Genomic DNA, 72,089 nt, shown 5'->3' on the forward strand with positions numbered 1-72,089 from the left:
GCGTGCGGACCCTACGGGTTCGAGAACTATGTAGACATGACCGAGACACGTCTCCGGTCAATAACCAATAGCGGGACCTGGATGCCCATATTGGCTCCCACATATTCTACGAAGATCTTTATCGGTCACACCGCATAACAACATACGTTGTTCCCTTTGTCATCGGTATGTTACTTGCCCGAGATTTGATCGTCGGTATCTCGATACCTAGTTCAATCTCGTTACCGGCAAGTCTCTTTACTCGTTCCGTAACACATCATCCCGCAACTAACTCATTAGTCACAATGCTTGCAAGGCTTATAGTGATGTGCATTACCGAGTGGGCCCAGAGATACCTCTCCGACAATTGGAGTGACAAATCCTAATCTCGAAATACGCCAACCCAACAAGTACCTTTGGAGACACCTGTAGAGCACCTTTATAATCACCCATTTACGTTGTGACGTTTGGTAGCACACAAAGTGTTCCTCCGGTAAACGGGAGTTGCATAATCTCATAGTCATAGGAACATGTATAAGTCATGAAGAAAGCAATAGCAACATACTAAACGATCGAGTGCTAAGCTAACGGAATGGGTCAAGTCAATCACGTCATTCTCCTAATGAGGTGATCTCGTTAATCATATGACAACTTATGTCTATGGCTAGGAAACATAACCATCTTTGATTAACGAGCTAGTCAAGTAGAGGCATACTAGTGACACTCTGTTTGTCTATATATTCACACATGTATTATGTTTCCGGTTAATACAATTCTAGCATGAATAATAAACATTTATCATGATATAAGGAAATAAATAATACTTTATTATTGCCTCTAGGGCATATTTCCTTCAGTCTCCCACTTGCACTAGAGCCAATAATCTAGTTCACATCGCCATGTGATTTAACATCAATAATTCACATCACCATGTGATTAACACCCATAGTTCACATCTCTATGTGACCAACACTCAAAGGGTTTACTAGAGTCAATAATCTAGTTCACATCGCTATGTGATTATCACCCAAAGAGTACTAAGGTGTGATCATGTTTTGATTGTGAGATAATTTTAGTCAACGGGTCTGTCACATTCAGATCCGTAAGTATATTTGCAAATTTCTATGTCTGCAATGCTCTGCACGGAGCTACTCTAGCTAATTGCTCCCACTTTCAATATGTATCTAGACCGAGACTTAGAGTCATCTAGATTTAGTGTCAAAACTTGCATCGACGTAACCCTTTACGACGAACCTTTTGTCACTTCCATAATCGAGAAACATTTCCTTATTCCACTAAGGATAATTTTGACCGCTGTCCAGTGATCTACTCCTAGATCACTATTGTATTCCCTTGCCAAAATCAGTGTAGGGTATACAATAGATTTGGTACACACCATGGCATACTTTATAGAACCTATGGCCAAGGCATAGGGAATGGCTTTCATTCTCTTTCTATCTTCTGCCGTGGTCGGGCTTTGAGTCTTTACTCAATTTCACACCTTGTAACACAGGCAAGAACTCTTTCTTTGACTGTTCTATTTTGAACTATTTCAAAATCTTGTTAAGGTATGTACTCATTGAAAAAACTTATCAAGCGTCTTCATCTATCTCTATAGATCTTGATGCTCAATATGTAAGCAGCTTCACCGAGGTCTTTCTTTGAAAAAATCCTTTAAAACACTCCTTTATGCTTTGCAGAATAATCCTACATTATTTCCGATCAACAATATGTCATTCACATATACTTATCAGAAATGTTGTAGTGCTCCCACTCACTTTCTTGTAAATACAGGCTTCACCGCAAGTCTGTATAAAACTATATCCTTTGATCAACTTATCAAAGCGTATATTCCAACTCCGAGATGCTTGCACCAGTCCACAGATGGATCGCTGGAGCTTGCATATTTTGTTAGCACCTTTAGGATTGACAAAACCTTCTGGTTGCATCATATACAACTCTTCTTTAATAAATCCATTAAGGAATGCAGTTTTATTTATCCATTTGCCATATTTCATAAAATGCGGCAATTGCTAACATGATTCGGGCAGACTTAAGCATAGATACGAGTGAGAAACTCTCATCGTAGTCAACACTTTGAACTTGTCGAAAACCTTTTTGCGACAATTCTAGCTTCTTGATGATCCATTTATTCTCAATTGCTTGCCGATCATCGGGCAAGTCAACCAAAGTCCATACTTTGTTCTCATACATGGATCTCATCTCAGATTTCATGGTCTCAAGCCATTTTGCGGAATCTGGGCTCACCATCGCTTTTTCATAGTTTGTAGGTTTGTCATGGTCTAGTAACATAACCTCCAGAACAGGATTACTGTACCACTCTGGTGCGGATCTTACTCTGGTTGACCTACAAGGTTTGGTAACAACTTGATCTGAAGTTTCATGATCATCATCATTAACTTCCTCACTCATTGGTATAGACGTCACAGGAACCGTTTCTTGTGATGAACTACTTTCCAATAAGGGAGCAGGTACAGTTACCTTATCAAGTTCTACTTTCCTCCCACTCACTTCTTTCGAGAGAAACTCCTTCTCTAGAAAGGATCCATACTAAGCAATGAATGTCTTGCCTCCGGATCTATGATAGAAGGTGTACCCCACTGTCTCCTTTGGGTATCCGATGAAGACACATTTCTCCCATTTGGGTTTGAGCTTATCAGGATGAAACTTTTTCACATAAGCATCGCAACCCCAAACTTTAAGAAACGACAACTTTGGTTTCTTGCCAAACCACAGTTCATAAGGCGTCATCTCAACGGATTTTGATGGTGCCCTATTTAACGTGAATGTAGCTGTCTCTAATGCATAACCCCAAAACGATAGTGGTAGATCGGTAAGAGACATCATATATTGCACCATATCTAATAAAGTACGGTTACGATGTTCGGACACACCATTACACTGTGGTGTTCCAGGTGGCGTGAGTAGTGAAAACTATTTCACATTGTTTTAACTGAAGGCCAAACTCGTAACCAAAATACTCTTCTCCACGATCAAATCGTAGCAACTTTATTTTCTTGTTACGATGATTTTCGCTTCACTCTGAAATTATATGAACTTTTCAAATGTTCCAGACTTCTGTTTCATTAAGTAGACATACCCATATCTGCTCAAATCATCTGTGAAGGTCAGAAAATAATGATACCTGCTACGAGCCTCAATATTCATTGGACCACATACATCTGTATGTATGATTTCCAACAAATCTGTTGCTCTCTCCATAGTTCCGGAGAACAATGTTTTAGTCATCTTGCCAATGAGGCACGGTTCGCAAGCATCAAGTGATTCATAATCAAGTGGTTCCAAAATTCCATCAGTATGGAGTTTCTTCATGCGCTTTACACCAATATGACCTAAACGGCAGTGCCACAAATAAGTTGCACTATCATTATTAACTTTGCATCTTTTGGCTTCATTATTATGATCATGTGTATCACTACGATCGAGATCCAACAAACCATTTTCGTTGGTGTGTATGACCATAGAAGGTTTTTATTCATGTAAACAGAACAACAATTGTTCTCTAACTTAAATGAATAACCGTATTGCAATAAACATGATCAAATCATATTCATGCTCAACGCAAACACCAAATTACACTTATTTAGTTTCAACACTAATCCCGAAAGTATAGGGAGTGTGCGATGATGATCATATCAATCTTGGAACTACTTCCAACACACATCGTCACCTCACCTTTTACTAGTCTCTGTTTATTCTGCAACTCTCGTTTCGAGTTACTACTCTTAGCAACTGAACCAGTATCAAATACCGAGGGGTTGCTATAAACACTAGTAAAGTACACATCAATAACATGTATATCCAATATACCTTTGTTCACTTTGCCATCCTTCTTATCCACCAAATAGTTGGGGTAGTTCCGCTTCCAGTTGACTAGTCCCTTTGCAGTAGAAGCACTTAGTCTCAGGCTTAGGTACAGACTTGGGCTTCTTCACTTGAGTAGCAACTTGTTTGCCGCTCTTTTTGAAGTTCCCCTTCTTCCCTTTGCCCTTTTCTTGAAACTAGTGGTCTCGTCAACCATCAACACTTGAAGTGGTCTCGTCAACCATCAACACTTGATGTTTTTCTTGATTTCTACCTTCGTCGATTTTAGCATCACGAAGAGCTCGGGAATTACTTTCGTCATCCCTTGCATACTATAGTTTATCACGAATTTCTACTAACTTGGTGATGGTGACTAGAGAATTCTGTCAATCACTATTTTATCTGGAAGATAAACTCCCACTTGATTCAAGCAATTGTAGTACCCAGACAATCTGAGCACATGCTCACTAGTTGAGCGATTCTCCTCCATCTTTTAGCTATAGAACTTGTTGGAGACTTCATATCTCTCAACTCGAATATTTGCTTGAAATATTAACTTCAACTCCTGGAACATCTCATATGGTCCATGACGTTCAAAACGTCTTTGAAGTCCTGATTCTAAGCCGTTAAGCATGGTGCACTAAACTATCAAGTAGTCATCATATTGAGCTAGCCAAACGTTCATAACGTCTGCATCTGCTCCTGCAATAGGTCTGTCACCTAGCGGTGCATCAAGGACATAATTTTCTGTGCAGCAATGAGGATAATCCTCAGATCACGGATCCAATCCGCATCTTTGCTACTAACATCTTTCAACATAATTTTTCTCTAGGAACATATCAAAAATAAACACAGGGAAGCAACAACGCGAGCTATTGATCTATAACATAACTTGCAAAATACTGTCAGGTACTAAGTTCATGATAAATTTAAGTTCAATTAATCATATTACTTAAGAACTCCCACTTAGATAGACATCCCTCTAATCCTCTAAGTGATCACGTGATCCATATCAACTAAACCATGTCCTATCATCACGTGAGATGGAGTAGTTTCAATGGTGAACATCACTATGTTGATCATATCTACTATATGATTCACGCTCGACCTTTCGGTCTCCGTGTTCCGAGGCCATATCTGTACATATGCTAGGCTCGTCAAGTTTAACCTGAGTATTCCGCGTGTGCAACTGTTTTGCACCCGTTGTATTTGAACGTAGAGCCTATCACACCCGATCATCACGTGGTGTCTCAGCACGAAGAACTTTCGCAACGGTGCATACTCAGGGAGAACACTTATACTTTGATAATTTAGTGAAGGATCATCTTATAATGCTACCGTCAAACAAAGCAAGATAAGATGCATAAAGGATTAACATCACATGCAATCAATATAAGTGATATGATATGGCCATCATCATCTTGTGCTTGTGATCTCCATCTCCGAAGCACCGTCATGATCACCATCGTCACCGGCGCGACACCTTGATCTCCATCGTAGTATCGTTGTCGTCTCGCCAACTACTTGCTTTTACGACTATCGCTACCGCTTAGTGATAAAGTAAAACTATTACATGGCGATTGCATCTCATACAATAAAGCGACAACCATATGGCTCCTGCCAGTTGCCGATAACTCGGTTACAAAACATGATCATCTCATACAACAAATTATATCACATCATGTCTTGACCATATCACATCACAACATGCCCTACAAAAACAAGTTAGACGTCCTCTACTTTGTTGTTGCAAGTTTTACGTGGCTGCTACGGGCTTAGCAAGAACCGTTCTTACCTACGCATCAAAACCACAACGATAGTTTGTCAAGTTGGTGCTGTTTTAACCTTCGCAAGGACCGGGCGTAGCCACACTCGGTTCAACTAAAGTGAGAGAGACAGACACCCGCCAGTCACCTTTAAGCAAGGAGTGCTCCGAACGGTGAAACCAGTCTCGCGTAAGCGTACGCGTAATGTCGGTCCGGGCCGCTTCATCTCACAATACCGCTGAACCAAAGTATGACATGCTGGTAAGCAGTATGACTTATATCGCCCACAACTCACTTGTGTTCTACTCGTGCATAGCATCAACGGATAAAACCAGGCTCGGATGCCACTGTTGGGGAACGTAGTAATTTCAACATTTTCGTACGCACACGCAAGATCATGGTGATGCATAGCAACGAGAGGGGAGAGTGTTGTCCACGTACCCTCGTAGACCGACAGCGGAAGCGTTATCACAACGCGGTTGATGTAGTCGTACGTCTTCACGATCCGACCGATCAAGTACCGAACGTACGGCACCTCCGAGTTCTACACACGTTCAGCTCGATGACGTCCCTCGAACTCCGATCCAGCCGAGTGTGGAGGGAGAGTTTTGTCAGCACGACGGCGTGGTGACGATGATGATGTTCCACCGACGCAGGGCTTCGCCTAAGCTCCGCAATGGTATTATCGAGGTGTAATATGGTGGAGGGGGGTACCGCACACGGCTAAGAGATCTCAAGAATCAATTGTTGTGTCTATGGGGTGCCCCCCTGCCCCTGTATATAAAGGAGCAAGGAGGAGGCAGCCGGCCAAGGTAAGAGGCGCGCCAAAGGGGGGAGTCCTACTCCCACCGGGAGTAGGACTCCTCCTTTCCTTGTGGGAGAAGGAGAAGGGAAGGGGGAAGGAGAAAGAAGGAAGGCTGCGCCCCCTTCCCTAGTCCAATTCGGACCAGACCATGGGGAGGGGTGCGGCCACCTTTTGAGGCCTTTCTCTCCTTTCCCATATGGCCCATTAAGGCCCAATACGAATTCCCGTAACTCTCCGGTACTCCGAAAAATACCCGAATCACTCGGAACCTTTCCGAAGTCCAAATATAGTCGTCCAATATATCGATTTTTATGTCTCGACCATTTCGAGACTCCTCGTCATATCCCCGATCTCATCCGGGACTCCGAACTCCTTCGGTACATCAAAACTCAATAAAACTGTCATCGTAACGTTAAGCGTGCGGACCCTACGGGTTCGAGAACTATGTAGACATGACCGAGACACGTCTCCGGTCAATAACCAATAGCGGGACCTGGATGCCCATATTGGCTCCCACATATTCTACGAAGATCTTTATCGGTCACACCGTATAACAACATACGTTGTTCCCTTTGTCATCGGTATGTTACTTGCCCGAGATTTGATCGTCGGTATCTCGATACCTAGTTCAATCTCGTTACCGGCAAGTCTCTTTACTCGTTCCGTAACACATCATCCCGCAACTAACTCATTAGTCACAATGCTTGCAAGGCTTATAGTGATGTGCATTACCGAGTGGGCCCAGAGATACCTCTCCGACAATTGGAGTGACAAATCCTAATCTCGAAATACGCCAACCCAACAAGTACCTTTGGAGACACCTGTAGAGCACCTTTATAATCACCCATTTACGTTGTGACGTTTGGTAGCACTGCTACACAAAGTGTTCCTCCGGTAAACGGGAGTTGCATAATCTCATAGTCATAGGAACATGTATAAGTCATGAAGAAAGCAATAGCAACATACTAAACGATCGAGTGCTAAGCTAACGGAATGGGTCAAGTCAATCACGTCATTCTCCTAATGAGGTGATCTCGTTAATCATATGACAACTTATGTCTATGGCTAGGAAACATAACCATCTTTGATTAACGAGCTAGTCAAGTAGAGGCATACTAGTGACATTCTGTTTGTCTATATATTCACACATGTATTATGTTTCCGGTTAATACAATTCTAGCATGAATAATAAACATTTATCATGATATAAGGAAATAAATAATACTTTATTATTGCCTCTAGGGCATATTTCCTTCATGGTCATCATGATGAAATGAAGACAAACACAGAGTACAGAAAGCGTAAACACAGGATAGCACAAGATGAAGACAAACAGACTGAAGAAATTGAACTGAGGAAATTGGGAAAGTCTTCTATCAAAGTCTTCAAACACAGATATGACAAGCGCACAACACAGTAATGAGGAAATGAAAGAGTTGAGGAAATAGAACCAGTAAGCTTGGTGAAGACAATGATTTGGTAGACCAGTTCCAACTGTTGTCTCAGTTGTACATCTGGTTGGAGCGGCTAGGTATTTAAACCTGAGGACACACAGTCCCGGACACACAGTCCTCACCGTATTCTCCTTGAACTAAGGTCACACAGACCTCGTCCAATCACTCGTGGTAAGTCTTCAGGTGACTTCCGAAGCTTCACAAACTCGGTCACTCGGCGATCCACAATTCCTCTTGGATGCTCTAGACCATGACGCCTAACCGTCTGGAAGAAGCACATTCTTCAAAGGTAACAAGCGTCGGATCCACGCAGGATCAATCTCTTCAGTGATGCTCAATCACTTTGGGTTTGGGTTTTACTCACTTGATGATTTTCGCTCAAAGTCCTCGGAGGATGGGATGCTCTCAAATGACAAATGTCAGTTTCTCTCGGAGCAGCCAACCAGCTAGTGGTTGTAGGGGGCGGCTATTTATAGCCTAGGGAGCAGCCCGACATGATAAGACATAAATGCCCTTCAATGATATGACCGTTAGGTGGGTAGATATTTTGGGACAGCTGGCGCATAGCACAGCAACGGTCAGAAATTTGAGTATCAAATTCCTCAGGGCTATCATGTTCCTCACTGTGTAGGCAATCCGCACTGGTGAATTCCTAACTCCTCAGTCAGAACAAATTCCTCAGAGACCAGAAGAACTTCGTCTCTGTCACTGAAGAATATGACTGAACTGTATGAGATTTCCAATGGCTTCACTCGAAGGGATTGGCAGGTGTAGGATTTTGAGTTGAGCATCAGATGGAAATTTTTCCTTAGTATTTCCTCGACCCCCTTTAATAGTACGGTGTTTCCTATGACTCAAGAAAGAGAAAATGAAACAACGAAAACAAAAGTCTTCACGCTTCATGTTCCTCGAATGAATACCAAGTCTTCAAGGTCACACCAATTTCTTCACTTTCAAAGTCTTCAGAAAGTCTTCAGAAATCCAAAGTCTTCAGTCGAAGAACTTCATTTTTAGGGGTCAACTTTCTCTGTAAATATCAAACTTCTCATAGACTTATAGACCTGTGTACACTCATAAACACATTAGTCTCTTAACCTATAAGTCTTCAATACACCAAAATCACTAAGGGGCACTAGATGCACTTACAACAGTGCTATGTCCATGGCTCACGCTCATGTATTGCGTGAAGATTAAAAAAGTTTGAGAACATCAAAAGTATGAAACAATTGATTGGCTTGTCATCAGGGTTGTGCATGATTTAATACTTTGTGTGATGAAGATAGAGCATAGCCAGACTATATGATTTTGTAGGGATAGCTTTCTTTGGCCATGTTATTTTGAGAAGACATTATTGCTTTATTAGTATGCTTGAAGTATTATTGTTTTTTATGTCAATTTTAAACTTTTATTTTGAATCTTATGGATCTGAACATTCATGCCACAATAAAGAGAATCACATTGAAAATTATGTTACGTAGCATTCCACATCAAAAATTATGTTCTTATCATTTACCTACTCGAGGACGAGCAGGAATTAAGCTTGGGGATGCTTGATACGTCTCCAACGTATCTATAATTTTTTATTGTTCCATGCTATTATATTATCTGTTTTGGATGTTTAATGGGCTTTGATATGCTCTTTTATATTATTATTGGGACTAACCTATTAACCGAAGGCCTAGTGCCAGTTTCTGTTTTTTTGCCTATTTCAGTGTTTTGCAGAAAATGAATACCAAACGGAACCCAGACGGAATGAAACCTTCGCGAAGATCTTTCTTGGAACAAACGAAATCCAGAAGACTTGGAGTTGAAGTCTGGAACTCCGCGAGGCGGCCACGAGGCAGGAGGGCGCGCCCAGGGGGGTAGGCGCGCCCCCCACCCTCGTGGGCCCCACGGAGCTCCACCGACATACTTCTTTCGCCTATATATACTCTTATACCCTAAAAACATCAGGGGGAGCCACGAAACTGTTGGGGATCGTAGCAGAATTTTTAAAATTTCCTATGCATCACCAAGATCCATCTATGGAGTATACTAGCAACGAGGGGAAAGGAGTGCATCTACATACCCTTGTAGATCGCGAGCGGAAGCGTTCCAATGAACGGGGTTGATGGAGTCGTACTCGCCGTGATCCAAATCACCGATGACCGAGTGCCGAACGGACGGCGCCTCCGCGTTCAACACACGTACGGAGCAGCGATGTCTCCTCCTTCTTGATCCAGCAAGGGGGAAGGAGAGGTTGATGGAGATCCAGCAGCACGACGGCGTGGTGGTGGATGTAGCGGGATCTCGGCAGGGCTTCGCCAAGCTTCTGCGAGAGGGAGAGGTGTTGCAGGGGAGGAGGGAGGCGCCAAGGGCTGTGGTATTGCTGCCCTCCCTCCCTCCCCCTTTATATAGGCCCCCTGGGAGGGGGGGCGCCGGCCAAGAACCCATCTATGGGGGGGGCGGCGGCCAAGGGGGGGAACTCCCCCCCCCCAAGTCAAGTGGGGCGCCCCCACCCTAGGGTTTCCAACCCTAGGCGCAGGGGGAGGCCCATGGGGGGCGCCCCAGCCCACTAAGGGCTGGTTCCCTTCCCACTTCAGCCCATGGGGCCCTCCGGGATAGGTGGCCCCACCCGGTGGACCCCCGGGACCCTTCCGGTGGTCCCGGTACAATACCGATAACCCCCGAAACTTTCCCGGTGACCGAAACTGGACTTCCTATATATAATTCTTCACCTCCAGACCATTCCGGAACTCCTCGTGACGTCCGGGATCTCATCCGGGACTCCGAACAACTTTCAGGTTTCCGCATACTCATATCTCTACAACCCTAGCGTCACCGAACCTTAAGTGTGTAGACCCTACGGGTTCGGGAGACATGCAGACATGACCGAGATGCCTCTCCGGTCAATAACCAACAGCGGGATCTGGATACCCATGTTGGCTCCCACATGTTCCATGATGATCTCATCGGATGAACCACGATGTCGAGGATTCAATCAATCCCGTATACAATTCCCTTTGTCAATCGGTATGTTACTTGCCCGAGATTCGATCATCGGTATCCCAATACCTTGTTCAATCTCGTTACCGGCAAGTCTCTTTACTCGTAACGCAATGCATGATCCCGTGACTAACTCCTTACTCACATTGAGCTCATTATGATGATGCATTACCGAGTGGGCCCAGAGATACCTCTCCGTCATACGGAGTGACAAATCCCAGTCTCGATCCGTGCCAACCCAACAGACACTTTCGGAGATACCCGTAGTGTACCTTTATAGTCACCCAGTTATGTTGTGACGTTTGGCACACCCAAAGTACTCCTACGGTATCCGGGAGCTACACGATCTCATGGTCTAAGGAGAAGATACTTGACATTGGAAAAGCTCTAGCAAACGAACTACACGATCTTTGAGCTATGCTTAGGATTGGGTCTTGTCCATCACATCATTCTCCTAATGATGTGATCCCGTTATCAATGACATCCAATGTCCATAGTCAGGAAACCATGACTATCTGTTGATCAACGAGCTAGTCAACTAGAGGCTTACTAGGGACACGTTGTGGTCTATGTATTCACACATGCATTATGATTTCCGGATAACACAATTATAGCATGAACAATAGACAATTACCATGAACAAAGAAATATAATAATAACCATTTATTATTGCCTCTAGGGCATATTTCCAACAGTCTCCCACTTGCACTAGAGTCAATAATCTAGTTACATTGTGATGAATCGAACACCCATTGCGTCCTGGTGTTGATCATGTTTTGCTCTAGGGAGATGTTTAGTCAACGGATCTGCTACATTCAGGTACATATGTACTTTACAAATATCTAAGTCTCCATTTTGAACACTTTCACGAATGGAGTTGAAGCGACGCTTGATATGCCTGGACTTCCTGTGAAACCTGGGCTCCTTCGCAAGGGCAATAGCTCCAGTGTTGTCACAGAAGAGAGTCATCGGGCCCGACGCATTGGGAATCACCCCTAGGTCGGTAATGAACTCCTTCATCCAGACTGCTTCATGTGCTGCCTCCGAGGCTGCCATGTACTCCGCTTCACATGTAGATCCCGCCACGACGCTTTGCTTGCAACTGCACCAGCTTACTGCTCCTCCATTCAAAATATACACGTATCCGGTTTGTGACTTCGAGTCATCCAGATCTGTGTCGAAGCTAGCGTCGACGTAACCCTTTACGACGAGCTCTTCGTCACCTCCATAAACGAGAAACATATCCTTAGTCCTCTTCAGGTACTTCAGGATATTCTTGACCGCTGTCCAGTGTTCCATGCCGGGATTACTTTGGTACCTTCCTACCAAACTTACGGCAAGGTTTACATCAGGTCTGGTACACAGCATGGCATACATAATAGACCCTATGGCCGAGGCATAGGGGATGACACTCATCTTTTCTCTATCTTCTGCCGTGGTCGGGCATTGAGCCGTGCTCAATTGCACACCTTGCATTACAGGCAAGAACCCCTTCTTGGACTGATCCATATTGAACTTCTTCAATATCTTGTCAAGGTACGTACTCTGTGAAAGACCAATGAGGCGTCTTGATCTATCTCTATAGATCTTGATGCCTAATATATAAGCAGCTTCTCCAAGGTCCTTCATTGAAAAACACTTATTCAAATAGGCCTTTATACTTTCCAAGAATTCTATATCATTTCCCATCAATAGTATGTCATCCGCATACAATAAGAGAAATCCTACAGAGCTCCCACTCACTTTCTTGTAAACACAGGCTTCTCCATAAGTCTGTGTAAACCCAAACGCTTTGTTCATCTCATCAAAGCGAATGTTCCAACTCCGAGATGCTTGCACCAGCCCATAGATTGAGCGCTGGAGCTTGCATACTTTGTCAGCATTCTTAGGATCGACAAAACCTTCCGGCTGCATCATATACAATTCTTCCTTAAGGAAGCCGTTAAGGAATGCCGTTTTGACGTCCATCTGCCATATATCATAATCATAGTATGCGGCAATTGCTAACATGATTCGGACGGACTTCAGCTTCGCTACGGGTGAGAAAGTCTCATCGTAGTCAACCCCTTGAACTTGTCGATAACCCTCAGCGACAAGTCGAGCCTTATAGATGGTCACATTACCATCCGCGTCGGTCTTCTTCTTAAAGATCCATTTATTTTCTATGGCTCGCCAATCATCGGGCAAGTCAGTCAAAGTCCATACTTCGTTTTCATACATGGATCCTATCTCGGATTTCATGGCTTCTAGCCATTTGTCAGAATCTGGGCCCGCCATCGCTTCTTCATAGTTCGAAGGTTCACCGTTGTCTAACAACATGATTTCCAGGACAGGGTTGCCATACCACTCTGGTGCGGAACGTGTCCTTGTGGACCTACGAAGTTCAGCAGTAACTTGATCCGAAGCTTCATGATCATCATCATTAACTTCCTCCCCAGTCGGTGTAGGCACCACAGGAACATCTTCCCGCGCTGCGCTACTTTCTGGTTCGGAAGGGGTGACTATCACCTCATCAAGTTCTACTTTCCTCCCACTTAATTCTTTCGAGAGAAACTCTTTCTCCAGAAAGGACCCGTTCTTGGCAACAAAGATCTTGCCCTCGGATCTAAGGTAGAAGGTATACCCAATGGTTTCCTTAGGGTATCCTATGAAGACGCATTTTTCCGACTTGGGTTCGAGCTTTTCAGGTTGAAGTTTCTTGACATAAGCATCGCATCCCCAAACTTTTAGAAACGACAGCTTAGGTTTCTTCCCAAACCATAATTCATACGGTGTCGTCTCAACGGATTTTGACGGAGCCCTATTTAAAGTGAATGTGGCAGTCTCTAAAGCATAGCCCCAAAATGAGAGCGGTAGATCGGTAAGAGACATCATAGATCGCACCATATCCAATAGAGTGCGATTACGACGTTCGGACACACCGTTTCGCTGAGGTGTTCCAGGCGGCGTGAGTTGTGAAACGATTCCACATTTCCTTAAGTGCGCACCAAATTCGTGACTTAAATATTCTCCACCACGATCTGATCGTAAGAATTTTATTTTCCTGTCACGTTGATTCTCAACCTCACTCTGAAATTCCTTGAACTTTTCAAAGGTTTCAGATTTGTGTTTCATTAGGTAGACATACCCATATCTACTTAAGTCATCAGTGAGAGTGAGAACATAACGATATCCTCCGCGAGCCTCAACACTCATTGGACCGCACACATTGGTATGTATAATTTCCAATAAGTTGGTTGCTCGCTCCATTGTTCCGGAGAACGGAGTCTTGGTCATCTTACCCATGAGGCATGGTTCGCACGTGTCAAATGATTCGTAATCAAGAGACTCCAAAAGTCCATCTGCATGGAGCTTCTTCATGCGCTTGACACCAATGTGACCAAGGCGGCAGTGCCACAAGTATGTGGGACTATCGTTATCAACTTTACATCTTTTGGTATTCACACTATGAATGTGTGTAACATCACGTTCGAGATTCATCAAGAATAAACCATTGACCAGCGGGGCATGACCATAAAACATATCTCTCATATAAATAGAACAACCATTATTCTCAGATTTAAATGAGTAGCCATCTCGAATTAAACGAGATCCAGATACAATGTTCATGCTTAAAGCTGGCACTAAATAACAATTATTGAGGTTTAAAACTAATCCCGTAGGTAGATGCAGAGGTAGCGTGCCGACGGCGATCACATCGACCTTGGAACCATTCCCAACGCGCATCGTCACCTCGTCCTTTGCCAGTCTCCATTTATTCAGCAGTTCCTATTTTGAGTTACAAATATGAGCAACCGCACCGGTATCAAATACCCAGGAGCTACTACGAGTACTGGTAAGGTACACATCAATTACATGTATATCACATATACCTTTGGTGTTGCCGGCCTTCTTGTCCGCTAAGTATTTGGGGCAGTTCCGCTTCCAGTGACCACCTCCCTTGCAATAAAAGCACTCAGTCTCAGGCTTGGGTCCATTCCTTGGCTTCTTCCCAGTAACTGGCTTACCGGGCGCGGCAACTCCCTTGCCGTCCTTCTTGAAGTTCTTCTTACCCTTGCCCTTCTTGAACTTAGTGGTTTTATTCACCATCAACCCTTGATGTTCTTTTCTGATCTCCACCTCCGCTGATTTCAGCATCGAATATACCTCAGGAATGGTCTTTTCCATCCCCTGCATATTGAAGTTCATCACAAAGATCTTGTAGCTTGGTGGAAGCGACTGAAGGATTCTGTCAATGACCGCGTCATCCGGGAGATTAACTCCCAGCTGAGACAAGCGGTTGTGTAACCTAGACATTCTGAGTATGTGCTCACTAACAGAACTATTTTCCTCCATTTTACAGCTGAAGAACTTGTCGGAGACTTCATATCTCTCGACCCGGGCATGAGCTTGGAAAACCATTTTCAGCTCTTCGAACATCTCATATGCTCCATGTTTCTCAAAACGCTTTTGGAGACCCGGTTCTAAGCTGTAAAGCATGCCGCACTGAACGAGGGAGTAATCATCAGCACGTGATTGCCAAGCGTTCATAACGTCTTGGTTCTCTGGGATTGGTGCTTCACCTAGCGGTGCTTCTAGGACATAATCTTTCTTGGCAGCTATGAGGATGATCCTCAGGTTCCGGACCCAGTCCGTATAGTTGCTGCCATCATCTTTCAGCTTGGTTTTCTCTAGGAACTCGTTGAAGTTGAGGACAACGTGGGCCATTTGATCTACAAGACATATTGTAAAGATTTTAGACTAAGTTCATGATAATTAAGTTCATCTAATCAAATTACTCAATGAACTCCCACTCAGATAGACATCCCTCTAGTCATCTAAGTGAAACATGATCCGAGTTAACTAGGCCGTGTCCGATCATCACGTGAGACGGACTAGTCAAGATCGGTGAACATCTCCATGTTGATCATATCTTCTATACGACTCATGCTCGACCTTTCGGTCCTCCGTGTTCCGAGGCCATGTCTGTACATGCTAGGCTCGTCAAGTCAACCTAAGTGTATTGCGTGTGTCCTGAGGCCATGTCTGTACATGCTAGGCTCGTCAACACCCGTTGTATGCGAACGTTAGAATCTATCACACCCGATCATCACGTGGTTCTTCGAAACAACGAACCTTCGCAACGGTGCACAGTTAGGGGGAACACTTTCTTGAAATTATCATAAGGGATCATCTTACTTACTACCGTCGTTCTAAGCAAATAAGATGCAAAACATGATAAACATCACATGCTATCAAATAGTGACATGATATGGCCAATATCATTTTGCTCCTTTGATCTCCATCTTCGGGGCGCCATGATCATCTTTGTCACCGGCATGACACCATGATCTCCATCATCGTGTCTTCATGAAGTTGTCACACCAACGATTACTTCTACTTCTATGGCTAACGCGTTTAGCAATAAAGTAAAGTAATTTACATGGCGTTATTCAATGACACGCAGGTCATACAAAATAATAAAGACAACTCCTATGGCTCCTGCCGGTTGTCATACTCATCGACATGCAAGTCGTGATTCCTATTACAAGAATATGATCAATCTCATACATCACATATATCATTCATCACATCTTCTGGCCATATCACATCACATAGCACATGCTGCAAAAACAAGTTAGACGTCCTCTAATTGTTGTTGCAAGTTTTTACGTGGCTTGTATAGGTTTCTAGCAAGAACATTTCTTACCTACGTAAAACCACAACGTGATATGCCAATTTCTATTTACCCTTCATAAGGACCCTTTTCATCGAATCCGTTCCGACTAAAGTGGGAGAGACAGACACCCGCTAGCCACCTTATGCAACTAGTGCATGTCAGTCGGTGGAACCTGTCTCACGTAAGCGTACGTGTAAGGTCGGTCCGGGCCGCTTCATCCCACAATACCGCCGAAACAAGATAAGACTAGTAGCGGCAAGAAGAATTGGCAACATCTACGCCCACAACTGCTTTGTGTTCTACTCGTGCATAGTAACTACGCATAGGCCTGGCTCTGATACCACTGTTGGGGATCGTAGCAGAATTTTTAAAATTTCCTACGCATCACTAAGATCCATCTATGGAGTATACTAGCAACGAGGGGAAAGGAGTGCATCTACATACCCTTGTAGATCACGAGCGGAAGCGTTCCAATGAACGGGGTTGATGGAGTCGTACTCGTCGTGATCCAAATCACCGATGACCGAGTGCCGAACGGACGGCACCTCCGCGTTCAACACACGTATGGAGCAGCGACGTCTCCTCCTTCTTGATCCAGCAAGGGGGAAGGAGAGGTTGATGGAGATCCAGCAGCACGACGGCGTGGTGGTGGATGTAGCGGGATCTCGGCAGGGCTTCGCCAAGCTTCTGCGAGAGGGAGAGGTGTTGCAGGGGAGGAGGGAGGCGCCAAGGGCTGTGGTATTGCTGCCCTCCCTCCCCCCTTTATATAGGCCCCCTGGGAGGGGGGGCGCCGGCCAAGAACCCATCTATGGGGGGGGCGGCGGCCAAGGGGGGGAAACTTCCCCCCCAAGTCAAGTGGGGCGCCGCCCCACCCTAGGGTTTCCAACCCTAGGCGCAGGGGGGAGGCCCATGGGGGGCGCCCCAGCCCACTAAGGGCTGGTTCCCTTCCCACTTCAGCCCATGGGGCCCTCCGGGATAGGTGGCCCTACCCGGTGGACCCCCGGGACCCTTCCGGTGGTCCCGGTACAATACCGATAACCCCCGAAACTTTCCCGGTGGCCGAAACTGGACTTCCTATATATAATTCTTCACCTCCGGACCATTCCAGAACTCCTCGTGACGTCCGGGATCTCATCCGGGACTCTGAACAACTTTCGGGTTTCCGCATACTCATATCTCTACAACCCTAGCGTCACCGAACCTTAAGTGTGTAGACCCTACGGGTTCGGGAGACATGCAGACATGACCGAGACGCCTCTCCGGTCAATAACCAATAGCGGGATCTGGATACCCATGTTGGCTCCCACATGTTCCATGATGATCTCATCGGATGAACCACGATGTCGAGGATTCAATCAATCCCGTATACAATTCCCTTTGTCAATCGGTATGTTACTTGCCCGAGATTCGATCGTCGGTATCCCAATACCTTGTTCAATCTCGTTACCGGCAAGTCTCTTTACTCGTACCGCAATGCATGATCCCGTGACTAACTCCTTAGTCACATTGAGCTCATTATGATGATGCATTACCGAGTGGGCCCAGAGATACCTCTCCGTCATACGGAGTGACAAATCCCAGTCTCGATCCGTGCCAACCCAACAGACACTTTCGGAGATACCCGTAGTGTACCTTTATAGTCACCCAGTTACGTTGTGACGTTTGGCACACCCAAAGTACTCCTACGGTATCTGGGAGCTGCACGATCTCATGGTCTAAGGAGAAGATACTTGACATTGGAAAAGCTCTAGCAAACGAACTACACGATCTTTGAGCTATGCTTAGGATTGGGTCTTGTCCATCACATCATTCTCCTAATGATGTGATCCCGTTATCAATGACATCCAATGTCCATAGTCAGGAAACCATGACTATCTGTTGATCAACGAGCTAGTCAACTAGAGGCTTACTAGGGACACGTTGTGGTCTATGTATTCACACATGCATTACGACTTCCGGATAACACAATTATAGCATGAACAATAGACAATTACCATGAACAAAGAAATATAATAATAACCATTTATTATTGCCTCTAGGGCATATTTCCAACAGAAACCACTTTTCCACCGCCGCAACCTTCTGTACCCATGAGATCCCATCTTGGGGCCTTTTCCGGCAATCTGCCGGAGGGGGAATCGATCATGGAGGGCTTCTACATCAACACCATAGCCTCTCCGATGAAGCGTGAGTAGTTTACCACAGACCTTCGGGTCCATAGTTATTAGCTAGATGGCTTCTTCTCTCTCTTTGATTCTCAATACAAAGTTCTCCTTGATGTTCTTGGAGATCTATTAGATGTAATACTTTTTGCGGTGTGTTTGCCGATCCGATGAATTGTGGATTTATGATCAAGATTATCTATGAATAATATTTGGTTCTTCTCTGAATTCTTATAGCATGATTTGATATCTTTGCAAGTCTCTTCGAATTATCGGTTTAGTTTGGCCTACTAGATTGATCTTTCTTGCAATGGGAGAAGTGCTTAGCTTTGGGTTCAATCTTGCGGTGTCCTTTCCCAGTGACAGTAGGGGCAGCAAGGCACGTATTGTATTGTTGCCATCGAGGATAAAAAGATGGGGTTTATATCATATTGCTTGAGTTTATCCCTCTACATCATGTCATCTTGCTTAATGCGTTACTCTGTTCTTATGAACTTAATACTCTAGATGCATGCTGGATAGCGGTCGATGTGTGGAGTAATAGTAGTAGATGCAGAATCGTTTCGGTCTACTTGACACGGACGTGATGCCTATATTCATGATCATTGCCTAGATATTCTCATAACTATGCGCTTTTCTATCAATTGCTCGGCAGTAATTTGTTCACCCACCATAATACATGCTATCATGAGAGAAGCCACTAGTGAAACCTATGGCCCCCGGGTCTATTTTACATCATATAAGTTTCCGATCTATAATTCTAGTTTCCTATTTATTTTATTTTGCAATCTTTACTTTCCAATCTATACAACAAAAATACCAAAAATATTTACTTTACTATCTTTATGAGATCTCACTTTTGTGAGTGACCGTGAAGGGATTGACAACCCCTTTATCACATTGGTTGCAAGGTTCTTGATTGTTTGTGCAGGTACTAGGTGACTTGCGTGTAATCTCCTACTGGATTGATACCTTGGTTCTCAAAAACTGAGGGAGATACTTACGCTACTTTGCTGCATCACCCTTTCCTCTTCAAGGGAAAACCAACGCATGCTCAAGAGGTAGCATTAGCTTAGCACATTGATCATTCAGTTTTATTGCTATAACTTTTTTCATGTCATATACAGATTCATTTGACTATGAGACTATGCAACTCCCGGATACCGGAGGAATGCCTTGTGTGCTATCAAACGTCACAACGTAACTGGGTGATTATAAAGATGCTCCACAGGTATCTCCGAAGGTGTTTGTTGGGTTGGCATAGATCGAGATTAGAATTTGTCACTCAGAGTATCGGAGAGGTATCTCTGGGCCCTCTCGGTAATACACATCATAAGAAGCCTTGCAGGCAATGTGACTAATGAGTTAGTTGCGGGATGATGTATTACGGAACGAGTAAAGAGACTTGCCGGTAACGTGATTGAATTACGTATGAAGATACCGACGATTGAATCTCGGGCAAGTAACATACCGATGACAAAGGGAATAACGTATGTTGTCATTACGGTACGACCGATAAAGATCTTCGTAGAATATGTAGGAACCAATATGAGCATCCAAGTTCCGCTATTGGCTATTGACCGGAGAGGTGTCTCGGTCATGTCTACATAGTTCTCGAACCCGTAGGGTCCGCACGCTTAACGTTCGATGACTTATATGAGTTATGTGATTTGGTGACCGAATGTTGTTCGGAGTCACGGATGAGATCACGGACATGACGAGGAGTCTCGAAATGGTCGAGATGTAAATATTGATATATAGGACGATAGCATTCGGACACCGGAAGTGTTCCGGGGAGTATCAGGTACATATCGGGTCACCGGAAGGGGTTCCGGGCAACCCCGGCAAAGATATGGGCCTAATGGGCCAAGAGGGGAATCGCAGCAGCCAGCAGGGGTTGTTGCGCCCCCATATGGGCTGCACCAGAGGGAAAGGGAAAGAGGGGAAGAGAGAAGGAAGGGGAGGGATTCGGCCTCCCCCTTCCTTCCGTCCTCCCTCCTCTTTCCTTCCCCCTCCGGTGAATATGGTAGGGGAGGGGGGCGAATTGGACAAGGCCCCAAGTAGGATTCCTCCTACTTGGGGCGCCCCATGGCTGTCCTCCTCCCGCTCCCACCTATATATATATATATATATATATATATATATATATATATATATATATATATATATATATATATATATATATATATATATATATATATATATATATGTGGGGAGGGGGCGCCTAGAACACACACCAACAATTGTTAGCTGTGTGCGGCGCCCCCTCTACAGATTACACCCTCGGTCATATCTTCGTAGTGCTTAGGCGAAGCCCTGCGCAGATCACTTCACCATCACCGTCACCACGCCGTCGTGCTGACGGAACTCTCCCTCGACACTTTGCTGGATCAAGAGTTTGAGGGACGTCATCGAGCTGAACGTGTGCAGAACTCGAAGGTGCCGTACGTTCGGTGCTTGATCGGTCGGAACGAGAAGAAGTTCGACTACATCAACCACGTTGTCAAATGCTTTCGCTTTCGGTCTACGAGAGTGCGTAGACACACTCTCCCCCTCTCGTTGCTATGCATCTCCTAAATAGATCTTGCTTGAGCGTAGGAATTTTTTTGAAATTGCATGCTACGTTTCCCAACAACGACCGCCTTCGCTGGTAGCCGCTGCTTGCCGCCAAAGCAAGTCGGGCAGCCACGACCACTTCAACTCGCTGAGCCGGCGGTTTCTCCGTCGTTGCTGGCTTGCCGGTGCCGTTGCGTCATCCCGAGCAGAATCCTCCGACAACCGTGCGGCCGTCCAGAGGTTGTTGAAGCAGCCGCCGCCCACTCCAGACCCTTTGTGCTGCCCATCAACGCCCCGACCCGCCGCCGGCCGGTTTCTTCCACCTCGCACGCAACGTGTTCGACAAAATTATTTGTTGGAGTAGGAGGTTTTCATCATCAAATATACATCATCTATTGGAGTTGCACTTTTACATCACCAATATGCATTATCTGTTAAAGTTGCCTCTTTTTTGGAGATGTAAAATGCACTTTTTGAAGATGTAACCTGTTTTACATCTTCAAATTTGCATAATCTATTGAAGATGTGGGTGTTAGTTATTTTTACATCTACATCATCTATTGAAGATGCTCTTAATATACTGAAAATCAGACTAAAATCATCGCAACTGTCCACCCAGAGCGACACTGGCGACCTGACCACCCACAAGAAAGACACACACGCCGCGAACCAACCCGTGGTTGAATGGTTAGAGGGATTGTGGCATCTCCAGTCCACCAGGGTTCAAGTCCTGGTGCTCGCTTTTATTACTGAATTTATTTCAGAATTTCCGGCGATGCGCATTCAGTGGAAGGAAACAGTTTACCGTGTTAAAAAAAGAAAGAAAAACACACACCCCGCCGAGAAGTAGACATGAGCTTGCATCCGAGATACTAGCAAAGAGAGAACCAAGTTTTCTGCCAAACCAGCCCACAAAAGCTGACCTTTCTTTTCACCTGGTGAGCGCTGGTGGTTACGGGCCACAGATCGTTTTTCTTTTTTCTTTTTGATGAGGGGACGCGCTACAGATCGTTGGTCCATTTAGATGCATCACTCGATCGGATTTGGCGTTACGTCGTTGACCGAACCAAACCAGATCACGTGGACAATACACCAAATTCAAGCAGTGACTCGAGTTAACTGTCTGGTACGTAACGGTGTCACTCGAGTGGAGCTGCCCGGCATAACGGTGCCAAAATTAAGACTGACGTAAGCTACTCTTTCCGATCCATATTAATTAACGTTGATTTAATACAACTTTAGTAACAGAAAATACATCAGTAAAGATAGTGCATGGCACATGCGGGCGAGCTTTCGCCCTACGTCCAAAATTTAGAAATTTACACGTAAAATTTACATATGTACTTAATGACGGGTCAAGTGTGACTAATGAGTAGCATACTTTGAAACTTGCAAATTCATACTCTACCCAACTTCACAAATATCTTTATTTGCCACTCGGTATGTAAGTTGATGTCACGGTGAACTTGAACTCCGACATTGATAGAGAAGAATGCAACCGTGGCATCGAGGATGAGAACATACAATAGTGTAAGGATTGTGACTTGAGTGTTGCAAAAGGAGGTTTGAGTGTGTTTCTATGGTGGATATCATTTGGAGGCGTCTCATAGAAGAAAAAAACCGTATTGTGTTAATTGTACATCTTTTTCTCTATGCTTAACAAGGAGGTGCAAATGTGTATTGTTTAGGGTAGCTGGTGACCCTATCTAGTCCAACCAAATGAACTGTTTATTTTTTTATTTTTTAATCCATTTGGTTGAACAAAATAGGGCTAGACGTCAACTCCTACACATACAACTAAGCAAAATCGAGTGTGGTTAGATCAACAACAACAACAAAAAGTTGAAAACCCGTACACAATATGGTGAATTCGTGACCACTGAATGTACATGTTACATATCCTGATCTGAGATATCAGAATATCTCTGAGTTAATTTTACCGCACGGCAGGCGTGGTGAGCAATCTTCAAATCATTCGGAAAAAATAAATCTCACAGTTAAAATTTTCCAGTAAAAAGTAAGCAAGGAACCCCTAAAACCGAGAGCCCTTCTCCTAATAGGCAGAGCTCCAAAACGAACTTGGCGACTCTCCCCCCGACCCTCACCCCCATCGCCCGCCGCCTCCGGCCTCCCCCGACCGATCTCGCCGTCGCCATGGAGGACGACGACGAGTTCGGCGACCTCTACACGGACATCGTCCTCCCGACGTCCGAGCTCCCGAGGCCGCCGCCGCCCGCCGAAACCCCGCCGCGCGCCGCCCCGGCCCCAAACCCTAATTCCGCGCCAGCCCCCGCGTCGGCCGCGGCAGCGGCGGGCGACGAGGAAGACGACGACGATGACTGGCTGCTCGGAGGGGGCGACCCCCTCGCCGGGGTCGACCCCACCACCGACTGGGTCGACGAGGACGACGATGGCGGCGCGCCCCCCGCCGTGAAGCGCGAGGTTGATGCGAAGCCGCCGGCCCCCGCCGCGGAGGATCCCGATCCGCTCATGGGGGTCGGCGCGGACGACCCCGGGGCGGCCATCCCGGGGCTCTCGTCCTCGGCGGCGGCCGGTGGTGCTGCCGGGAGCGACGACTGGGATAGCGACAGCGAGGACGACCTCCAGATCGTGCTCAACGAGACGGACGGACGCCGGCGGCTCGGGGAGGACGAAGGCGACGACGAGGACGGGGAAGACCTCCTCATCGTCGCCGATGGACCTCACATCCCCGGCATGGAGGAGCAGGAGTGGGTGGAGGACGGGACAGCGGCTGGGCCCGAGGGAGAGAGAAAAGAGGGCGGTGAGCCTGGGAAGACGGGCCCCATGCCTGGCGGGAGGATCGGGTACAGTGGCGGCGGCCCGGGGTTCCACCCGCAGCACCATTCCATGTTCAAGGTCAGTTATTCGGGCCAAGAAGCCGTTCGATGTTCGATGCGCTCGGCCCATCCCCAAAGAGGGAGACGGCGTAAACCCCGGTTGCAACTCGCTATGCTTTACGTTGTAGTACTGTGTAAATTCCTGATAAAGTTTAGTTTCTTCCTTAGATTCTTTTGCATTCCTGCTTACTGTCCGACAATGTATACTGTAAATGCAATTTATATAACATATAAAGGGAACAAAGGAAAATACAATGATTTTGCATTTACTTTTTCATGCTTCCGTATAGCAACTTCAAGAGCCTTCTGAATGTTTAATCCCCGTGGGGTTATAATTCTTTGTTTAGTTAGTGAAGTAGTTAACAAGATGGCGGCATCGATACAGACTGGTCACTGAATTTCAAGTCAGTAACTTCATTTCAGATGCTGGTGTGATGCGGATGAAGTCAGCCATTTTGAGGAACATGCCGGTTATTTCATGATAGGAGATAGTGACAAGGTCGGCAGGTGCTCGAAGCTGGCAATATCACTTTTGTCCAGTAAGAGATAAGGCACACATTAGTTGACCCAGCTCCAAGAGCAGGCACTATGGTGTACATAAGCTTGCTTGTCAAGCCCAATCTTCAGGCTGTGTCCAAAATATCTCATTGTTCTGGCTATACACACTCAAGTTACAGTATTCGTTGGCTGTATGCGCTCAAGTCACATTCTCCCTAACTGTAGGTCTGATAGTTCTAGCTATTTCTCTGTGCTAAACTCAACAGAACTATGGGGAAATTGGCAAACAGCTGCTGACAGGCGTTTTCCTGTTCCTTGCCGCGAACACAAATATTGACTCTACCTCTAGCAGGAGAGTGTTTAACAATCCCGCACTGGGACTCTTAGGACTAATGGACATCTGACTGTGGTTGGACCCTGTATGATCAAAGAAGACTTGAATGATTTAGGTGCAGTTGTAACTGTTCGATCCTAAATGTATCGGCACAGTTTGTCAGTGTGGAATTAATATCTGCCTGGATATAACTAAGTGGTCAGCTCTAGCATAGTCAAATTACGTACTCACACCCTGGGGATGTGAGATCAGATCTCTTGCAAGTTAATGATAAATTCTATGCATCAGTACATATGCTATTATCTTTAATATAATAATTGCTTATCAAGCAATACCTGTAGTGGGATCAAATATGTTCTTCTGCTACATGACATTTTCCTAAACCATTTTCAAAGAATGGCAACACTGGACAGCATGGAAATCCCAATTGAATATTAAATCAAGCACAGTTCAAGTTCATTTCACGAACTACATGATGCTTTGCATATATATTCATCATCTGTTCTCATGGCTTAACTGCTGGCAAAGCGATGATGTTAAGTACTTGGAAAGTTGTTGGTTGGGAAATGAGTGTTCTCATTCACCTTTTTTACTTTTTAAACTTTCTCTTTGATTATTTTTATAATCTTTGTTCTCCCTCTTGCAGTATGTACGACCTGGCGCTCCAACCGGTGGGGCTCCTAGTGCTCCTGGCCAATTCCGTCCACCTGGACCCCCGGGACCTTTTTCTGGTCGAGGAAGAGGAGACTGGCGGCCTGGTGCTGGCAGGGGCATGAATAAAGGTTTTCATTCAGGCTATGGAATGACTCCATGGGGTGGTTCTGGTCGTGGTTTTGGTGGCGGACTAGATTTCACACTTCCTCCTCACAAGTAAGTTAACTGGTAGACATGATAAAACATTAAGACCTGTAGGTCATTTTATGCTTCGCTTGCTGCAAACTCTGTTTATCTGTTGCAGTTGTGAGTGTGCATTAGGGTTATTATTGTTGCATGCTCTGGCAAATGCCAATTTTGCATGAATTTAACTCAACGCATAGAATACATCTAGCATTCTCAACTCAAGCGCGCAGAGTCAAGAACCATATACCACTATTTGTTACCTTTTTTTTGGATGAGGGGGTGGGGATTGAATTCTAGGTTGGAATCAAGGAATTATTTGTGTGCTTCCCATTGTTATTTCAGTTACATCTGGACAACTATTCTATTTATGCTCATTATATGCCCTCTCCTAAACATAATTTATTGTCCCAGGATAATTTTTGATATTGACATTGACACCACATTTGAGGAGAAGCCATGGAAATACCCTGGTGCTGAAATTTCAGACTTCTTCAACTTTGGGCTTGATGAGGAGAAATGGAAAGACTACTGCAAGCAACTGGTCAGTCCTTGTTTAACATTTGGTGGCAATATAGTTCCCCCCCCCCCCCCCCCCCCCCTCTATTTTTTCCTTCTATAAAATACTGATATATTTTTCACCAGGATCAATCACGATTGGAGTCCACAATGCAATCTAGAATACGGGTGTACGAGAGTGGGCGCTCAGAACAGGTTCCTTGTAACCTCATTTGCTGAAACATTGATCCAATGCAAGCTATGTACTTTTGTGCCTGTTAACAGTATTTAATTGGTCTCATTCAGGACTACGATCCAGATTTGCCACCGGAGCTAGCTGCTGCGGCTGGCCATCATGACGTTTCTGCTGATAATCGGAATAAAGTAGATAATGGACATACAGATTTCAGTGCCCAAGGGAGAGTTCCTACAAGCAACCGACCTGCAGTGGTAACCCCCACGACGTCTCGTGTACATGTATTTGGTTCACTTTTTTCATAATCTTTCATACACACTCCTTTTTTATATACAAAGGCCACTATCAAAAATACAATTTGCTTCTATACAAGGCCATTATCTCTTCCTGAGAAGAATCAATTAGATTTTTGCCTAGTATGATGGTGCTTATTTATGCAAATGTTGCATGCAGCCATAGAGAAAGTGGCACCACATGCAACATGTTTAATTAGCCCGGAACACGAGAGGTTTTCCACACAATTAATCTACCATTATTAGTTGGCTTTGTTTTCTTGGTATCTTAAAAATGTGATAAAGGCCTTGTATACAAAAACGGAGGGAGTGCCATGTTTAGCTGTCCTTGTTTACTTATGTACTCTCACATTCTGTTGTAAACTTGTACATGTGCTACAAAACAGTTTTCGACACACAACCACGTGCATCTTTTCAGTTATCATGTGACATTTGGTTACCATTCTGTAGTTTTAAGTTATCTTTATTTTATTAAACTACTACTAAGAAATTAGTTCCTCATTGTAAGTCAAGAAAACTGTGTTCGTCATCATGCAAAACTATCAAAAAATTGTAGGTGTTTTTTTGTTCTTTTATTTGTTTGGTGTTACCGTTCACTGTTCAGTCAAACTACTAAGAGCATCTTTTTTCCCTCTCCAGATGACGGGCAGACCTATACAAGTTGAAACTGGTTATGGAGAACGTTTTCCGTCTGCTGATACACGTACAGCTCGAAACCGTGAATCAGATTCTGTTGTTATAGAGGTAAGCTGTGATCCTGCTTTGGCATATATTTAAGTTGTCTCACTAGTAGCTCTTCAATTCTAAGCATTGTCTTGGGTTTCAGATTGTATGTGAGCCTCCGGCAGATGATCCAGTAGTTGCTGATAGTTCAGTGGATCAGTCTGAGAAGGATTCTCAAGGAGGTAAAAAAAGCAACGGTGTTGAGGAGAGCGAGGTCTATACACCAGAGAAGACGAACAATTCTTCTTATAATTCCTCTCTGGGAAAGGCAGAACATACCAGAAGGTTGCCTGTCTCATCTGAAGGTGATATGCTCACATCAGATGTTCAGGTCCGTTCCCCGCCGAACTACAAAATAAGGGGCTCTCCTTCTCGTGGAGTAAGGTATGCAGTATCTACAAAACCAAACTTGTTAATCCTGGCTAAATTATGCGTGCTGCAGTTTGCATTACGGTTGATTTTGATAATCTCGTTTTCTCAGAACTAATTATCTGCATCACATATAGATAATTCAGCACATAGCAGTTCAACAACCGCAAACTGAGTTCTAGTCTTTATTGGTGTGATCACATGAATGTTACTTCCGGATTAGAGTGAGCCAGTTGCGGTGGTCTTTTTAGCCTTTAAGTAGTAGTCCTGTTCGAAAGATCATAGTGAAGTGAGTTATTACAGTGAGTCTAGTTTCTTGAAGGCCAGGCCATTGCACATTCCACCTTCACTAGACCAGATCATAGCCAAGATGTTCTCAGTGAAGGAGCCAAGTTTAGTTTATATGAGTCTAGTTTCTTGAAGGCAAAGGCCATTGCACATTCCATCTTAAATAGACCATATCATGGCCAAGGTGCTCTCACTTAAGGAGCCAAGTGGCCAGCAATTCATGCCACAGTGATACCCCTTCTACCACTATTCACATGCACTGTTACACGTAACTGATGGATTGTCATTCACATGCACGGTTACACGTAACTGATGGATTGTCATTCCATGATGTGGTAGTATGTATTGTGTTTCAATATCCAAGCCGTCCAGTATTTCATTAGTCTCTTGCCCGATTGCAAGGTTAATGCCAGGATGTGGATTCTGGAGATCTTTGGATGATGTCATTGTTCCATTTTCTCTAGCATATGCTTCCCATATTTCTTGTATTTTTTGGTTTTACGTCCTTCAGCTCTTTGTTTTTGTCGAAGTTGTATCTCTGATGCTTGCCCTCAAATTGTTCTTTAAAAGGTTGAAAGGACGCTCTCAGGGTGTAAACCCTAGCCGAGAAGCTGAAAGCTCCAATGAAGTACCTCGCAAAACAACATCCTCAAAGAGACGCCGTGATACCCCGAGAGATAGCAAACCTGTTGATGACTCAGAAACTAAGGATGGCTTAAAACGGTCACCTACTGTTGCTGATGAAACGACAGACAAGCTGAGCACAGAAGATCAATTTGCTGATAATGATGATAGGCTTGCTTTGGTTGATAGTGCTGAAGTGGATGCTGATGATGCTATCTCAGAACCTCACATGGCTAGCGATACGAATGAGGATGATAACGAGGATCATTCTAGTAAAAGGCAGAAGATCATTTCTAAGGTTGAGCAGCCCCCTGGACTCATTAATAGTAGTGATCAAGTCGATTTGAAGACACTGAATAGTGAAAACAGTAGAGGAGTGAGGTCTGGTAGCAGCAAAGATCATCAGAAACGCCTTGAATCTGGTGAAGAAGTTCTGCAAGATAGGCGGTCCAGGCGTGTAAATGATGTGAGAAGGCATCATGATGGAGAAGAACGCGATCCCCGTCGAAAGGACGTGTCTGCTCGAGACGTCAAACCTGAAATAGAAAGGACACATTTGGCTTCTAGAGGTAGGGATGATATCCACCATCCTTACGGGAACAGAGATCGGGACATACGCGGTAAAAGTTTTGATAGGGTAAGAGAGACTGAAATTTTGCAGAGGAGAGAAGACAGCATGCACAACAGAAGAGGCAAGGAGGAAGATTTGAGACTCAACTACAATGCTGAAGTTGGTGCAAGACATAGAAATAAGTTGAGACCTATTGATAGGAATGACAGGGATGAAGATCCTCATCCAAGGAAATTGCTGGATGATGGTGACTGGAGGGGCTCTAGACAAAGAGAGCGTGGTGATATGGTTTTGAATAGTCGTGAAAGTTTAGATGATTCTCATATCAAGAGAAAGAAAGATGAAGAGAACACCAGGAGAATGAAACCTGAGAATGAAGATGCAGTCCACGGTTATAGAGGAAGGGATGATCCAAACAGAAGGAAGAGAGAACGGGATGATGGAATTGATCAGAAAAGAAGAGACGATGGTGTTAGGATGCGGGAGAAGGCTGATGATCGTAGTATTGTGAAGAATAAAGAGGACAACTTGCGACAGAGAGAAAAGGACGACAGGCAGAGGCCTAAGCATGAAAGCACACTGCTCCTTCAGAGAGAAGAAGGCAGAGGAACTGGTCGGGGTGGACGGGTTATGGATGACAAAATTGTCGGTGGTGGTAGGAAGAAGGATGAATCAAGATCTGCATTGTTGAGCAAAGAAACCCTAGAGCGCAACAAACAAAATGAGCCTGGGAGGAGAGGTCAAGGTGCAGAAGAAAACAGCACACAGAATAAAGGGCGAGCTGATGTGCGTCCACGTGATGACAATCCAAATAACAATGAAAGGAACTCCAGACAAGATAAAATAAACAAGATTCATGACAATAATCGTGTATCTAGCAGTTCTGATGCTCGCCAGGCTAGTAGGGATAAGCCGAGGGAGAGCACAAGAAAGGGCAGAGGCTCTGTGCCAAATGAGCAAGATCTTCACAGATCTAGCAAGAGAAGACGGGAAGACCATGAAAGCCATCGTAGTGGGAAGGTATGAAATTCTTGTTGAAAGTAACTTTCGAAAGACATAGGCATTAGAAATTCAGGCGATTGACTAATCACGAGGTGGTGATGTGTGTTTGAGACATCTGACTTGAAACAGATTAGTGTTGTGTTTTTAAAGTTTTGCAGATCTTATACCTTATTGTGTTACAAAAGATATTGCAATATAGATGAATCATGAATTTATGATAGGATGTATACTTAATATGCACATAGGTTTGTACTTTGTTTTTAAAAGAAGGGCTTTTACTTAAATACTACATGGTTCTTATTCCAAGCAAAGTTGTGTTGCATAATTGGTGACAACCATTTACCTTAATGTTTTCTGGGCCAGTCAGTGAATTTGTTTTCATAATTCTTTGCTGATTGTTTTATTTTTCTGCCAAAGCCTAATCGTAATATGATATCCAAGTGCCGTTTTTCTTATTTGTAAATTTGACAAGTTGAGTATGGTCAGATTTGTTGCTGTGTTTTTATGTTACTGTTTGAGTGCCCACACAGTTCGCCGCAATGGTTCCAAATAAACCACACTATTATTTAAACCAAATTAAGTCACAATTAAGTATGGTGCATATTCTTTCCTATACATAATCAGCCTTACTGTGATGTAATATGCTCAACAACGATGTGGCATCGAGGAACACGATTGAATTCCCTGTTGCAGTGTTAAAAAATATACGTAATCAGCCTGTTAACAGAGGCATCCAAAATGATCAATTAGCATGGTTAGTTAGTTACACACCCAAAGGAAGTGATGAATTGGTCTGAGGAAAATTGGAACATATGCTGTTTGTCATTGCCAAGAAGAATATCAGAAGTTGAGGTTGAGCAAGTGACCTCACAGCAGAATTGTGTGGCTCTGCAGTTGAAGAGTAGATCGACACGAGGGTTTACTAGTGTTTGCTACTACAATTAGATTAGCAAAACAACTAGTATATAGTTAGATACATGATAGAATTTTCTCTTGGGGACGTCAAGGCAGATTGCCACATGGCGAAGTTACAAGCCAAAACACAATACAGCAAAACAGTTGACTGACGCGTGTTTTTGCATTTTCTGCACCTTGCATGCATTTTTCCTAAGAAATTCTCATTAAGCATTCAACTATGTTACCCTGCAAACAAAAATCCTTTTTTATATTATACATAAACACCAGTTTGATTCAATTGTACACTGCGGCGATATTCACCATTTGTGGTGGTGACCATCAAGTATGACAGTGGTTGGTCACTGGACAAGACAGACGATCATCACCTAGTCTGTAGTGGCCGGTCATAGAATGTTGTTGAGTGGCTACTAGGGGGGCACATGGTCTATTGCTTGGCCTACGGCTGTTGTAGGGCAAGGTGGGGGATACTAACTACCAAGAGCTATCACTCGAGTGTTACGTTACCTTGATAAACCAAAATTGTGGGGATGTCAGATATCAACGAAGGGGGCCAGTTGCTGCATAGAAATAGGGTAGTTATCTAGTGCACAAGTGTGACCGGGCGAGTGTATGGAATATCTTTAGCTTGGGAGTAAGACCAGAACCATGTAGATTTGGAAGGGTATTTCTAGACGGCCTTACCCTTGCACGATGCTGTCTAGAAATGAACAATACTACTGAATAATCAGTTGCCGATCCACAGTCTCTACCCTCTCCCGGTACGCATGGAGCATTGAAGACATCTACTGTACTTTTGGTAAAATGTAGCCTTTTCTCTTCTGCATACTAGGCCAATTATAAAACATGTGTGCTGGTTCCTTTCCTCATCCTCCGCCACTGTAAAGGATGTACCTGTTTATTGCTTGTGAGTTGTGAGGCATTTAGATCTTTCTTGTCTGGGCAGAAAATTTGCATGCGCATTGAGTGTTACAATCAGGCACTAGAAACTTAACATAAAATTCAACTGGTGTCGGCCTTCTTAATGATTTTGGATCACTTCATGATTTGCATGGATAATTATCAGACGTATTTATGCACACTGGAATTCTTTATAGAACATTCTTCTGGTCGGCTGGTGGCACACTAGTGGCTCTGGTTTCTGAGTGCACCTCTGGTTTTTAATGCATGCTGTCCATGTTTAAGAATTAGCTAGATTTCATTCATGGGGTGAACTGATTTATGTGTTTACTCATCTGCAACATTTTGGTCTCTGTTGAATAACAAAGAGTATAGTTCTCTTGCAAAGAAAACTTTCTGCTAGTTGAAAAATGAAGAGCACGGCACCGGTATATGAATAAGCATATGCTTTTTTCGTGGAAATTTACTGCTTGGTGGGCTTATGTTTTTAGATTTTGTTTTAACTCTTTGGAATATTCACCCTCCTCAACCCAAATGCAAACAAAACTTTGTATAGGTTGAGGCGAAAGGAGGGAGGGAGCAACAAAATGGTAGGGATCATGCTACATCATCCAAAACGAGCAAGAATCCTCAACAACATGATTCATTTGTGAAACAAGGGGAAGAAGAAGCCATGTCAGATGATGAGAACACCGATGATTCAAGAAGGGGTCGGTCTAAGCTGGAGCGATGGACAAGCCACAAAGAGATTGACTATAGTACTATTGATAATGAGACCACACATGCATTTCCTTCCATCAAAGCTGATGTTCAACTCCCCACTGCTGATGCGTCAGGTAAATCTGATGTTCCTGCTATAGTTGTCAGTTCGGACATGAAGAACAGTGGTGATAATGGGCAAGCCTCTGAGATGACGGCTGAAGAGCGTGACCGACATCTAGACACGGTTGAGAGGCTCAAGAGAAGAAGCGAACGATTCAAACTTCCCATGCCTGGCGAGAAGGAGGTACCCCAGAACAAAAAGGTTGATGCTGAAGTGCAGACTCCCCAGAATGAATTGCCTGCTGCTGATGTTGAAGTGAAGCCTGAGCGGCCAGCTCGCAAGAGGAGATGGGCTGGGAGTTGATTGGAAGTCAGAAACATATATCCTCATCTGAAGAAGTGGCGGCACAGCTCATGGAAGCTGGAAACATATCGTCATCTGAAGAAGTCGCGGCACAGCTGAGCTCGCGCAATGCTTTTCTCTGTTACAACTGAAAGTTGAACTGATGTATGATTTGTACTGTATAACTTAGATCTGTAACTGTAACCATACATACATGTTCATTTGTGGCCGGGGACCTGGATACTTCATTTGTCTTTTCCGATTCCTCCCCTCATTTGCGGGGATCGGAAATGTGTGGCACTGGTGCCACCAGACTCCGGGTAGCTATGTGTTCTTTGTGGGAAACCTTGGAGGTTTCCAGCTTCATCTGCCACCCAAAGGAGCCAGAAGGCACTTTTGAAGCTGGCGTGGGGATGCTGCAAGGCGCCTTCTTATGAGCCACCATTGGACACTGGATTTTGCATCACTCTTCTACTGGTGTTACTTGAAAGCTTTTGTTTGTGGACCAAGAAGAGCTGGGGATCTCAGGAGTGCTCCGAGTTATGACATCTGCTGTGTATGTTTGATATTATTATGTGTATGTACATTATGATAATCTCTTGGACTGGTGTGCATAGGATGCAACAAGATAGATTCTATAGTAGAAGTGCATGTTGCGGTGAATGTCGTGGACAATGCATGCGATAATATTCTATACCTGTAGACAGTGGTAGGTAAAAAAAGGTTATATGCTTGTTTAGCTTCTTTTTTTAGCGATGTACATGTAACTATGTCGTCAGGAGTTTTGCCTATGAAAAAACTGACTTTAAGATGCCAGTTTTGTCGCCTGATTGAATTTTAGTTAGCACTTTGAAGTTGCATATCTGTTGGAAGGTGCTAGTAAAATAGTGAAATTGCTCCCCTGTAGCGAGCTGATCTCAACAAACATGGCCAGCCATTGACCATTGTAGCACAGAAATCAAGAGTTGCGTCAGGCTCGCGCCGAACCACCTGAGCCGTCAGGCTGGACCAGGGGCCGCGAGCGAGCGGCACATCCTCGTGGACCAACTTGTCGTCGCCGGTACGTACCGTACGTAGCGGCAGGGGGGCGGGCGTGTGCTCGGCGCACGGCGATGCTGACCCCCCACGGGGCGGCGTGCCCCTGCCCGTGCCAGCGCGCTCCCACGTCTCGCCCACCACAAATAATTTTGCTCCCTTCATTTTTCTACTTCCCCCGTTTCAACACTGCCCTCACCTCAGTTCCATAAAAAAAAACTCTGCCCTCACCAACCGGACTATGGTGTGGTGAGATTCCTCCACCACGGGCACGGGGGCGCGTGCCAACTCGTGACGCCCTACGAACGGCACCCTCTCCCGTTCGCTGGCCGTTGAACCCGAGCTCGTCACAAAACGGGGTGCGGCCGTCCTGCGTGCGCGCCTCGTGTCCCGCCCGCTCCTCCCACGGGTTCGCGCCGCGAGCCCACCAGATCCCGCCCATACCACGAGCCACCCAGCCGGACCTCCAAACATAGCCCACTGGTTTCCCCCGAGAAACCCCGGGCGGCAGCCGACGTGGCGGGCCCGCCCTATCCGTATTCAACAGCCACGTCACGCCCATCCTCTCTCCAACGAACGAACTCCCAAAGCCCGCATTCGCCCCATAAATACCCCGAGGAAGCCCAGAATCCAGCAGAGCTACATCCCAATCCAATCTGATCCAATCCAAGATCGTCGTGCTCCTTCTGAAAAGTGTCGATCGAAGCGGATACTTAGCTAGCTAGGCGATGGCCCCGAGCGCGTCGATGCTGTTCCTGAGCTACCACCAGCTGCACCACGGCCCCGCCGACGCGCCGCACGTCGACAAGGATGGCGCCGGCGCGGGCACCGGCGGCTTCAGGTTCGGCTTCGGCAATGTCTTCTTCTCCCTCGGCGTCCTGGCGCCGAAGCGGCGGGATGCGGCGGTGCACGACGGGAAGCAGAGGGCGCGTCAGGCCGGCGGCGAGGAGGAGGAGGAGGAGCCCGCGACGCTGGCGAGCAAGTTCGATGAGGCCGTGCGGCTCAGCTGCTGGTCGTCCTGAAGCTTATCTTAATTTCCGCGTGCTCCTGTAGCTTCTGCCTCTTTGACTGTGCAAGCATGTGCTGTGCCGATCGTTGACAATGGCAGGATATGTGTAGATAAAATGTGACTGTGCATATGAATTTCCTTTCTTTCTTTCTGTGTGAAATCCTGGGTGGTACTGTTTTCTGAATTATCCCGATCATAAGATTTGCTACATGAGCTCTCGATGTCGTCGTGTCCTCGCGGTCATAGCTTCTGAACTTGGAGCGTCCTTCCAGAGGATAATTTTCAAATCCTATCCTGAATCGCCTAAACACCATTCTGAACTGCTAAGTGGGTCTATGAACTTGCAAAGTTTGTCCCTCCAACGGTGAATTTGCGTAGTTTTCTTCACGCTCCTCGTCTCCTCGACATGATCTCGCCATGGATCGGCATTGCCAAGAGATCCGTAACACATTTGAAAGTACCCCCTCCGTTTAGAAATACTTGTCATCAAAATAGATAAAAGGAGATGTATCCAGATGTATTTTAGTTCTAGATACATCTTTTTTGTCCATTTTGATGACAAGTATTTTCGGACGGAGGGAGTACAAGAAAATCAGTAGCAGTACGTTACGATCTTATCCCTCGACATCTTTTTTTTTTTTGCTTAAGATCCCTTGACATGATTCACATTTTTTTCTTTTGAGGGGGACATGGTTTACAGCTGTGGGCTGGCTACCAGTGCTGAATCCGGCGGACAGGCGGAGGATCCGGCCCACAGCTCTAACTGGGCCTCCACCAGAATTCTGCCCCAAACTTTACTTAACCCCCCTGCCCCAACCGCCATGAAGGGGAAAAAGAACTCGACACCCCCAACCTCTGACCAATGGAGAAGTAAAGTGGGGCAAAAGATCCAATTTCTCCCGTGCTGCTTCCCCCGGCGTTCGCTGCCCCTTCCGACCAGCCGGCGCATCACGCACGGCACGCCATGAAGGTGAGTGATCAGCCGAAGCTCTCCTGCCCTCCGTTTCTCTATATGCAGCCGTATGTGCTCCGCGCACTGGTCAATAGGTTCACGGTTCGGGGAGTTTCTGTGGCGTGCCGGCCACGTGCTCGACGTAATGCCTCGCCGGGTTTCCCGTGCAGATCGCGGTGGAGGGATGCATGCACGGTGAGCTGGACAAGGTCTACGACACGATGCAGCGGCTCGAGGCGGCCGAGGGCATCAAGATCGACCTCCTCATCTGCTGCGGCGACTTCCAGGTGCGTTCAGGCTGCAGTCCCCTCTGCCCACGCTCCTTCACTGGAGCTGGAGTTATTTTTCCCCCTTGAATACATTGCGAGGTTACATTTTGGCTCGACGTTGGTGTATGCTGTTTTGCATCATGTCGTGCACGCACCTGCTTGGGACATGGGATCTGTCTGGTTCACGATGGCCTAGCTGCTGGCTGGTTGTTTGTTTGAACCTAATATCTGTTACTCGTTGGAATAGATAGTTGATCTGGCTAGGGTATCACAGCATTTTCTAAGTCTACCACACGCTTCCCTTGAATTGAATGCTGCAATATTTGTCTTACTGGGTCTGGTCGTGCCGGGTACTTTCTTACGGAAATAGGTTTATCTTATTGTCCTTAAGAAGGTCATATCTGGCTCCGTTCTATGTAGCATGGACAAGTTGATTATTCACATGGTTATAGTTTATTGTTCGGTAGTAAAAAAAATTTGAGAACCGTTCGGTATTAATTCTATGTACGTGTTGATATATTTCACATTCTGACATTGCACCTTTACATGCAGGCTGTAAGGAATGAGAGTGATTTACAGTGTGTAAATGTCCCACCAAAGTTTCGTACCATGAACTCGTTTTGGAAGTACTACTCTGGGCAAGCAGTTGCCCCATACCCAACTATCTTCATCGGCGGGAATCATGAAGCAGCCAATTATTTGTGGGAACTGTGAGTCTTTGTCACTTATGCCCGACACAACTTTCAAAAGACCAATCAGTGGTTTAATTTAGCTCTGGGATCTTATTCTATAGTTTCACTTTGGAGGAAAATAACTAGAATTTGCATATAAAAAATTGGGAAAGATTGAAGCACAGTAATCTGAAAATTCCCATGATATTTACTCAAATTTTCAATTAAAAAAAATCCTAACCGGGACAAGGATGATCTATGTATGGAAGTGTGTTGTCCAATAGCCACATATATACTCCTGGCATGGTGGTCCCTGTAATTATTCATAGAAACTTCGGGATGTAAATAAATAGAATTAAAGGGAGATAGGCATTGTTTTGAATCTAAGGCTCTCTCTGGTTTTGAACTAATATCTGCTTAAGAGTTATTAACAAGACGATCAACAGCTTTCAGCCATTGGATACGTTAATTTACTCAATATAGTTGAGTATTGTTGTTAAATGATGAGGTGTTGTTTTGCTAATTGAAAAATGCAATGCCTGCTTTTCTAATCGTGGTGTAATCACTATCAGGTACTATGGAGGATGGGCAGCACCTAACATCTACTTCTTGGGGTTTGCTGGTGTTGTTAAGTTTGGAAATATTCGAATTGGTGGAATGTCAGGAATACATAAGCAACATGATTATCACCGAGGCAAGTTTATTAATATCTTGCTTGGATTACTTTGTAGTTCGGAGATTTGTATTTTTTTAAATTGCATCTAGAAGTTACTGTCTAGGGAGTTGAAGCCTATTGAAGAAGGGTCCTAAACTAGGACGGTAAATGTCATTACACCCTGAACAGAGCATTCAGAATTATTATTGCCAATCTATGCAGGACATCATGAGAGGCCTCCATACGATAATGCTACTATACGATCAGTGTACCATGTAAGGCATTACGATGTTCTCAAGCTAATGCATGTGAAGGAGCCTCTAGATATATTCATGTCACATGACTGGCCTCTGGGCATTACTGAATATGGAAACTGGGAGAGGCTCCTTCGAGAAAAACCGTTCTTCACAGAAGAGGTAATACCAAGTTGCAAACTGACATAAGGGATTATTTTGTGTTCCACATTTGTTATGTCCGCGTAGTACACAGCCCACCCAGCGCCAAGTTAGGGGGAAGATTGCCATGATTTATTAATTAGGTAGCTTATCCTTTAAATTAAGATCTATTTTAGCTTGGGCCTTAAGCCAACTAGACATAAGATCTACGATTTGTTCTTAGATTGGATTCTTAGTCCTCTATAAGGGGAACCCTCTGAGGAATAAAGCCAAGCCAGAATTAGAAGAGTGGTTCTTCTATCTTGCCCCTGGAGTGAGAGCCTTCCCTCCTATCTACCTAGACCTTATATACTATGCAACATATTCAAGCCATGGCAACACTCTTCTCTCTATAACATATATGCCTTCCGCAACTCATCTAACCTTGTGGAAATACCTCAAGGGAGTGTGTTAACTTTATTGTGCCACAGTGTCACATTTTGAGTCAAAAAACCAATGAATAATACAATAAATAAGCGAGGCCACATTTTTCATGATGATTACTGCAGCGAAACAGTTTCCAATGCTGTACCAGCATCTGTGATCAGCTAAGGATTTTTTTCTTTTATTTTGCTAATTAATCTTGTCAAGTTACACTAGATAAACCCTTGTATAGCTAAAAATGCTAGGGTTATTCTTACATTGTTAGTCGGTGGCACCTATGGGCAACAAAAGTATGCCTATTTGGAAAACTAATCCCTATGGCATCAAATTTTGTATGGTGAGTTGATGACTACTGTGGTCTGACATGCAGAGTGTTTGATTCAGACTACTTTCTCAGAAACGGAATGCTTCATGCTTCCCTAACACACTCCCTCCGTCTCAAAATATAAAACGCTATTACATCCAATATACTCACATATTGGATGTAATAACGTCTTATATTTGGGACAGAGGGAGTATCATACTATTGTTGATGTTCTTTTCTCTTGCCATTTCAGGTCCACCAGAGAAAACTAGGCAGCGAATCTGCAGCAAAATTGTTGAACAAATTAAAACCACCGTACTGGTTTTCAGCTCATCTTCATTGTAGGTTTCCAGCTATCATTCAACATGGTGAGGATGGACCTACGACTAAGTTCCTTGCACTCGATAAGTGCCTCCCCGGGCGGAATTTTTTGCAGGTACTCTTATCTCCTCTTTCACGCTCATTTTGACCACCACAAATAAATTTCTTGTACACATTTGTTCTAAGATGTCAATCCATTTTAGGTAATAGACATTCCATCCAATCCAGGACCATATGAAATCCAGTATGATGAAGAATGGCTTGCAATAACACGGAGATTCAATAGTGCTTTCCCCTTAACTCGGATGCCATGTACAATTCGGTTGGTGCATAAAATGTCTTTATTTGTTTGTTATCGTGTAATGAATATTCTGAAAATATTCAATAAATGACAAAGCTGGAGTAATTCAATTGGCTTGTCTACAGGAACGAAGAACTTGACATTCAAGATGACCGGCAGTGGGTTAGGAGCAAGTTGAATGCTAGAGGGGCTAAGACATTTGATTTTGTCCAGACTGCTCCACCTTATGATCCGTCCAGGCCAGTTTATAATCCCCCCATAGCAGGTAAACCTTAATAGTCATGTCTTCACTGTGAGCCATAAATATTATGGATTCTACCGTCGAAATGTTTCTTGATCTTGAGCTACCGTACAGTTTTCCTTTAGTACCACAATTTCATCTTATGTCACAGTTCATTGCTTTCATTCTAGTTGTTTTTTGTATTTAAAGTATCACAAACTAGTATCTGATTCTAAGCATTTGAATGTATGCTCTTTCTTTGTCAAACTTCTGACGTGTGCTTTAAATGGTTCTTGTGCTACACAGTTCCTTGCAGAAACCCACAAACTGAATCATTTCTCCAGTTTTTAGAGCTCCCATATCTGCTGGACTCGTCTAATCCTGGCGGTATGTTTCTCGCTCTCTGATAAAAGCTTATGGCTGTAGCTCAGTCTCTCGTGTGTTAATATTTAAACTCTGAGTTTCATGCATGCCAAGCCAGACCTAGTCAGTTTGCACTTCATGAATACTCCCTCCGTCCCAAAATAAGTGTCTCAAGCTTAGTACAATTTTACACTAAAGTTAATACAAAGTTGAGACACTTATTTTGAGACGGAGGGAGTAGTACTTTGGTTTACGCTCACTCAAACTATTTTTGTTACCAAAAGAAGAACAGTTGTTCTGCGTGGTTATACTTTGTGATGACTTGTGGTTACTCATCTTTTGGTCAACAGGTGTTGATATAAATGTATCGAGCTCTCAGGCAGCACCTGCACTAGACAACGACGACATAGAGCTCCCCGATGAAGTTGAAGACGACGAAGATGATGAGGAGTGAAGCACTTAAAGTAGTTCTGTTGTATTATCCCTGGGTCCAGGGTTTTGTTGCCATATCTTGATGGATGTCATTACCTCTGTAGAGCTTAACTGCAGAAGGAAAACTAACTTGTAGACCGTAGTACCGTACAGTAACCTTGCTTGATTACGAGGTGTAACAGGAGTTATATGCTAGCACAAGAATTTTTTAGAGATAACAACAACAACAACAACAACAACAACAACAAAGCCTTTAGTCCCAAACAAGTTGGGTAGGCTAGAGGTAAAACCCATAAGATCTTGCGACCAACTCATGGCTCTGGCACATGGATAGCAAGCTTTCACGTATCCCTGTCTATAGCTAGTTCTTTGGTGATACTCCAATCCTTCAGGTCTCTCTTAACGGACTCCTCCCATGTCAAATTCGGTCTACCTCGATCTCTCTTGACATTCTCCGCACGTTGTAGCTGTATGCTATGCATTGCAGCTTCTGGAGGTCTGCACTGAATATGCCCAAACTATCTCAGACGATGTTGGACAAACTTTTCTTTGATTGGTGCTACCCCAAGTCTATCTCGTATATCATCATTCCAGACTCTATCCTTCCTCGTGTGGCCACACATCCATCTCAACATACGCATCTCCGCCACACCTAACTGTTGAACATGCCGCCTTTTAGTTGGCAACACTCAGCGCCATACAACATCGCGGGTCGAACAACAGTCCTGTAGAACTTGCCTTTTAGCTTTTGTGTCACTCTCTTGTCACAGAGAATGCCAGAAGCTTGGCGCCACTTCATCCATCTGGCTTTGATTCGATGGTTCACATCTTTATCAATACCACCATTCTCCTGCAGCATTGACCCCAAATATCGAAAGGTGTCCTTCTGAGGTACCACCTGCCCATCAAGGCTAACCTCCTCCTCCTCCTCCTCCTCACACCTAGTAGTACTGAAACCACACATCATGTACTCGGTTTTAGTTCTACTAAGCCTAAACCCTTTCGATTCCAAGGTTTGTCTCCATAACTCTAACTTCCTATTTACCCCCGTCCGACTATCGTCAACTAGCACCACATCATCCGGAAAGAGCATACACCATGGGATTCTCCTTGTATATCCCTTGTGACCTCATCCATCACCAAGGCAAAAAGATAAGGGCTCAAAGCTGACCCCTGATGCAGTCCTATCTTAATCGGGAAGTCATCAGTGTCGACATCACTTGTTCGAACACTTGTCACAACATTATCATACATGTCCTTCATGAGGGTAATGTACTTTGCTGGGACTTTGTGTTTCTCCAAGGCCCACCACATGACATTCCGCGGTATCTTATCACAGGCCTTCTCCAAGTCAATGAACACCATATGCAAGTCCTTCTTTTGCTCCCTGTATCTCTCCATAAGTTGTCGTACCAAGAAAATGGCTTCCATGGTCGACCTCCCAGACATGAAACCAAACTGATTTTTGGTCACGCTTGTCATTCTTCTTAAGCGGTGCTCAATGACTCTCTCCCATAGCTTCATTGTATGGCTCATCAGCTTAATTCCACGGTAATTAGTACGACTCTGAACATCCCCTTTGTTCTTGAAGATTGGTACTAATATACTCTGTCTCCATTCTTCTGGCATCTTGTTTGCCTGAAAAATGAGGTTGAAAAGCTTGGTTAGCCATACTATTGCTATGTCCCCGAGGCCTTTCCACACCTCAATAGGGATACAATCAGGGCCCATCACCTTGCCTCCTTACATCCTTTTTAAAGCCTCCTTGATCAGACTCCTGGATTCGCCGCACAAAACGCATGCTGGTCTCATCAAAGGAGTCGTCCAGTTTAATGGTAGAACTCATTCTCCCCATTGAACAACTTGTCGAAGTATTCCCGCCATCTATGCTTAATCTCATCGTCCTTCACCAAGACTCGGTCTGCTCTGTCCTTGATGCATTTGACTTGGCCAATATCCTCGTCTTCCTCTCTCAGATCTTGGCCATCTTATAGATGTCCCTTTCGCCTTCCTTCGTGCCTAATCATTGGTAGAGGTCCTCATATGCCCGACCCCTTGCTTCACTGACAGCTCGCTTTGCATTCTTCTTCGCCATCTTGTACTATCTATGTTGTCTGCACTCCTATGTTGTCTCAACATAGCCGGTCCCAAGCCCGGGTAAAGGAGGAGGGTTGTGATAGGCTTGGCGAGCCAACGTCAAAACTCAGCCACTCTTATGGAGATGAAACCCAAAAGATTTTTAGAGATATTATGCACACGGGGTAAAAACTCAGCCACTCTTGTTTCTCACTTGTTCTGATATATATATATATATATATATATATATATATATATATATATATATATATATCAGAACAATGATTAATTTTATTAATCAAGTGAGGAGATTGCTATAGATTGAATAAACCCAAACAAAACGAAGAACATCCACAAACTCAAGAGTTACATAAAAGCATTTGAAATCACCAAAGTTCTGCTAAACACATGTTGATAGCCTATGCACACGGTAAAAACCTATAGGAAAGCATATACTTGGCTAAACTCAAAAGTTTCGAATAGCAGCATGAGCCCAACACAAGGAGTAAAATCTTAGAGCATCTACAGCCGGGAGTCTCAAACCAGCCTCATACGCCCAACTCAAAAGTTTTGAATAGCAGCATGAGCCCAACACAAGGGGTAAAATCTTAGAGCATCTACAATCAGACGCCTCAAACCCGCCTCATACGCCCGGGCGGGCCGTCCGGTCACTGACAGGTCACGATTTTTTGAACGAGACGGGCTCCTTAAATGGGCCTCAAACGCCTGGGCTGACCGGCACCCCTCATATCCAGCCCAAATATGGGGCGGATATAGGGGCGCCCGGGCACGCTGAAAGTGCAACTAATCCCCGGGTGGTTTTGGTAATTCATAACAACATATAGCTCATTGGACTAATATCCATTCAAGTTGAATATTTCAGAAAGTTCAATGATTGGCATGGCATGGACTAGTAGAAATTGGACCCCTTAAAATGCTAAGGACAAAGATTGGCAAAAGCTCAAGACTCTTCATTTCTATTTTAGCGATCCAAGATCACATTGAGTCCATAGGAAAGCCAATACTATTAAAAGGGGATGAGGTGTTGCTTAATGGTCTACTTGCTCAAACTGCTTAGTGATATTGCTCCGAAACCCTCAGCCACTTTCTCATTTCCACATATGTCCAAAACTCAAAGTCAACTCGGCCCCACCGATTTGATCTATCCGGCGCCACCGAGTTCAGTTGACATAGCCACTGCCAGAAACCCTAGACAATTCGGTCACACCGATACGGATCTCGGTCTCACCGAGATGGCCTTGCAAACTCTCTGTTGCCTGTTGCAATTATTTCGGTCTTACCAAAATGTGCAATCGGTCCCACCGAGTTTGCTTGACCAACTCTCTGTTTGCTCGTTGTTGAAATCGGTCTCACCGAGATGAGGTTTTGCCCTAGCCCTAGCACATCGGTCCCACCGAGTTGTTCCAGTCGGTCCCACCGAGATTCCTAACGTTCACATTTTGAACTAAATCGGTCTCACCGAGTTCTTCTATTCGGTCTGACCGAGTTGGGTCAAATGTGTGTAATGGTTAGATTTTGTGCGGAGGCTATATATACCCCTCCACCCCTTCTCCATTTGTGAGAGAGCCATCAGAACATGCCTACACTTCCACTACTCATTTTCTGAGAGAGAACCACCTACTCATGTGTTGAGACAAAGACATTCCAATCCAACCATAAGAATCTTGATCTCTAGCCTTCCCCAAGTTGCTTTCCACTCAAATCATCTTTCCACCATAGCCAAATCTGTGTGAGAGAGTTGAGTGTTGGGCAGACTATCATTTGAAGCACAAGAGCAAGGAGTTCATCATCAACACACCATCTATTACCTTTTGGAGAGTGGTGTCCCCAAGATTGGTTAGGTGCGCTTGGGAGCCTCCGACATGTTGTGGAGTTGAACCAAGAAGTTTGTGAGGGCAAGGAGATCGCCTACTTCGTGAAGATCTACCCGAGTGAGGCAAGTCCTTCATGGGCGATGGCCATGGTGGGATAGACAAGGTTGCTTCTTCATGGACCCTTCGTGGGTGGCGCCCTCTGTGGACTCGCGCAACCGTTACCCTTCGTGGGTTGAAGTCTCCATCAACGTGGACGCACAATAGCACCACCTATCGGAACCACGCAAAAAATCTCCGTGTCTACATTGCGTTTGCCTTCTCCAAACCCTTCCTTTACCTTCATATGCAATATTTTACCTTCTGCTGCTGCTCAGGGAGTCCTAGATTAGGGGGTCCTCGGGTGTCCATGCTATTTGATATGGGCCGGACTGATGGGCCGTGAAGATATAAGCAGAAGACTTTCCCCCTGTGTCCGGGTAGGACTCCCCTATGCGTGGATGGCAAGATTGGTGTTCGAATATGTTATTTCTTTCCCTTACAAAACGACTCTGTACAACCCTAGGTCCCTCCGGTGTGTATATAAACCGGAGGGTTTAGTCCATAGAGGCTATCAGAATTCTCATAGGCTAGACAGCTAGGGTTTATCCATTACGATCTCGAGGTAGATTAACTCTTGTAACCCCTATACTCATCGAATATATTCAAGTAGGAAGTAGGGCTTTACCTCCTTTAAGAGGGCCTGAACCTGGGTAAACATTGTGTCCCCTTTGTCTCCTATTACCATTGATCCCCAGACGCACAGTTCGGGACCCCTACCCGAGATCTGCCGGTTTTGGCACCGACAGCTGCACTCTTAGAATTGCATGTGTAGGTTGATTGCTTGACATGTATTTGTTGCTAAAATCTGCCAACACTTAAAATTGGGAAAATGTTAGATTTTTATTTGGTCAAGTAGTGTAATCACCCCCCTCTAGACCTACTTTCGATCCTACAAGTGGTATCAGAGCTTTGGTCTCCATTTGCCTTGATTCCATGCATTGGTGATCATAGCCTTGGTTTCACAACCTAGGAGAGTATGTCGTCTAGCGAGGGAAATTACCACCATAGAGGTCCTTACTTTGATGGTACTAATTTTGCTAGTTGGAAGCATATGATGAAAATGCATATTCTTGGTCATAACCCCGCCGTTTGGGCTATTGTGCGTATTGGCTTGCAAGGTGAATACTTCGAGGATGGAAGAGAACCGGATCGTGAAGCGACCGCGGAAGAATTGAAGATGTTGCAATACAATGCTCAAGCCTGCGATATTCTTTTCAACGATTGTGCCCCAAAGAATTGAACAAAATCAGCCGTCTTGAGAATGCAAAGGAAATTTGGGATACTTTGGTTGATATGCACGAAGCTACCGAATCCGTCAAGCAATCCAAATTGGATGTGCTTCAAAGTCAACTTGACAAGTTCAAAATGAAGGATGGTGAAGGAGTCGCTGAAATGTACTCTAGGCTTGCTCTCATCACAAATGAGATTGTCGGCCTAGGAAGCGAGGAGATGACCGACAAGTTCATCATCAAGAAGACCCTAAGAGCCTTGGATGGAAAATATGATACCGTGTGCACTTTTATCCAAATGATGCCCAACTACAAAGATCTCAAGCCAACAGAAGTCATTGGTAGAATTGTTGCTCATGAGATGTCAGTCAAGGATAAGGAAGAGCTCCACAACTAGTCAAGTGGTGCTTATAAAGCTTCATGTGACGCTCCTACAACATCAAGTGAGAAACAAGTCTTCAATGAATAATTGAGCTTAATGGTGAAGAACTTCAACAAATTCTACAACAATAGAAGCAAAGAGAGAAGTTCCAAGTCAAGGTCCTACAATGACAAAATATCTTCTAGTCGTGATCGCAATTGCTACAATTGTGGAAGACCTGGACACTACTCCAATGAGTGTACGGCTCCCTACAAAAAGAGAAGAAGTAAAAGAGAAGAGTCACCACCAAGAGAGAGAAGGAGTAGAGATGATCGTTATGAACGAAGACACTCTCGAAGAAGCAAGGATTTGGAAAGGAAGGACGAGTCATCAAAGAACTACACAAGACGAAGACATCAAGCTCATGTTGGTGAATGGGTATCCGATTCCGACTGCGACAACTACTCCGAGAGAAGCTATCACTCTGACTCCGAATATGCTTCATGGCTAAAGGCCCTAAGGTATCACACCCCGAGTATGTTGATTTCAATAGTGATGAAGATGATTTTCTAGGTGATGATGATTTGCTTGTTGACAACACTAGTGATGAAAACTATGATGAAATTGCTATTAATCATGCTAATGAAGATGAAATGAATGACAATGATAAGAAGGAGATTGAGCGTCTAACTAAAGAACTAAACACTCTTAAGTTAGCTCATGAAACTACTTTAGAGGATCATCGAGAGCTTTTAAAGACTCATGAGAAGCTACGCTTCGAGAAGCTCAACTTAGAGCAAGAACATGGGTTCTGAAAAGCAATCAATGATGATCTTCGAAAGAAAAGTTCTTCTTACATTGCCAAGCATTTACTCTTGTCTACTTATATTCCACAAGTAAAATCTAGCAACAAGAGCAAGAAAGATTCTTCTCCTAGTAGTAACAATAATCATGTTAGATCCAATATTGTTGCTTCTAGTAGTTCTCTTGATTCCACTAATGTTTCTCTTAGCCAAGTTAAACTTGAGCAAGAAAATAGCTTATTGAAGGGAATTATAGAGAAAGGTGTTTACAAGAGCCTTTCCGAAAGTAAGCAATTTGAGGAAATTGTACAGAAGCAAGGAAGGCACCGGAAGAATCAAGGTGCTATTTTTTAACGAAAGTTCAATGCCAATGGAGTTGAGTGGGAAGAAGATCAATACCCCAAGATGAAGTTTGTTCCTTAACAAGAGAAGTATGACCTGATACGTCTCCAACGTATCTATAATTTTTTGATTGTTCCATGCTATTATATTATCTATTTTGGATGATTTATATGCATTAATATGCTATTTTGTATTATTTTCGGGACTAAACTATTAACCTAGAGCCCAGTGCCAGTTTCTGTTTTTTTTCTTGTTTTTGAGTTTCGCAGAAAAGGAATACCAAATGGAGTCCAAACGGAATAAAACCTTCGCGATGTTTTTTCTTGGACCAGAAGACATCGAGGAGACTTGGAGATCAAATTGGAAGAGCCACGAGGCGGCCATAAGGGGGTAGGGCGCGCCCCCTGCCTTGTGGGCCCCCAGTGACTCCACGACCTACTTCTTCGTCCTATATATTCACATATATTCCCAAACCCTCAGAGGCATCCACGAAAACACTTTTCCGCTGCCGCAACCTTCTGTACCCGTGAGATCCCATCTTGGGGCCTTTTCCGCCGTCTTGCCGGAGGGGGATTCGATCACGGAGGGTTTCTACATCAACTCTATTGCCCTTCCGATGAAGCGTGAGTAGTTTACCTCAGACCTACGGGTCCATATCTAGTAGCTAGATGGCTTCTTCTCTCTCTTTGATTCTCAATACCATGTTCTCCTCGATGTTCTTGGAGATCTATCCGATGTAATCTTCTTTTGTGATGTGTTTGTCGAGATCCGATGAATTGTGGATTTATGATGAGCTTATCTATGACTATTATTTGAATCTCCTCTGAATTCTTATATGCATGATTTGATATCTTTGTAATTCTCTTCGAACTATCGGTTTGGTTTGGCCAACTAGATTGGTTTTTCTTGCAATGGGAGAAGTGCTTAGCTTTGGGTTCAATCTTGCGGTGTCCTTTCCCAGTGAGAGTAGGGGCAGCAAGGCAAGTATTGTATTGTTGCCATCGAGGATAAAAAGATGGGGTTTACATCATATTGCTTGAGTTTATTCCTCTACATCATGTCATCTTACTTAATGTGTTACTCTGTTCTTCATGAACTTAATACTCTAGATGGAGGCAGGAGTCGGTCGATGTGTGGAGTAATAGTAGTAGATGCAGAATCATTTCGGTCTACTTGACACGGACGTGATGCCTATATTTCATAATCATTGCCTTAGATATTGTCATAACTATGCGCTTTTCTATCAATTGCTCGATAGTAATTTGTTCACCCACTGTATTATTTGGTATCTTGAGAGAAGCCTCTAGTGAAACCTATGGCCCCTGGGTCTATTTTCCATCATATAAGTTTCCGATCTACTATTCTGCAATCTTTTACTTTCTGTTCCATAAACCAAAAAAACCTAAAAATATTTACTTTACCGTTTGATTAGTTTCATCTATCTTTATGAGTCTCACTTTTGCAAGTAACCGTGAAGGGATTGACAACCCCTTTATCGCGTTGGGTGCAAGTTTCTTGATTGTTTGTGCAGGTATTGGTGATTTGTGCGTTGTCTCCTACTAGATTGATACCTTGGTTCTCTAACTGAGGGAAATACTTATCTCTACTTTGCTGCATCACCCTTTCCTCTTCAAGGGAAAAACCAACACAAGCTCAAGAAGTAGCAACAAGAATTTCTGGCGCCATTGCCGAGGAGATCTATGCCAAGTCAAGACATACCAAGTACCCATCATAAACTCTCATCTCTTGCATTACATTATTCGCCATTTGCCTCTCGTTTTCCTCTCCCCCACCTCTAAAATGATTTTCGAAAAGATTTGCCTTTTTATCCGCCCTTCTTTCCGTTCGATCTTTTGTTTGCTTGTGTTACCATGTGCCTTCTTTTTGCTTGCATCTTTGCTTGCTAAAAGTTTATGGATCCTCATCCACTTGCTAATCTTTTTTAGAGATCCAACTATGATGAACCAATTGCTAGTGAGTTGAGTGCACTAGATTATCTTTATGATGTTTTGCTTGAAATCCGTGAATCTGAAAATTGTGATGAAGTGCTTTATGAAGTGATTCACGATAGATCTTTGAATAAAAAGCATGACTACAATGATGTTATTATAAATTCTATTAATTTCATTTGTGCTAATGATATGCAAAACCCTAAGCTTGGGGATGCTAATTTTGCTATGTCCACTACTTGTTGCAATGATCATGATTGGGGTGATTTTTCCTATGATCTTGAAAATTTATTTGACCCTCATGATGAATATGTTTGCAATAATATTGAAAGTGGGTTTGGAAGAGTGTCAACTCTAGGTAATAACGATCCCACTACCTTGGAGTATGGTCAATCTTATGAGATTTTTGATAAAGGTGGGTTTGGAGAGGTCATGACTTTAGTTAATGTTAATCCCACTATTTTGCAAGAGTGTCAACTTCGCATGCATGTGGATCATGTTGAGAATATGTTATGTGATAGCTATATTGTTGAATTTGCTTATGATCCTACATGTAATTATTATGAGAGAGGAAAATATGGTTGTAGAAACTTTCATGTTACTAAATTACCTCTCTCTATGTTGAGATTGCTATTGTTTCTTTCTTCTTCCTTGCATATGCTAGTTTTTGCTTGCCTTGAAGATTTGTTTTCTTATAAAATGCCTATGCATAGGAAGTATGTTAGACTTAAATATGTTTTTCACATGTTTTATGATGCTCTCTTTGTGTTTCAATTATTATCTTTTATGTGAGCATCATTGAAATCTTAATGCCTAGCTAAAAAGGCTTTAAAGAATAGTGCTTGTTGGGAGGCAACCCAATTTTATTTCTATATTTTTTGTTTTGCTACTGTTCTTGAATAAATTACACATTATTACCTCTGTAGTAATTGTGTTTTGGTGTTTCAATTAGTGTTTGTGCCAAGTAAGACCTTTGGAATAGCTTACGGTGATAGTTGATTTGATCTTGCTGAAAAACAAAAACTTTTGTGCTTAGTCCTAGAATTGTTAAAAATCACAGAGGCCCGATAAAATACTGATTCTTTTTGAAGAAGATTGATATACAAATTGCCCCTGTTGTTCTAATTTTTCAGAATTTTTGGAGTTACAGAAGTATTCGAAGTTTACAGATTGCTACAGACTATTCTGTTTTTGACAGATTCTGTTTTCTTTGTGTTGTTTGCTTATTTTGATGAATCTATGAGTAGTATCGGGGGGTATGAACCATGGAGAAGTTAGAATACAATAGATATTACACCAATATAAATAAAGAATGAGTTCACAATAGTACCAACAGTGGCGATTTATTTTCTTATACTAACGGAGCTTATGAGATTTTCTGTTGAGTTTTGTGTTGTGAAGTTTTCAAGTTTTGGGTAAGGATTTGACGGACTATGGAATAAGGACTGACAAGAGCCTAAGCTTGGGGACGCCCAAGGCACCCCAAGGTAATATTCAAGGACAACCAAGACCCTAATTAAGCTTGGGGATGGCCCGAAAGGCATCCCCTCTTTCGTCTTCGTCTATCGGTAACTTTACTTGAGGCTATATTTTTATTCACCACATGATATGTGTTTTGCTTGGAGCGTCGTGTATGATTTGAGTCTTCGCTTTTTAGTTTGCCACAATCATCCTTGCTGTACAGACCTTTTGAGAGGGACACGCATGAATCATGATTTATTAGAATACTATATGTGTTTCATTTATATCTTTTGAGCTAGGCAATTTCGCTCTAGTGCTTCACTTATATCTTTTTAGAGCACGGTGATGGCTTTATTTTGTAGAAATTATTGAACTCTCATGCTTCACTTATATTATTTTGAGAGTCTTTAAACAACATGGTAATTTGCTTTGGTTATGAATTTAGTCCTAATATGATAGACATCCAAGAGGGATATAATAAAAACTTTCATATAAAGTGCATTGAATACTATGAGAAGTTTGATTCCTTATGATTGTTTTGAGATATAAAGATGGTGATATTAGAGTCATGCTAGTGAGTAATTGTGAATTGGAGAAATACTTGTGTTAAGGTTTGTGAGTCCCGTAGCATGCACGTATGGTGAACCGTTATGTAACGAAGTCGGAGCATGAGGTATTTTTTATTGCCATCCTTTGTGTGGAGGTCGGGATCACGTGATGGTTAACTCCTACTAACCCTTCCCCTAGGAGCATGCGCGTAGTACTTTGTTTCGATGACTAATAGATTTTTTCAATAAGTATGTGAGTTCTTTATGACTAATGTTGAGTCCATGGATTATACACACTCTCACCCTTCCACCTTTGCTAGCCTCTCTAGTGCCGCGCAACTTTCGCCGGTACCATACACCCACCACATACCTTCCTCAAAACAGCCACCATACCAACCTATTATGGCATTTCCATAGCCATTCCGAGATATATTGCCATGCAACTTTCCACCGTTCCGTTTTATTATGACACGTTCCATCATTGTCATATTGCTTTGCATGATCATGTAGTTGACATCGTATTTGTGGCAAAGCCACCTTTCAAAAAAAAAATCATACATGTCACTCTTGAGTCATTGCACATCCCGGTACACCGCCGGAGGCATTCATATAGAGTCATATTTTGTTCTAAGTATCGAGTTGTAATTTTTTGAGTTGTAAGTAAATAAAAGTGTGATAATCTTCATTATTAGAGCATTGTCCCATGTGAGGAAATAAAAGAAAGAAAAAAAGAAAAAGAGAGAAAAAAAGAAAGAAAAAAATGAGACAAAAAGAGAGAAGGGGCAATGTTACTATCCTTTTTCCACACTTGTGCTTCAAAGTAGCACCATGATCTTCATGATAGAGAGTCTCCTATGTTGTCACTTTCATATACTAGTGGGAATTTTTCATTATAGAACTTGGCTTGTATATTCCAACGATGGGCTTCCTCAAATTGCCCTAGGTCTTCATGAGCAAGCAAGTTGGATGCACCCCCACTTAGTTTTCTTCTGAGCTTTCATACACTTATAGCTCTAGTGCATCCGTTGCATGGCAATCCCTAGTCACTCACATTGATATCCATTGATGGGCATCTCCATAGCCCGTTGATATGCCTAGTTGATGTGAGACTATCTCCTTCTTTTTGTCTTCTCCACAACCACCATATTCTATTCCACCTATAGTGCTATGTCCATGGCTCACGCTCATGTATTGTGTGAAAGTTGAAAAGGTTTGAGAATACTAAAGTATGAAACAATTGCTTGGCGAATATCGGGGTTGTGCATGATTGAATATTTTGTGTGGTCAAGATGGAGCATAGCCAACCTATATGATTTTGTAGGGATAAGCTTTCTTTGGCCATGTTATTTTGAGAAGATATAATTGCCTTGTTAGTATGCTTGAAGTATTATTGTTTTTATGTCAATATTAAACTTTTGTTTTGAATCTTATGGATCTGAACATTCATGCCACAATAAACAAAATTACATGGATAAATATGTTAGGTAGCATTCCACATAAAAAATTCTGTTTTTATCATTTACCTACTCGAGGACGAGCAGGAATTAAGCTTGGGGACGCTTGATACGTCTCCAACGTATCTATAAGTTTGGATTGTTCTATGCTATTATATTATCTGTTTTGGATGTTTTATATGCATTAATATGCTATTTTATATTATTTTTGGGACTAACCTATTAACCTAGAGCCCAGTGCCAGTTTCTGTTTTTTTTTCTTGTTTTTGAGTTTCGCAGAAAAGGAATACCAAATGGAGTCCAAACGGAATAAAACCTTCGCAGTGATTTTTCTTGGACCAGAAGACACCGAGGAGACTTGGAGATCAAGTCGGAAAAGCCACGAGGCGGCCACAAGGGGGTAGGGCACGCCCTCTGCCTTGTGGCTCCCCCGTGACTCCACCGACCTACTTCTTCGTCCTATATATTCACATATATTCCCAAACCCTCAGAGGCATCCACGAAAACACTTTCTCGTCGCCGCAACCTTCTGTACCCGTGAGATCCCATCTTGGGGCCTTTTCCGATGTCCTGCCGGAGGGGGATTCGATCACGGAGGGCTTCTACATCAACTCTATTGCCCTTCCGATGAAGCGTGAGTAGTTTACCTTAGACCTACGGGTCCATAGCTAGTAGCTAGATGGCTTCTTCTCTCTCTTTGATTCTCAATACCATGTTCTCCTCGATGTTCTTGGAGATCTATCCGATGTAATCTTGTTTTGCGGTGTGTTTGTCGAGATCCGACGAATTGTGGATTTATGATCAGCTTATGTATGAATATTATTTGAATCTCCTCTGACAAGTTCAAAATGAAGGATAGTGAAGGAGTCGCTGAAATGTACTCTAGGCTTGCTCTCATCACAAATGAGATTGCCGGCCTAGGAAGCAAAGAGATGTCCGACAAGTTCATCATCAAGAAGATCCTAAGAGCCTTGGATGGAAAATATGATACCGTGTGCACTTTGATCCAAATGATGCCCAACTACAAAGATCTCAAGCCAACGGAAGTTATTGGTAGAAATGTTGCTTATGAGATGTCACTCAAGGATAAGGAAGAGCTCCACAACAAGTCAAGTGGTGCTTATAAAGCTTCATGTGATGCTCCTACAACATCAAGTGAGAAACAAGTCTTCAATGAAGAATTGAGCTTAATGGTGAAGAACTTCAACAAATGCTACAAGAATAGAAGCAAAGAGAGAAGTTCCAAGTCAAGGTCCTACAATGACAAAAGATCCTCTAGTCGTGATCGCAATTGCTACAATTGTGGATGACCTGGACACTACTCCAATGAGTGTACGACTCCCTACAAGAAAAGAGAAGAAGTAAAAGAGAAGAATCACAACCAAGAGAGAGAAGGAGTAGAGATGATCATTATGAACGAAGATCCTCTCGAAGAAGCAAGGATTCAAAAAGGAAGGACAAGTAATTAAAGAGCTACACAAGACGAAGACATCAAGCTCACGTTGGTGAATGGGTATCCGGTTCCGACTCCGACAACTACTCCGAGAGAAGCTATCACTCTGACTCCGAACATACTCAAGATGAAGGTGTTGCCAGTATTGCACTTGTGTCATCCAACTCCTACGACATATTTGATTCACCAAATGAAGGAATTGGAAGATGCTTCATGGCTAAAGGCCCTAAGGTATCACACCCCGAGTATGTTGATTTCAATAGTGATGAAGATGATTTGCTAGGTGATGATGATTTACTTGTTGACAACACTAGTGATGAAAACTATGATGAAATTGCTATTAATCATGCTAATCAAGATGAAACGAATGACAATGATAAGAAGGAGATTGAGCGTCTAACTAAAGAACTAAACACTCTTAAGTTAGCTCATGAAACTACTTTAGAGGATCATCGAGAGCTTTTATAGACTCGCGAGAATCTACGCTTCGAGAAGCTCAACTTAGAGCAAGAACATGGGTTTTGAAAAGCAATCAATGATGATCTTCAAAAGAAAAGTTCTTCTTACATTGCCAAGCGTTTACTCTTGTCTACTTATATGCCACAAGTAAAATCTAGCAACAAGAGCAAGAAAGATTCTTCTCCTAGTAGTAACAATAATCATGTTAGATCCAATATTGTTGCTTCTAGTAGTTCTCTTGATTCCACTAATGTTTCTCTTAGCCAAGTTACACTTGAGCAAGAAAATAGCTTATTGAAGGGAATTATAGAGAAAGGTGTTTACAAGAGCCTTTCCGAAAGTAAGCAATTTGAGGAAATTGTACGGAAGCAAGGAAGGCACCGAAAGAATCAAGGTGCTGTTTTTTAATGAAAGTTCAATGCCAATGGAGTTGAGTGGGAAGAAGATCAATACCCCAAGATGAAGTTTGTTCCTTAACAAGAGAAGTATGACCTAATACGTCTCCAACGTATCTATAATTTTTGATTGTTCCATGCTATTATATTATCTGTTTTGGATGATTTATATGCATTAATATGCTATTTTGTATTATTTTCGGGACTAAACTATTAACCTAGAGCCCAGTGCCAATTTCTGTTTTTTTTCTTGTTTTTGAGTTTTGCAGAAAAGGAATACCAAATGGAGTACAAACGGAATAAAACCTTCGCGATGATTTTTCTTGGACCAGAAGACACCGAGGAGACTTGGAGATCAAGTCGGAAGAGCCACGAGGCGACCACAAGGGGGTAGGGCGCGCCCCCTGCCTTGTGGACCCCCCATGACTCCACCGACCTACTTCTTCATCCTATATATTCACATATATTACCAAACCCTCAGAGGCATCCATGAAAACACTGTTCCGCCGCCGCAACCTTCTGTACCCGTGTGATCCCATCTTGGGGCCTTTTCTGGCATCCTGCCGGAGGGGGATTCGATCACGGTGGGCTTCTACATCAACTCTCCATTCCGATGCAGCCTGAGTAGTTTACCTCAGACCTACGGGTCCATAGCTAATAGCTAGATGGCTTCTTCTCTCTCTTTGATTCTCAGTACCATGTTCTCCCCGATGTTCTTGGAGGTCTATTCGATGTAATCTTCTTTTGCGGTGTGTTTGTCGAGATCCGATGAATTATGGATTTATGATTAGCTTATCTATGAATATTATTTGAATCTCCTCTGAATTATTATATGCATGATTTGATATCTTTGTAATTCTCTTCGAACTATCGGTTTGGTTTGGCCAACTAGATTGGTTTTTCTTGCAATGGGAGAAGTGCTTAGCTTTGGTTCAATCTTGCGGTGTCCTTTCCCAGTGACAGTAGGGGAAGCAACGCACGTATAGTATTGTTTCCATCGAGGATAAAAATATGGGGTTTTCATCATATTGCTTGAGTTTATTCCTCTACATCATGTCATCTTACTTAATGCATTACTCTGTTCTTCATGAACTTAATACTCTAGATGGAGGCATGAGTCGGTCGATGTGTGGAGTAATAGTAGTAGATGCAGAATCATTTCGGTCTACTTGATACGGACGTGATGCCTATATTTCATAATAATTGCCTTAGATATCGTCATAACTATGCGCTTTTCTATCAATTGCTCGACAGTAATTTGTTCACCCGCCGTATTATTTGCTATCTTGGGAGAAGCCTCTAGTGAAACCTATGGCCCCCGGGTCTATTTTCCATCATATAAGTTTTCGATCTACTATTTTGCAATCTTTTACTTTCCGTTCGATAAACCAAAAAAACCCAAAAATATTTACTTTACCATTTGTTTAGTTTCATCTATCTCTATCAGATCTCACTTTTGCAAGTAACCGTGAAGGGACTGACAACCCCTTTATCGCGTTGGCTGCAAGTTGTTTGATTGTTTGTGCAGGTGATATCCCACAAGTATAGGGGATCGCAATAGTTTTCGAGGGTAGAGTATTCAACCCAAATTTATAGATTCGACAGAAGGGGAGCCAAATAATATTTGAAGGTATTAGCAGCTTAGTTGTCAATTCAACCAGACCTGGAGATTAATTATCTACAGCAAAGTGATCAGTAGCAAAGTAGTTTGATAGTTTTGATAGTAGTGACAGCAGCAACGGTAACAGTAACAGTGATAGCAGTAGTTTTGTAGCAAGTGTAACAGTGATGATAGCAGTAGTAACTTAGCAGAAACAATATAAGATAAATTCGTAGGCATTGGATCAGTGACTTGTTGGATGATATTCATCATGTGACAGTTATAACCTAGGGCGATACGGCACTAGCTCCAGTTCATCGATGTAATGTAGGCATGTATTCCGTAAATAGTCATACTTGCTTTATTAAAAGAACTTGCATGACATCTTTTGTCCTACCCTCCCGTGGAAGCGGGGTCCAAATTGGAAACTAAGGGATATTAAGGCCTCCTTTTAATAGAGAACCGGAACAAAGCATTAACACATAGTGAATACATGAACTCCTCAAACTATGGTCATCACCGAGAGTGGGCCCGGTTGTTGTCACTCCGGGGTTATCGGATCATAACACGTAGTATGTGACTATAACTTGCAAGATCGGATCTAAAACATGGATATAATGATGAATTCATAAACGGTTCAGATCTGAGTTCATGGCACCCGGGCCCAAAGTGACAAGCATTAAGCATAGCAAAGTCATAGCAACATCAATCTAAGAACATAGTGGATACCAGGGATTAGGCCCTAACAAAACTAACTCGATTACATGATGAATCTCATCCAACTCCTCACCGACCAGCGAGCCTACGAAGGAATTACTCACTCCCGGTGGGGAGCATCATGGAATTGGCGATGGAGATGGGTTGGTGATGAAGAAGAGCGAAGATCCCCCTCTCCGGAGCCCCAAACGGACTCCAGATCTGCCCTCCCGAGGAAGAACAGGGCTTGGCGGTGGCTCCGTCTCGTGGATCGTGATAATTCTTTCTCCCTGATCTTTTTCTCCAAAAATAGGAATTTATAGTGTCAGGGTTGAGGTCTGCGGGGCCACCAGGTGGGTACAACCCACCTGGGCGCGCGAGGAGAGGGGGGCGCGCCCTGGTGGGTTGTGCCCACCCAGGGGCCCCTCTCCGGTAGGTCTTGGCTCCAGAAATTCTCATTTATTCCATAAAAAATCCTCGCGAAGTTTCGTTCCATTCTGAGAACTTTTATTTCTGCACAAAAACTACACCATGGTAGTTCTGCTGAAAACAACGTCAGTCCGGGGTTAGTTTCATTCAAATCATGCAAATTAGAGTCCAAAACAAGAGGAAAAGCATGAGAAAAAGTAGATACGTTGGAGACGTATCAACTCCCCCAAGCTTAAACCTTTGCTTGTCCTCAAGCAATTAAGTTGATAAACCAAAAGTGAGAAAGAAAAACTTTTACGAACTCTTTTGCTCTTGTTTGCTTAAATAAGCTTAAACAGCACCCAGGTTTTCAGCCAAGATTATAACTAACCATGTCAACAATAACTCTTAAAGATTATAATGACTCATACCAATGACATAATCAGCTAGCGAGCAATAATAAGATATCTCAAACAGCAACACGTTGTCAAAACAACCATGATATAATATGACAATAATGGTATCTCGCTAGCCCTTTCTGAGACAGCAAAACATAAATGTAGAGCACCTCCAAAGTTCAAGCAGCGACTAAACATTGTAATTCACGGTAGAAAAGATCCAGTCATGATGCACCCAACATTAGCTATACATAATGTATAAATCATGACTGTTGTGCTCTACTTAGTTTCTGGCGCTTGTTTTAGAAGGTGATGACACACAATAAAAGTAAATAGAAAGTCCCTTCGTAGAGGGAAGCAGTGATTTGCAGAGGTGCCAGAGCTCAGTTTTTAAAACAGAGATAAATGATTATTTTGAGACATGCACCCTTCTCATTCACTTCACGACTGAGGGAGTCCTGGACTAAGGGGTCCTCGGGCGTCCGGCCTGTTAGCCATGGGCCGGACTTATGGGCTATGAAGATACAAAGACCGAAGACTGCACCCGTGTCCGGATGGGACTCTCCTTGGCGTGGAAGGCAAGCTTGACGATCAAATATGTAGATTCCTTTCTTTGTAACCGACCTGATGTAACCCTAGATCCCTCCGGTGCCTATATAAACCGGAGGGCTTAGTCCGAATCGAGAAAGACTCATAACCATAGTCATACAGGCTAGGCCCCTAAGGTTTAGCCATTACGATCTCGTGGTAGATCAACTCTTGTAATACTCATATACATCAAGATCAATCAAGCAGGAAGTAGGGTATTACCTCCATAGAGAGGGCCCGAACCTGGGTAAACATTGTGTCCCCTGTCTCCTGTTACCATCGATCCTAGACGCACAGTTCCGGACCCCCTACCCGAGATCCGCCGGTTTTGACACCGACATTGGTGCTTTCATTGAGAGTTCCACTGTGCCGTCGTCAAAAGGTTTGATGGCCCCTTCGATCATCTACAACGATGCTGTCCAAGGGGAAGTTTTCCTCCCCAGACAGATCTTCGTATTCGGCGGCTTCGCACTATGGGCCAACTCGCTTGGCCATCTGGAGCAGATCGAAGGCTACGCCCCTGGCCATCAGGTCAGATTCGGGAGCTTGAATTACGTCGCGGACATCCGCGGAGACTTGATCTTCGACGGATTCGAGACCGTGGCTGCCGCTCCCTGTCACCTCGATGAACATGACTTAAATCTGTCATCGGACCACATCCAGGAGATAGCTCCTGTAACTACTCTGGCCTTAGATCCGGAGCGTATCCCGCCATCCGAGGATGGGAAGCTCAACCCTGCCATGGAGGCCACAGATTCCGCGGCGTTGGAGCCGCACACAGACTTAGCCTCATGGGATATCTGTGTCACCGGAACTCCGGACTCGTTTCCAGCTATAAGTTCCGAACCATGTACGCCCGCGGACGCCGAGCTTGACCGGTTATCGATCTTCGAATTCAGCGCCACAGACATCTCCCGACACTCGCCTTTCGGCGATGTGCTAAACTCATTAAAGAATTTGTCCTTTGCGGGAGACTCACAGCCGAATTATGTCCGGTTCGAACGGGAGGCTGATGATGGAGAATTTTGCTTCCCACCCGCCACCCACTTCATAGCCACTGTTGATGACTTAACAGACACACCCGATTATGACACCGAAGACATCGACGGTATGGATGACGATGCCGGAGAAGAGAAGGCTCAAGCCACGCCGTTCACCGTACGATGGACGGCCACTTCCTCATACGACGTATACATGGTGGATACGCCAAAAGATAATAGCGGCGATGACAAGGAAAACCCAGTGGAGGATGACCCCCCTAAGACACAACCAAAGCACCGGCGTCAGCAGCGCCGCTCTAAACCACGGCGCAGCAAGGACAACAACACCGACACAGGAGACGACAACACTCCGGACGTTGCCGAAGACGTAGAAGACCACGATGAACAAACTGCCGAACAGGACAATCAGGAGGATGGGCAAGTCAGCCCTGACGAACAGGCCATAAATGAAGACTCGAAGGACAGTAGTTATCATCCGCTCTCCAAAGAGGAGGCGAGCCTCGGCAACGAAGACTTCATCATGCCTGAGGAACCCCTTGAGCAGGAGCGCTTTAAGCGCCGGCTAATAGCCACTGCAAGGAGTCTGAAAAAGAAGCAGCAGCAGCTTCAAGCTGACCAAGACCTGCTGAACGATAAATGGACTGATGTCCTGGCAGCCGAGGAATACGACCTCAAGCGCCCAGCCAAAAGTTACCCACAACATAAATTTCTACCTCAATTCGATGATGAGGCGTTGGAGCCCATACCATCATCACGCAATGCGGCTGATCGACCACCACGGGGTCAGGACAAGGCGGCAACTCAAGCCAAACACCAGCCTGCTTCACCTCACCGTAAAGGTAGAGATCAAACAGCTCGAGGACATACCTATGACCTACGGCAAAAACTGGACAATAATGCAGGACATACTAGATCGATCTATGGATCGCGAGGGCGTGCCCCGACACGTGACGACAGCCACCTATTTGGACGTAATAAGCCCAGTTACGCCCGGGCCGAACTCCGCAGACGGACTCCATCGGAGCTACGTCGTGGTGTGGCCCGATATAGAGGCGCCGCACACCCTCTTTGCTTCACTGATGAAGTAATGGACCATGAATTCCCAAAAGGGTTTAAAACCGTAAACATCGAATCATACGATGGGACAACAGACCCTGCGGTCTGGATAGAGGATTTCCTTCTCCATATCCATATGGCTCGTGGCGATGATCTCCACGCCATCAAATATCTCCCACTGAAACTCAAAGGACCAGCTCGGTACTGGTTGAACAGTCTGCCAGAAAACTCCATCGGCAGCTGGGAAGACTTGGAAGAAGCCTTCTTGGACAACTTCCAAGGAACATACGTCCGGCCTCCGGATGCAGATGATTTAAGTCATATAGTCCAATAGCCCAGAGAATCAGCCCGGAAATTCTGGACTAGGTTCTTAACTAAAAAGAACCAGATCGTCGACTATCTGGACGCCGAAGCCCTAGCGGCCTTTAAGCATAGCATCCGCGACAAATGGCTCGCCCAACATCTCGGGCAGGAAAAGCCGAAGTCCATGGCAGCCCTTACGGCACTTATGACCCGCTTTTGCGCGGGCGAAGATAGTTGGCTAGCCCGTTGCAATAATAATGCAAGCGAACCTGGCACCTCTGAAGCCAAGGATAACAACGGCAAGCCCCAACGCAACAGACACAAGCGTCGAATCAATGGCAACCATACCGATGGCACGGCGGTCAACGCCGGATTCAGTGGCTCCAAGTCCGGTCAGCGGAAGAAGCCATACAACAAGAACAATTTGGGCTCATCTAGTCTGGACCGCATACTCGATCATCCGTGCCAGATACATGGCACCCCAGAAAAACCAGCCAACCACACGAACAGAGATTGTTGGGTCTTTAAATAGGCTGGCAAGTTAAATGCCGATAACAAGGAGAAGGGGTCACAGAGCAAGGACGATGATGAGGATACTCGGCCACCGAACATAGGGGGACAGAAGAAATTCCCCCCTCAGGTCAAAACAGTGAATATGATATATGCTATCCACATCCCCAAGAGGGAACGCAAGCGTGCACTCAGGGACTTATACGCGATGGAGCCAGTCGCCCCAAAATTCAATCCATGGTCCTCCTGCCCGATCACATTAGATCGCCGAGACCATCCAACCAGTATCCGTCACGGCGGGTCGGCCGCACTGGTCCTCGATCCAATCATCGACGGATTCCACCTCACGCGGGTCCTGATGGACAGTGGTAGCAGCCTCAACCTGCTTTATCAGGATACAGTGCGCAAAATGGGCATTAACCCATCACGGATTAATCCCACAAAGACTACCTTTAAAGGAGTTATACCAGGCGTAGAGGCCCGCTGCACGGGCTCTATCATACTAGAGGTTGTCTTCGGATCTCCGGACAATTCCAAAGCGAGGAGTTAATCTTCGATATCGTCCCCTTTCGCAGTGGCTATCACGCACTGCTAGGATGAACCGCATTTGCTCGATTCAACGCGGTGCCACACTATGCTTATCTTAAACTCAAGATGCCCGGACCACGAGGCGTCACAACAGTCAATGGGAACACGGAGCGCTCCCTCCGTACCGAGGAGCAAACCGCTGCCCTAGTAGCAGAGGTACAGAGCGGCCTCTTCAAGCAGAACCTCAATTCGGCGGCCGAGCTCCCGGACACCACTAAAAGGGTCTGGACTATTCTGCAGCAGCACAACTTAGCTCGTCAAGGGCTCGACTAGCAATTAGGCCTCCGTCCCAGCCCAAATCATGTGGCGGCATTCGTACCGCGCGTACATAACTACACACTCAAAATACCATGGGCATAGACGGAGGCATACCTACCTTGGGATCCATAGTACGGCTCGACCTCTCCCGGACACATATACTTTCACTATATACTTTTCATGCTTTTCAGGTTTCTTTTCCACAGGCCTTCCCTGACGGCTTGATCACTGGTCCCTTCAAAGGATAAATACACCAAGATGGCAAGAAGCACAGACGTACCGGGGAATTTCTAGGTGGTTTCTCTAATGATCACTCTACCTATTTTCAGGACCCACACACTGCTCTCTCTTGGTTTTGGGCATGTTAAATAGCCTGTTGTTTATCGCACTATTTGTATCAACGCGCCTTGACGCATTAATCAAATTACAATGGAAACAGTTTGCGGCCCAAATTTTAGGGCCCCAGCTAATTACTTTTGGCTCCTTTTTGTTTTCCTTTTTCTATTGATAACCTTATCAGATAGTGCACATACACTCTGGTACGTTTTACATTTGTAAGGGGATTTATAGCGCCCTGCAGTACGACAACAAATTCCGAACACTTTTTACAGTATAGTTCGGCACCCCGAATTTAGCACTATATGCATTGGCTCTGAATCATGTCTTTGGTCAATAGTTAGGTTGCCCGGCTCCTGTGCTTACTACCTTACATTCCGCTATATCAGCTAGGGTAGTAAAGGGAGAACTACTGCGATTGTGCCCTGGTTCATCCAGATGAGCACCTCAGTAGAGAAAGCCGAAAACTGACTGTCATGATGTGGCGAGAGCCGGTCAACTCTTCGGAGGTTTCAAATCGTTAGAGATTTTTTCTGCATTACGCGATGAATTGGTTTTTTTATCTGATCAGGTGTTTACAGTACCCCCCCAGTTCGGACTTCCGAACACCAGGGGCTGCGCCTAAAATTTTATTGTCGAACTCCTATGGCTAAGTGAGGGTGATAAAGCATTATAGTCTGATTGCCTTGTTCGTTGCGCTAAACACCTCCTTCAAGGACCAAATAATTGGATCACGAGTGTTTAGATTCCATCCCGAACACCCCCGTACTACCTACGTGGGGGCTGAAGCTGACGACTAGCCAACTCTCAGATTTAATAAAAACGGCCTCACAGGAGGTAAAAATTTAACACAAAGAATTATATTACACAAATTGTCTTTGTTTCATCATACAGGGCGAGACAAATATGAATATATTCATTCAAAGATCACGTTTTTCGCACACTGCTCCGCTACAAAGCGAGATCCCTCTAGGACACCGTCAAAATACAGCTCGGGCTTGCAGTGCTCCTTGCCCTCCGGCGGCCCCTCGGTCACAAGCTTGACGGCGTCCATTTTCGCCCACCAGACCTTGACACGGGCGAAGGCCATGCGCGCGCCCTCGATGTAGACCGAACGCTTGACGACGTCTAGCCGAGGACATGCATCCACCAGCCGCTTCACGAGGCCGAAGTAGCTGCTGGGTATAGCTTCGGCAGGCCACAGCTGGATTATCAAATCCTTCATGGCCAGTTCAGCCACCCTGTGCAGCTCGACCAACTGTTTTAGCTGATCGTTGAAGGGCACCGGATGCTCTGGCGTCAGATATTGCGACCAGAACAGCTTCTGCCTTGAGCTCCCTTCTTCGACTCGGAAGAACTCTGCAGCGTCTGACACACTGTGCGGCAGGTCCGCAAACGCCCCTGGGGAACTCTGAATACGGGTTAGTAAGAAATACTTCTTCTTCACATACTTGCTTTGCATACTAAACGCCTTACCCGCCGCAATCTTCTTGGCCTCCTGGATCTTCTGGAGGGTGCCCTAGGCTTCAACCCGGGCCTCTTCTGTGATTTGGCGAGCCTTGGCGAGTTTGGTGCCTCGAGCTGAAACGTCGCCCTCCAAGGTCTCGCACTTTTTAACAGCATCTTGGAGCTCCCGCTGAACCTCGTTAAGCCTAGCCTTGAGCTTCTTACGGGCAGCTTACTCCTTAACAGCTTTCCCTTCGGCTTCGGCCAGGGCCTTCTTAAGGGCTTCGAGCTCGGTCGCCGCTCCTACACATATGATGACACTATGGTCAAATAAGAATCGTTCATTCTTTCCGAATATATAGTGAGTCATTACATAACTTGCTGGTCCTCCAGCTGCTTCCTCGCTTGGCCGAGCTCCTCCTCGGCCCGCTCTAGTTTCTGCTCTAGTCCGGAGACTTCGGCAGTGTGTGAGGTCGCGGCCAACAATGACGTCTGCTCATGTCACATAAGACATATTTAGTGAGTTTCCTGCGAGGTTTAATTAATCCCCTGTTCGGCTTTTTCTTTCCGAACACCAGACAATGTCTCAGGGACTATTTCTTTTGCGTCGCTTACCTCAAAGCCGGTCAGCAGATTGCTGCAGGCTTCGGTCAGTCCGCTCTTGACGGACTGAACCTTCTCAATCACCGTACCCATAAGGATACGGTGTTCATCCACAATGGAAGCGCCTCGCAGCGCTTCCAGCAGATTATCCGGTGCCTCTGGTTGGACAGAGGTCACCGGCGGAACAGGCACACCTCGTCCTTTCGGGGAAGGCTGCTCGCTTGATTCCGGAGCCGTGTAGGTCTCCGGAAAGGTATTCAGCTGGGGCCGAATTGGACATGGCCCCCATCGCCTGTCTCCATGGGGCTTTCTCCCCCATGTCTCCGGCGGCCGAGGAGTCATCCTCGGGTGCCGCCCTGACGGTCTCCTGGACCCCTCCTTGGTCTGGAAAGGTCCTCTGGGACACCACCTCATCGTCGCCCTTGGGTGGGGGACAGTGAGCGGCCGGCGATGACTCGCTAGCCATCGCCTTTGAATCTAGCGAACCTCCTGATGAGGATCGCAGGGAGCTGTCGTGGGCCGGACTGTAATAGCATAACTTAGCATATTAATACCATGAAACCAATATGTGGACGCATACGGGCTTTAGTACTCATGATGCGGCCAAGGGCTTGTTTCGGGGGCGCCGCTCTGGGCTGCTTTCAACATCCCACGCGGAGTTATCCGCGAGGGGGCCTTTCCCCCTCTTGGACGCTTCCGCCTCCAAAGTCGTGGAGGCCGCCCTCTTCTTCCTTCCCCCCTCAGGGGGGGTTGCTTTCTTCCTCCTCCTCGTCATCGTCTTCGGCGGCCGAGGAGTGAGTTTTCTCTTCGGACGACATGTCCGAGGTTCCCTTGCGACAGGGGCCACTTCAGACCCCCTTGGCCTTTTTCTTGGCCTTCTTCTCCGGCGCCTTGTAGGGCGCTAGAACCAGCATCTTCTCCAGTAGTGGGATGACGGGTTCCTCGGGCAGCGGAGCCGGACATCGAATCCGCTCCGCTGTCTCTGTCCATGCCTGAAAAGCGAACAGTAAAGTTTTTAGATATCTTCCTTGAATAACTAAGGGGAGGATGCACCTTGAGACATGAATGACTTACCGCATTGGCGGACGGGCGAGTTTGTGCCCGCGGTCCGAATTCGTGGCCGGTGGCTCTTCGTTGCCCTTGAAGAGCAACTTCCAAGCATCTTCGTGAGTGGTTCCAAAGAGCCTCTCCAGGGTTTGGTGCTTCTCCGGATCAAATTCCCATAAAGGGGATCTTCGGCTTTGGCAGGGGAGGATTCCACGAACCAGCATCACCTGGATTACGTCGACGAGCTTGACGTTTTTATCCACCATGATCTGAATTTTGCAGCGCAGTCAGTTCATCTGACGAAGACCGGTTGGGGCCCTTCTTTATCCAGGAAGTGAGCCGCATTGGAGCTCCAGACTTGAATTCCGGAGCCGCCACCCAACTGGCGTCGCGTGGTTCAGTGATGTAGAACCGCCGCTTCTGCCACTCCTTGACAGTCTCCACAAAAGTACCTTTGGGCCATGTGACATTGGGCATCCTGCTCACCATGGCTCCTCCGCACTCTGCGTGTTGGCCGTCCACCACCTTCGGCTTCACGTTGAAAATCTTGAGCGACAGCCCAAAGTGGGGCTGGATGCGGAGGAAAGCCTCACACGCGATAATTAATGCCAAGATGTTGAGGAAAGAGTTCGGGGATAGATCGTGGAAATCTAGCCCATAATAGAACATCCGTCCGCGGACGAAAGGGTGGAGTGGAAACCCTAACCCACGGACGAAATGGGGGATGAACACGACCCTTTCGTTGGGCTTCGGGGTGGGGACGATTTGCCCCTTGGCTGGAAGACGGTGGGTGATTTCTTTCGCTAGGTACCCGGTCGCCCGAAGCCCGGTGATGTCCTTCTCCTTGATGGAGGAGGCCATCCATTTACCTTGCCCTCCGGATCCGGACATGGCTGAATGCTTGCTTGAGGCGGAAAAGTTGAGAGCTTGGGCGCTGGAGCTCAAGGATGGGAGGGCAGAGGGAGAGAGAAGGCATGGGTGAAGAAAGGGAATCCTTATCCCCTTATGAAGGCAGTGAATATCAAGCGCCTCCCCACTCGCCTTAAAACTCGCCTATTCCCAAGGGCTGCGCAAACGGCACGGTTGGGTTACCCACACCCGTATTGATGAGAATCCTGCAATAAGGGGACATGATCTCTGCTTTGACAAGATGTGCCAATGGAAATCGCATCTCGAAACACGGAACGGCAGACGAAAATGGTTTATAATAATGACCGGGTGGATGTGATGTCACATTACAAAAAAGTTGTCAGCGAATTAGACTCGTGGAATATTATACTCTCTGCGGCTGTGTGTATTGCAGGTCCAGACACGATAAGTGCGTCCGAATACTATCTTGGAGTTCTGAAGGAGGAACCCGCCTTGCAATGCCGAAGACAAATCTGCGCGCCGGATACCTCGACATTGAAGCCAGGTTCAGGGGCTAATGAGGGAGTACTGGACTAAGGGGTCCTCGTGTTGGAAATATGCCCTAGAGGCAATAATAAATGGTTATTATTATATTTCTTTGTTCATGATAATTGTCTATCGTTCATGCTATAATTGTGTTATCCGGAAATCGTAATACATGTGTGAATACATAGACCACAACGTGTCCCTAGTAAGCCTCTAGTTGACTAGCTCGTTGATCAACAGATAGTCATGGTTTCCTGACTATGGACATTGGATGTCATTGATAACGGGATCACATCATTAGGAGAATGATGTGATGGACAAGACCCAATCCTAAGCATAGCATAAAAGATCGTGTAGTTCGTTTGCTAGAGCTTTTCCAATGTCAAGTATCATTTCCTTAGACCATGAGATCGTGCAACTCCCGGATACCGTAGGAGTACTTTGGGTGTGCTAAACGTCACAACGTAACTGGGTGACTATAAAGGTACACTACGGGTATCTAAAGTGTCTGTTGAGTTGGCACGGATCAAGACTGGGATTTGTCACTCCGTATGACGGAGAGGTATCTCTGGGCCCACTCGGTAATGCATCATCATAATGAGCTCAAGGTGACTAAGGAGTTAGCCACGGGATCATGCATTACGGTACGAGTAAAGAGACTTGCCGGTAATGGGATTGAACAAGGTATTGGGATACCGATGATCGAATCTCGGGCAAGTAACATACCGATTGACAAAGGGAATTGTATACGGGATTGATTGAATCCTCGACATCGTGGTTCATCCGATGAGATCATCGTGGAACATGTGGAAGCCAACATGGGTATCCAGATCCCGCTGTTGGTTATTGACCGGAGAGGCGTCTCGGTCATGTCTGCATGTCTCCCGAACCCGTAGGGTCTACACACTTAAGGTTCGGTGACGCTAGGGTTGTAGGGATATTAGTATGCAGAAACCCGAAAGTTTTTCGGAGTCCCGGATGAGATCCCGGATGTCACGAGGAGTTCCGGAATGGTCCGGAGGTGAAGAATTATATATAGGAAGTCCAGTTTCGGCCACCGGGAAAGTTTCGGGGGTTATCGGTATTGTACCGGGACCACCGGAAGGGTCCCGGGGGACCACCGGGTGGGGCCACCTATCACGGAGGGCCCCATGGGCTGAAGTGGGAAGGGAACCAGCCCTTAGTGGGCTGGGGCACCCCCCTTGGGCCTCCCCCTGCGCCTAGGGTTGGAAACCCTAGGGGTGGGGGGCGCACCACTTGCCTTGGGGGCAAGTTTCCCCCCTGGCCGCCGCCCCCCCCCCTTGTAGATGGGATCCAGGGCCGGCGCCCCCAGGGGGCCTATATATAGTGGGGGGGGGAGGGAGGGCAGCAACACCAGAGCCCCTGGCGCCTCCCTCTCCCCTTGCAACGCCTCTCCCTCTCGCAGAAGCTTGGCGAAGCCCTGCCGAGATCCCCGCTACTTCCACCACCACGCCGTCGTGTTGCTGGATCTCCATCAACCTCTCCTTCCCCCTTGCTGGATCAAGAAGGAGGAGACGTCGCTGCTCCGTACGTGTGTTGAACGCGGAGGTGCCATCCGTTCGGCACTCGGTCATCGGTGATTTGGATCACGGCGAGTACGACTCCATCAACCCCGTTCACTTGAACGCTTCCGCTCGTGATCTACAAGGGTATGTAGATGCACTCCTTTCCCCTCATTGCTAGTATACTCCATAGATGAATCTTGGTGATGCGTAGGAAATTCTAAAATTCTGCTACGATCCCCAACAGTGGCATCATGAGCCAGGCCTATGTGTAGTTACTATGCACGAGTAGAACACAAAGCAGTTGTGGGTATGATGTTGCCAATTCTTCTTGCCGCTACTAGTCTTATCTTGTTTCGGCGGTATTGTGGGATGAAGCGGCCCGGACCGACCTTACACGTACGCTTACGTGAGACAGGTTCCACCGACTGACATGCACTAGTTGCATAAGGTGGCTAGCGGGTGTCTGTCTCTCCCACTTTATTCGGAACGGATTCGATGAAAAGGGTCCTTATGAAGGGTAAATAGAAATTGGCATATCACGTTGTGGTTTTACGTAGGTAAGAAACGTTCTTGCTAGAAACCTATACAAGCCACGTAAAAACTTGCAACAACAATTAGAGGACGTCTAACTTGTTTTTGCAGCATGTGCTATGTGATGTGATATGGCCAGAAGATGCGATGAATGATATATGTGATGTATGAGATTGATCATATTCTTGTAATAGGAATCACGACTTGCATGTCGATGAGTATGACAACCGGCAGGAGCCATAGGAGTTGTCTTTATTTTTTGTATGACCTGCGTGTCATTGAATAACGCCATGTAAATTACTTTACTTTATTGCTAAACACGTTAGCCATAGAAGTAGAAGTAATCGTTGGCGTGACAACTTCACGAAGACACAATGATGGAGATCATGATGATGGAGATCATGGTGTCATGCCGGTGACGAAGATGATCATGGTGCCCCGAAGATGGAGATCAAAGGAGCAAAATGATATTGGCCATATCATGTCACTATTTGATTGCATGTGATGTTTATCATGTTTTGCATCTTATTTGCTTAGAACGATGGTAGTAAGTAAGATGATCCCTTATAATAATTTCAAGAAAGTGTTCCCCCTAACTGTGCACCGTTGCGAAGGTTCGTTGTTTCGAAGCACCACGTGATGATCGGGTGTGATAGATTCTAACGTTCGCATACAGCGGGTGTTGACGAGCCTAGCATGTACAGACATGGCCTCGGAACACATGCAATACACTTAGGTTGACTTGATGAGCCTAGCATGTACAGACATGGCCTCGGAACACGGAGGACCGAAAGGTCGAGCATGAGTCGTATAGAAGATACGATCAACATGGAGATGTTCACCGATCTTGACTAGTCCATCTCACGTGATGATCGGACACGGCCTAGTTAACTCGGATCATGTTTCACTTAGATGACTAGAGGGATGTCTATCTGAGTGGGAGTTCATTGAATAATTTGATTAGATGAACTTAATTATCATGAACTTAGTCTAAAATCTTTACAATATGTCTTGTAGATCAAATGGACCATGTTGTCCTCAACTTCAACGCGTTCCTAGAGAAAACCAAGCTGAAAGATGATGGCAGCAACTATACGGACTGGGTCCGGAACCTGAGGATCATCCTCATAGCTGCCAAGAAAGATTATGTCTTAGAAGCACCGCTAGGTGAAGCACCCATCCCAGAGAACCAAGACGTTATGAACGCTTGGCAATCACGTGCTGATGATTACGCCCTCATTCAGTGCGGCATGCTTTACAGCTTAGAACCGGGGCTCCAAAAGCGTTTTGAGAAGCATGGAGCATATGAGATGTTCAAAGAGCTGAAAATGGTTTTCCAAGCACATGCCCGGGTCGAGAGATATGAAGTCTCCGACAAGTTCTTCAGCTGTAAAATGGAGGAAAATAGTTCTGTTAGTGAGCACATACTCAGAATGTTTGGGTTACATAACCGCTTGTCTCAGCTGGGAGTCAATCTCCCGGATGACGCGGTCATTGACAGAATCCTCCAGTCGCTTCCACCAAGCTACAAGAGCTTTGTGATGAACTTCAATATGCAGGGGATGGAAAAGACCATTCCTGAGGTATATTCAATGCTGAAATCAGCAGAGGTGGAGATCAAAAAGGAACATCAAGTGTTGATGGTGAATAAAACCACTAAGTTCAAGAAAGCCAAGGGTAAGAAGAACTTCAAGAAGGACGGCAAGGGAGTTGCCGCGGCCGGTAAGCCAGTTGCCGGGAAGAAGTCGAAGAATGGACCCAAGCCTGAGACTGAGTGCTTTTATTGCAAGGGAAGTGGTCACTGGAAGCGGAACTGCCCCAAATACTTAGCGGACAAGAAGGCCGGCAACACCAAAGGTATATGTGATATACATGTAATTGCTGTGTACCTTACCAGTACTCGTAGTAGCTCCTGGGTATTTGATACCGGTGCGGTTGCTCATATTTGTAACTCAAAACAGGAACTGCGGAATAAGCGGAGACTGGCAAAGGACGAGGTGACGATGCGCGTCGGGAATGGTTCCAAGGTCGATGTGATCGCCGTCGGCATGCTACCTCTGCATTTACCTACGGGATTAGTTTTAAACCTCAATAATTGTTATTTAGTGCCAGCTTTGAGCATGAACAATGTATCTGGATCTCGTTTAATTCGAGATGGCTACTCATTTAAATCCGAGAATAATGGTTGTTCTATTTATATGAGAGATATGTTTTATGGTCATGCCCCGCTGGTCAATGGTTTATTCTTGATGAATCTCGAACGTGACGTTACACATATTCATAGTGTGAATACCAAAAGATGTAAAGTTGATAACGATAGTCCCACATACTTGTGGCACTGCCGCCTTGGTCACATTGGTGTCAAGCGCATGAAGAAGCTCCATGCAGATGGACTTTTGGAGTCTCTTGATTATGAATCCTTTGACACGTGCGAACCATGCCTCATGGGTAAGATGACCAAGACTCCGTTCTCCGGAACAATGGAGCGAGCAACCAATTTATTGGAAATCATACATACCGATGTGTGCGGTCCAATGAGTGTTGAGGCTCGCGGAGGATATCGTTATGTTCTCACTCTCACTGATGACTTAAGTAGATATGGGTATGTCTACCTAATGAAACACAAGTCTGAAACCTTTGAAAAGTTCAAGGAATTTCAGAGTGAGGTTGAGAATCAACGTGATAGGAAAATAAAGTTCTTACGATCAGATCGTGGTGGAGAATATTGAAGTCACGAATTTGGTACGCACTTAAGGAAATGT

The 72,089-nt window shown here is 44.9% G+C and overlaps 3 protein-coding genes across 3 annotated transcripts; all 3 read left to right on the plus strand.

The window, feature by feature from the left end:
* Window positions 1-23,250: 23,250 nt before the first annotated feature.
* Window positions 23,251-34,039, plus strand: LOC109747320 (FIP1[V]-like protein). The gene is made up of 9 exons (XM_020306402.4): window positions 23,251-24,089; window positions 25,549-25,772; window positions 26,154-26,283; window positions 26,385-26,453; window positions 26,544-26,687; window positions 27,366-27,470; window positions 27,553-27,833; window positions 28,677-30,321; window positions 32,675-34,039. The coding sequence occupies exons 1-9, from the start codon at window positions 23,367-23,369 to the stop codon at window positions 33,242-33,244; spliced, it is 3,891 nt and encodes a 1,296-aa protein (XP_020161991.1). The 5' UTR covers window positions 23,251-23,366; the 3' UTR covers window positions 33,245-34,039.
* Window positions 34,040-34,118: 79 nt separating this feature from the next.
* Window positions 34,119-35,427, plus strand: LOC109747322 (uncharacterized). The gene has a single exon (XM_020306404.4). It carries the CDS (start codon window positions 34,987-34,989, stop codon window positions 35,278-35,280), a length of 294 nt encoding a protein of 97 aa, XP_020161993.1. The 5' UTR covers window positions 34,119-34,986; the 3' UTR covers window positions 35,281-35,427.
* A 69-nt stretch (window positions 35,428-35,496) lies between these two features.
* Window positions 35,497-40,761, plus strand: LOC109747321 (lariat debranching enzyme). Its single transcript, XM_020306403.4, has 10 exons — window positions 35,497-36,237; window positions 36,390-36,506; window positions 37,041-37,198; window positions 37,732-37,853; window positions 38,037-38,230; window positions 39,190-39,372; window positions 39,461-39,579; window positions 39,684-39,823; window positions 40,085-40,165; window positions 40,492-40,761. Exons 1-10 carry the CDS (start codon window positions 36,232-36,234, stop codon window positions 40,593-40,595), a joined length of 1,224 nt encoding a protein of 407 aa, XP_020161992.1. The 5' UTR covers window positions 35,497-36,231; the 3' UTR covers window positions 40,596-40,761.
* The last annotated feature ends 31,328 nt before the right edge of the window (window positions 40,762-72,089 follow it).

The sequence above is a fragment of the Aegilops tauschii genome, chromosome 4, assembly GCF_002575655.3.
Source record: "Aegilops tauschii subsp. strangulata cultivar AL8/78 chromosome 4, Aet v6.0, whole genome shotgun sequence".
In the NCBI taxonomy this organism is placed as follows: domain Eukaryota; kingdom Viridiplantae; phylum Streptophyta; class Magnoliopsida; order Poales; family Poaceae; genus Aegilops; species Aegilops tauschii.

Excerpts from the sequence above, each read along its gene's own strand:
- LOC109747321 (XM_020306403.4), top strand. Across the intron at positions 38,231-39,189 it reads AACCGTTCTTCACAGAAGAG|GTCCACCAGAGAAAACTAGG; the intron begins GTAATACCAAGT and ends TTGCCATTTCAG. Across the intron at positions 39,580-39,683 it reads CGGATGCCATGTACAATTCG|GAACGAAGAACTTGACATTC; the intron begins GTTGGTGCATAA and ends GCTTGTCTACAG.
- LOC109747320 (XM_020306402.4), top strand. The coding sequence starts at position 23,367 with ATGGAGGACGACGACGAGTTCGGCGACCTCTACACGGACATCGTCCTC. Across the intron at positions 26,284-26,384 it reads AAGACTACTGCAAGCAACTG|GATCAATCACGATTGGAGTC; the intron begins GTCAGTCCTTGT and ends ATTTTTCACCAG. Across the intron at positions 26,688-27,365 it reads CAAGCAACCGACCTGCAGTG|ATGACGGGCAGACCTATACA; the intron begins GTAACCCCCACG and ends TTCCCTCTCCAG.
- LOC109747322 (XM_020306404.4), top strand. The coding sequence starts at position 34,987 with ATGGCCCCGAGCGCGTCGATGCTGTTCCTGAGCTACCACCAGCTGCAC.